The sequence below is a fragment of the Leptodactylus fuscus genome, chromosome 2 (assembly GCF_031893055.1).
Source record: "Leptodactylus fuscus isolate aLepFus1 chromosome 2, aLepFus1.hap2, whole genome shotgun sequence".
Lineage (NCBI taxonomy): Eukaryota > Metazoa > Chordata > Amphibia > Anura > Leptodactylidae > Leptodactylus > Leptodactylus fuscus.
Window position 1 is genome coordinate 71,062,760 of NC_134266.1, and position 72,089 is coordinate 71,134,848.

The window sequence follows — 72,089 nt, forward strand, 5'->3', positions numbered from 1 at the left end:
CTGGTTAGAAATGGATGATGCGTGTGTATCTGTATGTATAAACAGCCTATGGATTATGACGTGCTGAGGGGGTCACCTCCTATAATAAACCCAGCAGTGTGGAGACGAGCCACCGTTGGGCTGGTTGCCGGCCTCAGTGGCAGATGAAGGATTATGTCCCCCACCATCCTATAAACTAATGAGCTTTGGAGCCTTGTGATTAGACATGCACGGGAGTCCGCTAGGAGAAGATCCTGACAGCATGAAATATAATTTGTGATCTAGAAGACAGTTTCCAGGATAATCTCATTACGCTCCACAGACTCCCGGTGTTATTCTGTAGAAGGCGGACAATGATCAATTTACATTGACCTAGGGCCGGCAGAGCTTTTAGATGGTAATTGCCACATTGATTTGCATTGCAAAAGGGGGGGGGGGGGTAAAAATTAAAGGCGGAAGCCAAACAAAATGAAATGTGCTATGAAGGTGTGAAGCTAAGGATCGAGATTATGTTCTCTGCATCATTCTATACATTTTTAATTTGTTGCAGGCTCACATGACCGTGATACAGTCATATTTTTGGAGCCATATGACTATATCTCATCTTGGTAGAATTGAACTGCGGTTTATCTGAAACTAGCACCACGTACAGTACATGGCCATATTACAGATCTTCCATGAGGATGTTTTTCAGGATCCACGATGGGATCCATCATTGCCTCTGACATGGCTTCTGGACTCTAGGCTGGATAGGCACAGTATCAGAGATGTCTTGCAATCTGCATTTTGTGATTGTACACACATGGTAACCATTCTGAAAAGGAGAGACCTAACCACATAGCAAACTTAAAAATGCATCCCCATTTACTTATATGTAACTTTTCAGGTGCACAAAACCCCTAGATCCATTCTTCAGCTAAGGTTCCTTTTCCAGGGCAGATAAACTGCCCTTAGTGATCCCCAATCCAAGCTATCAAGTTAATTTTTGTTCATTAATTTTACACATCTGCGTTCTTACTCGTGTTGACACATACATATTTCGAAACCACACAGGTGTTTTGCCTCTTTTTATCAGTATTAGTCATTTTCATTGCTGTAGATGAATGATCATTCTTAAAGTTGCATTTGTACGTCCACATAAAGGATGCCACCAATAACAAATGGACCCTTTATCTTTTGTTCCTTATCACCCCACCCCACAAGTGTGCCTAGTGCCATATAACAAACATGCATATGAACCATTATTCTGACTTTCACAGCCCCTCATAAAAGTCCCATAAGTGACATAAAGGCAGTAATTTAATCAATAATAATCTTCCATATGGAAAATCAAGGCAATTAAATCGTGGAATCGCCCTTCAAATATCGTTCCTGTCATATCCTGCTCTAATATTTCTTGTCTATTAAGACAATTGATGCATAACAAAAATCATTAATGATCAAACATTTTTTTTAAAAAGCAAATCCGATTATTGGTCCTGATGATGGAAGACATTTCTAATAAACCAGGAGGTAGATGTTCTCCAGATGGTCATCTTCTTACGACTCCTCCATTGTATATAGAATATCAGTATTGGGAATAATTGCCATTAGAAGCAGGTTAGTTATCTGGCAACTGGGACACGTGGCTTCCATGGTACAGAGATGAATAATATGCAGGCTCTCGCTCCAGTATCGCTCGTGTAGAAAGATGAATCCTTTGTTATATGAGCGCTTATTGGCGTTCTCATGACATAAATCACAGCCATACAGAGGCAGGAGAGGCTTCTACTCTGGTGACTCCGGCGTCTTCTTATTATTACAAATGTCCTTGTGTGGTCACTCTGGGGAAATGGCTCTGCAATGTGAAGGTCAGTGACCCAACTAGTAAATTCTCAGTAAATCTAGTTCCAGCTTAACTGGGAATTGTAGTTCAACAACTGCTGCTAAGCTACCAGTTGCTTATTCTCATGTCTTGCCACATAGAAGCTGGCTAGATGCGTTGCTGCTCTGTATTACGGCTCTGGCGCGTTGACGCTTTTAACTCTGTGTAGAGACAGTTCAATAGCACAGTTAGCTTTGGCTCTAAACAGGGTTCATTGTAACCCCCTAGCATGCAGTCGCCCGTGTGTCTGTGAATCCAGCTAGTGTATAGTGGTGACTGCAGGCGGACAAAGCTTTTATCTATTCAGTATCTCTGGAATAGTGGTATCAGCGAGCAAGGCGTCTTATGTGGTGGAATCACCCTTTCAGCATAAGACTCATGTACGGTGCAGATGGGGACAGATACTGGCTTGACATTCAGGTAGCAGCTTACGCTTTACTCTTCTAAAAAATTTCACGGGGATAGCAAGGGGGTTAAGAACTGCTTGGCTTGGGAGCATGCTCTGTGTGTGCCCCTACACACTGCCTTTTGTTTCTGCCCACTGGGGCATTCTTGCTTGTTAATAAGTCCTTTATTGGCACCTTATGTCAAATAGAAAAACACATAAATAGGTATTCTAACCAGAAGCTTTTATCACTATACCATTGGATAGGTAATAACTGCTGGATCGGTGGAGGTCCGACCGCTGGAACCTCCACAGTCACTAAAATAGGCACCTGATTCTCCTCCAGCCACAAGACCGCAGATCATAGGAGTTCTCTGTCAGTTCTTTGGAGTGGCACGGCACATGTTTGACCACCCACAGTTTTCACATTTCCAACCCTTCTACAGTTTCCAAATATGTCTCAGTTATTCAGCTTTGGAGCCCCTGTATTATTCAAATGAGGAGGAAGTGATCTGGCAGGGATCTAGGGCTGAGACCGAAGCCCACACAAGCTGGGGCATGCCCCAAAGCACATTTCCCTTGCTTTTCATATGAATACAATGTTGTTTTAAATGAACATGTGGCTCCAAAGCTGAATTACAGAGACATGTTTGGAAAGTGTAGAATCACCTCTACAATGTATTGAGACTAGGTTTCTAACCAATTTACCGCTGATAGACTCCCTTTAAACCACTCCTAGTTATGGCCTGCTAGCTGAAGAAACTGGCGATCCATGTGCACGCTGCAAAAATAAACCCATTCAGAGGTATGAAACGGACTTCCAGATACATTTGTGTAACGCATCTGCCACGTGTAAATATATCCTCAGAGGTTCTGCAATTTCAGCGTCCCTGTCTCCCTTATAAATGAGCCGCACAGTTAGTCAGTCTTCCTGCACACGCCATCAGTATACAACACCTGGAATATCTGAGATAATGTTAACACAATGAGGCACATGTATAAAGGTGTCGTCTGAGCAAGTCAATGGCGTTGCTAGGCTACAGGATGTCACAACTGTCTGCAACAAATTTTGGAAAGTTCATTTTCTTCCATTTTGTGATTTGTCGTATTTGGTGAGGGTGTCACAAACATTGTGCCTTATTTAGGAGATAACACCAGTGTCTGCACACAGACATGGCACGCTTCACGACAAGACAAGACGTGCCCGTCTGTGCCCCTTCTGCCACTTTTATACATTTGGCACCCATATGTTTACGGTTTTCAGGTAGAGTGACTCTATAGTTACACATGTGCCTCGTGTCGCAGTAAATAATCCTGGTGTGGGCACCATTGGTCTGCTGCCCTTGTTTACGGGCTTTTGGCGGTCGCTGCTTGGCCCCGCGTCTGTCTCCCCTGCCCGGAGATGACTGGTGGGGATTGAGGCACTAAGCTTGTGAGATCAGGTTTCCCGCTGAGCACCCGCAGGAGAAGTCAGCATTTGATTGAAGTTACACTCGGTTGTGAGGTCCCTGGGGACGGCCGCCTGGAAACACTAGAGCTGTCTCCAGCCCGCCCTCCTCCCTCCGCCTGTCTCTCTCCCTCTCTCTCTCCTAAAAGCCTTTGTGCAGTACGAGGCACGGATCGCTGAGCCCTCACAAGAATGTGCTGCTGTCTCTGCTGACAGGGTTGTGTTAGCTTTCCCCAGGCAAGTGGAATTATAGCTGCTTCACAACAACACAACATAACTCCATAGCTGATGAGCAGTGGAGAGTGCAGCCCCCAAATCTTACCCTGCCCTTTGCATTTCCTATTGATTGTCGCTTTGGTACAACCGAAAACGATGTATCACAGAGAAAACATCTGGATACAGGCAAACGACCGAATCCGTGACTTCAGAAAATCATGTGAATTACTGAAAAAAATGTCCTAATCATCCAAAAAAAAATTCATGCTACCCACCTCCTTCTACGGCAAACATTTTTGTAAGATAAAACTGATTAAAATTGGGGCCACAAGGTAATCGTAGTAACACAAATCTCATCCACATGCTGCGACTAAAGCCTGCAGCGTAAAGTGACTTATACAGTGGGTTTTAAGCGATACAAAGGTTGAAAGCAGCAGGACACCTGCAGCAATTCCAGCAGCAAAAACTACCTGAGGTCGGGGTCCCACGTAGCATAAACGTTGTGGTTTGCCCGCAGCAGAAACGCTGTGAAAAAAAAAGCAGCGTTTTACAGTCACCGTAAAGTGGATGGTATGCTACCAAATCCTATCCTCACTTTGTGGAAAAATACACGGAGCGAACACGCTGTGATTTACAAATCCATTGCAATTTTGGAAATTGCAGCATGTCAATTATACGTATGGAAATGCCAGCGGTTTCCCTATAGGTGTAACTGTAACAGAGAGCCGTTGTGGGAAAAAACGCAACGCGTTGCCACCGTGGTTTTACCCACAGTTCTTTTTTTGCTGCGCTTTCCATGTGGGGCCTTAGCCTGATGCTGAGCTCTGAGGACGCCCTTCTCACAGCAGGGAGATATCAGTGCCGAAACTAATGGCACCGATATCTCCAGTACCGGGGCACATACCGGGAAAGCCGACAGTAAGCTGAATTCAGCACATATAGCAGTATATAATACTACACATTGATGAGGCCATAAAAGGTTCTCTTTAAGTACAGTGGGAATAATTTTCCACAAAAAAAAAATCCACCTAAATTGTGTAAGTGCCTAGCTCAGGATTCTGGATAAAGAATATGCAGATTAATTGCTCTAGCTCCACCTTTTGGGAAGGTAGTTCCCTATAGATCAGTGCCTGACTTTCTAGAAACCTAGTGACATGAACTGTGATTAAAGCCTAACAAGAATATCTGTGCAGAAATACAAGAGAGACCCTTCTTCAGATGAAGGTTTCGGGGTTATTGTCCCTCACAGTGCAAAGCAAGGCAATAGCTGGCTAGGTAACTGATCATAGATGTTGTTTTTGGAAAACTACCTATTGGAAACTACTTTGAAAAAGATGACAATAAAGCAATTTTTCTTTTTTCTACCAAAGAGAAATGATTTGCATATTCTTTCCCCAGAATCCTTTGTAATTCTCTGCACACAAAAGCTACAGCTTTTTTTCTATCAAGCATTGTAGCCTGGAACAGATAATGTACATAATGGTGCAGGCAGAGTCATACAGCCGTCATACACATTGCTAGCTAGAGCCTGGATTAGCAATGTCACTGCTGGGCATGCCACACGGTGCCAGTAGGATAAAGGGAACTTTGCTTTGTGTTCTGGGTATACACAGTAAGATAAGTTCTTTGTTGTGCCGCCAGTTAGCATGTGCAGTTAATGTGTTAGGCCACATGTCTAGAAGAAGGAAGCGGAGGTGTTGGGCAACTCTGGTTATGAACAGGTGTCACCATGATAAATGGCAGAGACACTTCAGCTCGAATCACAGACAAGTTACCTCATGTGACTTTTTAAGGAATACCAGAACTGGCTCTTGAAGAATTAAGTATCTTAGAAGTCATGTGAAAACCCCCTGCAAAATGCAGGAAGTTGTTCTCGCAGTAGATAAGGAACACTACAGGTGCCTTGCAGTAAGTTATTATTATCATTGTTTATTTATATAGCACCATTAATTCCATGGTGCTTTACATTTGGGGGTTACATACAATACACAGAATATACAGGTAGATATAATACTAACAGTGACAGACTGGCACAGCGGGGTAGAGGGCCCTGCCCACAAGGGCTTACAATCTATGAGGGAGTTATGCCTCATATTGAATTTAACATGCATGCTTGCCTTACTGCTATCTCTTCCACAATCTCCTATAAACATGCATGCTGAGATCAGCTACATCCGCATCTTTATGTCAAGTGAGCGAGATAAGATTAAGGCTGGCCATACACTTTAAAGTGTAATTCAGCAGACCACTATCTCTCCAACTGGACCCCCTTCCCATATACATGCACGAATGTCTTGGCCGTGCTTGCTTCTGTTCTCTATGGGGAGAGTGAAGAAAGCCTGGCAGCTTATCTTATTTCAGAACCAAAGGATGGGGTATATAGAAATAAAAAAGGCCAATCCTTATCACAGAATGGGAGCAGAACTGCAGTATTCTGACCCAGCTTCCATACAGTGATGGCGTCTTTTACCTCTGGCTCTGTCACCTGTATAGGTTCCGCTACCAGAATCTGCCTGGAACAGTTGATCGGTATGGGGTCCTATAACATTCCCCCACATGATACAGGACATCCAGGGGTGAACCATGGCTCTCTGCTGCCTGAAGCGGACGTCAGATAGCCGCCCCCCGAGGAGGGGCGGGGCTGAGCTGAAAGGGGTGGGGCCGAGCGAAGAGGGCGGGGAGAAGCGATCGTCTTTAGCAGGCAGAGAGCAGGCAGGGAGAGGACCTGCTCTCTGCCTGAGCGTGAGGGGCCGCCGCTGGAGCAGCGCTGCTCCAGCGGCCTCCCCAATCCAACGCTCAGTGACAGTGACCCTAAGCCAGTCCAGGACAGCTTGTCCTGGACTGGCTTAGGTCAGCAAAAATGCCGCCCTCCCTGTGGCCCTGGCATAGCGCCACCTGAAGCGGTCGCTTCAGGTCGCCTCATGGGAGGTGCGGCACTGAGGACATCCATGCCAAAAATGGTCCATAGCCTGGAAAAAATGGGGCCACACTGCAGCATTTTATCTTTTCAAAGTGGATGGACACATTGCATAAAATACACGCAGCAGAAATGCTGCGATTTCCAAAACTGTCGCTTTTTATGGAAATTGCTGGTGGTTTCCCTATAGGTATAATTGACGCACAAAGTTCACAGAAAAAGTTCCTCGTTTCTGCAGCTCTTTATTCCATCAATGTATCCATCAATGTATGGATGGGATTAGTCAGAATCTAATTCACTATGTTGGCACTGTAAAACATAATGTCAAACATATTTTCATTATTATTATTTATTTATTTTCATCGGGTATTTTTTTTTATTGCAAGTATTTTCTTACGTACATTTTTTAAACATATCCGACAACAATATATGAACAATAACCAACACCGATAACAAACTGAACAGGCATAGGCATGTGGCACAGTATTTCCCATTCAGATATTTCAAAGGAGCTACAGCAAAGACAAATACCTCCAAAGGAGAGCACCTCTCACGTCAAACACTCTTCATCAATCTGATAAGCAGGCGGTAAAATGAAGTGCTTGTATGTGTTTTATAGCCTTCTTTTTCCTGACAGCAGGGATAGGGGGCTGTCAGGTTACCCCTATAAACAATAGATTGTTGTCCAACCCTATTAAAAACCATTAGGATGGACTAAAATGTATGGCAAGCTTTAAAGTAGCAGTAGAGGAAGAGACAAGCCACTATGGCCTATGCCGGACACATCTGGCAGCAGTTTATGTCCTGGTAGAACAAAAGATATGACATGTGACTTCAGGGGAAGTTAGAAGGCTGGCTACACTATGATACAGTTCAGCTGTGTTATTACCCTCCTTGAAGATTTGGGTGCTTTCCTCCTTTGCCACACTCTGATCTGTTGTGTGAATCCTCCTCCCTACCTGCCTGTATTAGTAGATAGCCATGCATTCACTTTCCTTTCATTACTGCTTTTCCTCCCAACTTTCCTGCACACAACCATACTCAGAGGAGGAGAGTAAACCACTAGTAGCATCTTATCTCCTATGAGAACAAAAAAATCAGGTAGGTTGAAATATAAAATGCCTGATTTGTCTCTCCTCTGAAATTGACACGTTTGTCGACTTAGGGTGGGTTCACAGCTGCGCCCGCTCTCTACTTTGCGGGTCTCCGTCTTCTGCTCGAGAAACTGGACAGGAGACGGAAACCCGACAGTCAGTTTTAAAACCCATTCACTTGAATGGGTTTGCAAAGTGACCGCCTGTGAGCGCCCGTGAGCGTCTTGTGCCTCTCCGCAGCGAAACAACCGGAAACAAAGTTCTGCATATCCAAATTTGTGTGCGGTTAAAAAAAACGGTTTCACCATGGACACAAGGCGCTCATGGGCGGTCACTTTGCAAATCCATTCAAGTGAATGGGTTTGAAAACTGACTGCCGGGTTTCCGTCTCCTGTCCAGTTTCACGGGCAGAAAACGGATTCCCGCAAAGCGGAGACCGGGCACAGGTGTGAACCCGCCCTTAGCTGTTATTATATGTATGGACAACTTAACACTGAAAAGGCAGGGGAATGTAAAAACACGAACAGTGTGCTGTTGGATCTGTGTCAGAAGTAGCAGAACAGCCAGCTATGAGAAAGAGGTGTACAAACTCTACAGCAGCAAAATGTAGATTGCGCAAGGAACTGAAGTGGAGGAACTGTGTTGTTTCAACAAGTACTACTACCTATTTGCTCTGCTGACTGGTATTTGAGAGGCCAACACTGCTGATGACTTATTGTAAGCAAAAGCAACCAATGTAATATTCAGTAAAATCCCTTTAATTTGATTCTTGTCAGTATTCTATCAATGTAATATATAACCTGCAAAGTTATTTGCAGGAAAATGCACCATCAGCACAATACCACGTTGGCGATCGAGTAATACACTGTGTCAATTTAATTCTGAAACCTATTAAAATAACACACAAATGCTAGTCAGTGTAGATGCTGGAATATTGCCACCATGTTATCCCAAAGTCTTTTTTATTAGTAGGGACTGTTAGGATGCTGTTCTCTATGGATCCTTGGCGAAGATTACTACTTTTTCCTTAAAGCACAGAAATTACACATGTAAAATGCATACAAGCAGTATCTTTCCACAGATGTTCGGTATCTGGCTTTCCTGTGCACCGCCCTTTCTCTGACAGATTGCCCGTGGCTGCCGGACCTTCTTATCAGAAATATGCATGCTAGAGTTCAGGATGGAGCTGTCAGTCAAACAGGGCCATGCCACCCTTGTCCGTGTTTGAACAGGGTGCTCCCAGATAAGCGTCTCCACTCCTTAGATGTGACAAAATAAAGGCCAGGATTGAAAATTACTAATAATTGCAGCAAGTCAGAGGCAAAGAAGTGATAGAAATGAGAGGAAAATGAAACTATAGCTTAGCTAGCTCAGTTTCTGGCTTACATCTGCCTAATTGTGAAGACATGGAAGTAGAAGGTGCACCAGTGCTGAGTCTTAGAAAAGCCAGGTGATACTCCAAGAGGAAGCTTATAGTCCTGGTTCACCTGGGTAATGGTGGGATGGATTCTTATGGTTTTCCAGGGGGCTGGCCAGCAGTGAGCTGTTGATAAACTATCCTATTAGAACTAGCAAATGTCTGTCCCCTTTATAGTAGCAGGGAAGGTTACGACAAGCTCAATCTCATTCAGATCAATGGAACTGAGTTTACAGTACCTTCCCTGATCGCTACAAAGTATATTGTACTATGCTACATCATTGTGGCCAGTGCTTAAATTGTTCCGGCATAATTACAAAATATCTTTCAGGGTTCTGGTATAAAGACTGTTGTGACCTACCGCCTTCTTCACCCGTTACCACCAAAAAATTACCTGGACACCAAAGTATAGATAAGTGGGATGGCCACAACTTTATTTACAAACATGTTTAAACCAGAACATAAATAACCTTTTCCATGTCCGACTGTAACTTTCCTTCTTTAAACTTCCTCCAAATGCCAACCGCTGTACAGCGGGCATGGGTCTCTAGCCTTGCATTCATGAGACATGGAACAAACAACTCCCACCGTGCTGTGAAAACTAAAAAGAAATAAGAACAAACAAAGACACAAACAGCAAATAAACACCAAAGCATAAAACTGTGAGGGCAAGTGTGGGCAGACGTTCCTCTCGCCATCCATGACAGAAGATAAGTGCCCATACCCATGCACCCCCCAAGTTATACACCCATCCCCTCCTACTTAGAAGTGAGGTCACAACAACAGGGACAGAGTTACGATTTCAACTGACACTCTAGCAACAGAATGCCAAGCAGTCTTAGCCCTTATCCCTAGGCGCTGCAAGGGTTGCTATAAATGTGTCTGAGGCGGAATGCGGAACACAAAAAACACTGTTACTTACCTCTCCTGGCTCTGAAAGGTTTCAGACCTACTTGGCGATGTCCCAGATGTCACATGGGCTGGGGCTTCCGTCCTTATGCGTCACAACGCAAGCCCCTGCTCATGTGATGTCCCGTACATCATTGAAGATGGCCGTCATCTGCGTGGAGTCCGCCGGAGCCAGTGAGAGATAAGTACCAGTGTATTTTATGTTTATATCCTCCCCTGGGTTTCCGATTATTAGCGACCATTATAAGTTATAATACCGTGCGCAGGGGCCACTATGGGGCATAATAGTTTGTGCAGAGGCAACTATGGGACATAATAGTTTGTGCAGGGGCCCCTATGGGGCATAATAGTTTGTGCAAGGACCACTATGGGGCATAATACTGTGTGTAGCAGTGCAGGGACCTACCTACTACCATCACCATCCAGGTAGTGCTGCAAGACCCCCTCAGTGGTGTCCAGCCCAGGAGCAGGGGCCTAGCAAGTAGCACATCATCCTTCACTACTACTCCCATTCTCCGGTGCCCTCCATCTGGGTTGCGGCAATTACTGTAAAAGTTTGGGAAAACCCCTTTAAGGGAGCATTCACACGGCGTAACGTCCCGCGAGATTTGGCACGTGTACGCCGCGTGACCCTTTGCGTGCCGTACACGCTCCCATTCATTTCAATGGGAGCGGGGAGGTATGCGCCGCGCTAGTTTGCGGCCGTGAATATATGCACGGCCGCAAACTAACGCGGTGCATACGCTCCCCGCTCCCATTGAAATGAATGGGAGCGTGTACGGCACGCAAAGGGTCACGCAGCGTACACATGCCAAATCTCGCGGGACGTTACGCCGTGTGAATGCTCCCTAAGACTGAGGCTGCATGTTGTGGAAAAGCTGCTTTGCTTTGTTGCGGTTTTGATTCTGTTGTGGTTATTTTAAGCAAAAGTCAAGAGTGGCTTGGAAAGAAATGGGGGATATAAAGGAAGCTTTTACACTATTCCCTTCTGCTAAATCCACTCTGCTTTGGCTACATAAAAAAAACCAACTTCAAAATCTGCAGCAAAACAAACACATTTTTCCAATTGGGTTGATTTGATTAATTTTGATAGACCTTTTTTTCTTTTTTTTTTTTTTTTTATTTAGATTGTGAGCCCCACAATGTACTTTTTTTTTTACCTATCAGTATGTCTTTTTGGAACATGGGATGGAAATCCATGCAAACACGGAGAGAACATACAAACTCCTTGAAGATAGTTTTTTGCCCTTGGTGGGATTTGAATACCAGGACCCTAGCGCTGAAAGGCTGCAGTGCTAACCACTGAGCCACCGTGTGGCCCCGAATTTTGATAGACATTGAACTACAGGTACCCAAATGTTTCCATAGCTGTCACTGGTAGCGGCTTATTTTTTGCCAGAACAAAAGAATTTAAAGGGAGTCTATCATTTGAAAAACTCATTTTCAATTAAAGGCATGTTGGAATAGCCTTTAATAAGGCTAGTCTACACCTACCTGACCTCTTTGATTCATCTCGCCGTTTCTTCAAAATTTGGTTTCTTCTGGTATGCTAATGAGGGTCATGGAGCACCAGGGCTACATCCCCTCAGCGCTCTGAGCACCCACATGTTATAACTGTCCACTGTCCCTTTCATGCTTGAGCTCCATCTCCTCCTCCTCTTCTCCAGAATTTGTGCACAGGTCTTTGACTTTGCGCTGTACCTATCTAAATTTCAGGCATGTGCAATCAGCTCTGCCACTCAGACTGCGCATGCCCAAATGGCCATTTTGTAGTTGTCTGTTACACAAGTGTACTGTGCCTGCGCAGTATGCTAGCATAATTCTCTGGAGAACTGAGCATAGGAGCGCAGTACACTAATGTAGCAGACCACCACAAAATGGCGACTTGGGCATGTGCAGTCGGCTCTGTCCGAACCCGGAGTGGCAGAGCTCATTGCTCACGCCCAAGATTTTAGATAGGTACAGCGCGGCGTCAGAGGCCTGTGCAAGGCACAAGTCCTGGAAAAGAGAGGAGGAGGGGACGGAGCACAAGCATGAAAGGGGCTTGTGGACAGGTATGACACGAGGGGTGCTCAGAGCGTTGTTGGAACACCCCCGTTGCTCCGTGATCCTCATTAGCATACCAGAAAAAAAACAAATTTTGAAGAAACAGCGGGGAGAATCAAAGAAGTAAAGGTAGGAATAGAGTAGCCATTTTAAGGATATTCCAACATGCCTTTAGTTTTTCAAATGATAGACTCCCTTTAATTCATCTTTCTTTCTCCTCCCTAGTATCATCGGTGAGAGTTGTAAACCCCCTGTACACAGTAGATATTCACATAATACCACAAAAACTGCAAATTCATACATTTTATGTGCAATAGGGTCTTCATATGTATTGTGACTGCCAAAACTAAAATGGCAGGTGACAATAGATGTGATTCAGTTGCTTAGGTTGTGCTTAGTGCTCCTTTAAACCAAGTTGTTATTTCCTTATTTGTCTTCGACTCACTGGCTGAAGATGAAAGTTAGTTTATTTATAATGAATTTGTCCTTTAGTTATGTCACTTGTGGCTTACTTTAGTTATGTCACTATTGGGAGTTACTTTATTCCAATTGTGAATTACTTTTATAATGAATTTGTCCTTTAGTTCTGTCACTATTTTGGTTTTGACTATAAAAATGGAGTGACTACTCCTATAACTCTGCACCACAGTAGGATCCCTATATATTTCTAGGGGTCCTTACTAGTAATTGTTTGTACCCTTTGCCCAGTACTAAGGTACGTAACTTCTGACTGCTTTTGGAATTCGCTAATTCAGCAGGCAGAGGGAGGAAATGAAGGTAAAAACACGAACGGGTATGACTTTTGGCAGTGAATGTGTTAACATCTGCCTATGCAAATCCATCCACTTGCTTCACATCCTATTGTAATTATAATGAAGGCGAAGGGCAAGGACTGAACACTTTGCTAAGTCTAGAAGCCCTAGAGCTCAGGCTGGATGGGATAAAAACCCAGCGAAATGCTGATAAGACCAGATCCAGCCTTGTCACTGCTATAATGGGAGCGCTTACTGCATCTCAATCACTTCCTATGTATCATGTCTTCTGCCACCTCACCCTGTGACACAGTGATGGTGACATCCAGACAGTGTCACCACGATCCTCTCTAGAGATGTGATGGATGGCCTCACACATATTCATGCGGAGGGGGAGGGGTGTATTATAACAGCATTACTTAAAGAAGAAGTACTTTGAAGCCCTGCTGCTCGGAGAACGCTTTCAGTGCGCACATTTTCCTGTTTGGGGGTGGGTTCCAATTGTGCAAGTGAACGCTCTCCTCCAAAAATCAATGATTGTTGAAGTAGATAAAAAAAAAAAAAAAATCTTTAGTAAAAAAAACAACAAGTTAAAACGAAGTTCCACAATACTCCCCCAATGAAAGGTTGTGCACCAAAACCTGTGTCATCGAGGAGCTATTCCTGTGTCCCTATGGCTCACATTATGGCGCTGTTACATTAATTACTGTACGTTCACATCTACACTGTGGTTTCTGTTCTTCTGGTCCATCGAAGGAGGACAACAATGGATCTCAAATATGATGGACACAAAAGGAGCTCGAGGGACCTCATTGACTAGAATTTTTTGGAAATCGTCACATGAAATATTTGAGCTTGCAGTACTTTTTTGTCCTGCATTTTCTGATGGATCAGTGCTGGACGAGCACCCAGCACAAATGTGAACCTAGTTTTAAATGGCGTTCACACTACCGTCACTGTCGGCCCCTGGGGTTAAACCCCAGAGAAACTGGACAGGGGACGGCTTGCCGGTGGTCAGCTTTAAAACCCAGTCATTTGAATGGGTTTTTAAAGATGACTGCCGGTGTCCGTATGCGGCCTCTCCACCTGGAAACTTTTTTTTTGCATGGACACAAAGTCCTACATGCAGGACTTTGTGTCCGTGCAAAAGAAAAAAAAGAACGGTTTCCAGGCAGAGTGAAAAGGAATGGGTTTTAAAGCTGGCTGTCCCCTGTCCAGTTTCCCCGGGGTTTAGGACGGAAACTCTGGGGTGAACAGTGACGGTGGTGTAAACCCAGCCTAACTCTTCTGACATAGTGCTATGTGGAATGTTTTGATGCTTGTTAGCACTTTATATTATTACTACATATGGTATTGTTGCTAACTTGGCTAGTTTGTTTTGTTTATATTTGCTATACAACAATGAGAGGTCATCTTTTTCCATTTTTAATGGTTGGTTAGCTTGGTACTGTTGACCAGTTAAGATCCTATTAGACAGGGTGATTTAACAGCAAATTGTTGGGAACCAACACTTGTTCCTGGCAACTGGCCTGTCTACTATTGCCACAAACCCCCAATGAACGTTCATCAGGTGATCGACTGATTTTAGTGGGGTAAAAAAAAATCCTTGGTTGTTGGGAGAATATTGCCCTGCCTAATAAGACCTCTGCTGTTGACGCGGAGTATGCCAGGAGGATCATACCCATGCAGAACGAGCAGTGATCAGCATCTTTTGTAGCCGATCAACACTTGCTAAGAAAGATTTTTAGGTCTAATAGGAGTTTAGGCTTTCTGTCAACAGGAAGCAGAGCTTTTGATAGCAACTACTATGCCTGTTACAACACGCCGTGCCTCATCCTAAGATAAACCTACTGCCACCTGCCCAGCAATCGAGGCTTCAGCTTTTGGTATCTGTAACTTCAGATCGGTGCATTTTCCCTGAGTGTACTCAAAAACTGCATTTGGAAATTAGGAAATGACTTGCTGAAATTTTGGAAGGTTTATTTGGGGAGAGTGCTGCTGGTAATGGGCTAGAGGTGGTAATGGGAAGACTGTGCATGCCAATAGGAGAGGGGAAGGTTGGGGGCTTCCGCTTTGGTATTGCGTAAATTAGGTTTGGCACTGCTGGGGTAAAACGTACTGCATTCTAGTATTTGCCAAATCTGCAGAGATATTTTTGCATATCTTCTGACTGTCCAAGATTTAGCAGCATGGTCCTAGATTTTGGTTGCTGTTACACTGTCCTGAGGAGTTATGGGAAGAATATGCAAATCTGCCTTCCATGAGGAGTGACAATATCCCCCGTGTCCTGAGGAGTGGGAGATATGTCCTGGTGACAACCCTATCTACATTCAGAGGACACAGATGGAGTTGAGAACAATGGTGAAGCAGGGTTCTGTCTGCTCCTTGCTTTACCATTCAGCCCCTGTCTTTCCTTCCGGCAGCATAAAACAGGCAGGGGCAATGGTGATGTCTGTACATTATGACTGTTGCTCCAAAGCCACCATCTGTAGAGAATGGAGTTAACTATAGGGGAATAAGGTGAGATGGTATTTTTATTTTTTTGTGGGAACCACAATGGGGGGGGGGGGACCTTTTGTCCCTGTTGGTGGGACGGTGATCCTGCATGGTGGTTTGCTTGACACTTTTAGGATCATAAGTTGATACTTGACTCTTCTTTGGGGTATTTGATGCTGCTGGGGAGTTATTTTGTGCTGCAATATGTCATTTGATGTTGCTACAGATATTATTTGTGCTGTACTTTGTTTTTTGGTGGCCATTGGTGAAGTTATATGTACAGGCCAGTAACGTTTGTTTGGCTTTCCATGGTAATATTTCTTTGCTGGTGAGGCCCCAGCATCACAACACATTGAAAAGTGAGGCCCAAGTCAAAGACTGAGAAGCCCTGCTCTAAAAGGCAATCCCTTTTACTGGTTATTCTACTTGGTTTATGCAAGTACTTTGGTAATATCAACATTTACAGTCAAATTCTCTTTTTCTTCTATACAGAACTCCAATAACCTTGGCCTGGCTCTGCTGCATAAAGTTGAGAACTCTTGCACATCTGCTTCCATCACTCTGGATATGCCCCCTATTCAGGTCAGTGTTGTATCATACAGATTGACAATGGATTATGTATATATCCGGATACATGCATGAAAGAAAAGGCTGGAAGAACATTGTAATTAAAGCAATAAGCAAGATCTGTGGTTCTATTGAAAATCACTGAACCAAAACACAAGACATATATTCAATAGTTGTCGCTAAATGCATTATCGGACTAAAGCCATTCCTTACGACCTCCTCATACACATGCCCAAAATCAGAGTGCATGTGTTCTGAATTGGCAGAGGGAAGTAGGCTGCTATCAGACACATCTGGCAGGATATTATCTCCCATGAGCAAAGGATTGAGTATGTTGAATCCTTGTCCGTCCCAACATCGGCCAAATGAACATCAGTTGAACAGTTGTTCAGTCCAATCGTTCATCCCTTTCGTTCCAACACTTTCTCTGACCTTAGTATAATATGTATAGCCATCTTTGGACTTGATTCACAAATGGCCATTTTTCCAATAGTTTTTTATTACCACTAATAAGAGACACCCCCTTTCAAAATACGGCCATCACGGCAATGGACCGATCACCTTGGCTTCCTTTACTAACACCCTGGACAAAACAGTAATCTGTAGTGATAAGGGGCCTGCTGTGTGAAGATATGGAGTCTGCCATAATGGAAGCTGCTCTTATAGACCCCAGTCTATAAAGTCCAAATGTCCTAGCAGGACATATTAATTACTATTATTATTATTATTATTAGTGAATAGAACACCATAAACTGCATGGCACTTTACATCTGAAGAGGGTTTAGATACAAGAATACATAGGTTATTGCCAATTGTGGCAGATTTGTTACAGAGATATCTGCAAATGTCCCATTCATCTGAATGAAGCTTCCAAAAATCCATGCTGTAGAAAATAAATCCTGTTTAGATGCATGGAACTGATTTTTAGACGTAGAAATTTTCCATGTGTAACCATACCCTTAGGCATCTATATTCCAAGCTCAACGAGTTCAGTTTTTCCTGCTAAAATCTCATATTCAAGACACAGGGGGAAATTTATTAAGACTGGCATCTCATACACCAGTCTTGATCCCCTGTGTGCTGGACTGGAGATGCACCCAATTTATTATGAGGCATATGCCTCTTAATCGCTGGACCTCCATGCACCAGAAACTGAAATGTCTGCCAGCTAGCAGCTGGTGTAGATCCGAGCTATAATTTATGCTAGTTTCGGGCATAAAATTATAGTAAATCTGCCAGGCTGCAGAGGCCATACCTCTTCCACTAAGTCCTACCCATTTTTCAGACGTGTGGCATGTGTGGTGCAAACCAGAAAAAAAGTTACCATTATTCATTCATTCATTCATTCATTTCTTTTATCTCTATCTTATTCTGCAGCACTTTACAGACAATATTGGTCACTGTCCCATATAAGGCTCACAAGCTATATTCCCTATTAGTATGTCATGAAGGAATCCCACATAAACTCCTTGCAGATGTTGTAGGATTAGAACCTAGGACTCCAGCACTAACCACTGAGCCACCGGGCTGTCACAATGTTTAATTTTTCCCCCTCAAAAAGTTCCATCTTTTTTTGACGCCGGTTTTCTGACATATTTTTGACCATGGGGGCAGTTTATTAATAGAATAGTAGTAGTCGATTTAATGCTTGTTTGACGGACTTCTATTCCACTCAAGTATGTGTTGTAAATGGGGATAGGGAAGTAAGCTGCTGTCATACACCTCTGGGGTGACTTGTGTCTTGCGACAGCATGCCAGGTCCTCCTATCCCCTGACATCAGAACAGCCCTATATACCTTAAGGCCGGGGCACCACATTGAGAAACACAGCGTTTTACACAACCTATGAGCTGAATAGGATTCTAGCAAATTCCAGCCACACATTACAGAAAAAATCTGGAGCGGAAAGGCTGCGATTTCAAAAACCATTGCGTTTTTGTAAATTGCAGAATGTCAAGTATACTTACCGTAATGCTGCCATTTTCCGTATAGGTATAATAGAGACAGAAAGAAGAAAATTCTGCAAATTATCTGTGTCTTACAAGACTATACTATACTATCACTGCCCAGTGATGGCGCTGAGCTGTAAGGTTGGCCTCCTCTGACAGTGCAGTGATATTGGTGCCAATAACTCTGCAAAACTGATAGTGTGCTGAATTCTGTGTCAGCTGTCCAACCAAATATGACATGGCCAATGTTAGACTTACCATGGACTAAGGCCTTCTTCTCATTCAATATTTTGGTCAGTATTGTGCCTTAGTTATTGTATACTAAAACCAAGCATGGCACCTGCAAGAAAGAGAGTATTTTGGAAATGTTTGTATCAAGTATGGATGTTGTTGCTCAAACCCTATGGGAGTTATAGAAATGGTTGTATGGACAGGTCATAAATTTGTTTGGTGGGAAAATCCCTTGAGACACGGGACTGACTACTAATCCACTGCAAAATATAGTAGCAATGTAGAGGATGGAATTTAAGCAAATCCTGACCACACACTGCAGAAATGCAGCAGGAAAATTTAAGCCAACAAAGTGGTGTAATGGTGTAATGTTAGACTAGACAGTCCGACACTATGCCAGATTGTTAGACTGTCCAATATGCAAGCTGTGTCCTCCTCATAAATCTGTCTGCCGTCTCTGCGACAGAGTGGAAATCTACGCCAGTTTAAAACCGGCATAGACTTCCATTGTAACTCGCAGCAGAAAACTGACATGAGTTACAATATCTCTCGGCCGTCCCTGCCTACATTCATACAATGTGGTTGGTGAGGCACAGATCAAGGCTTGGGGCACACATATGATGCAAGAAATGGCTTTGTGCCAAACGTGTGCCTCAGTATTATCCCTTTAGGCCAGTACGGTGAATGTGTTGTAAGACTGTCTAGCTTTACATTGTCTAACTTTTGGACAGTATTAGTAAATCTGCCCCAGTGCGATAAAATGTTTTTACACGGTAAATGTTTGTGCTATGTTTTCATCGTGACACCAACTTTCTTCATTTCTCTGTTCAGTGACTCCCCAAGAGTGGGGAACCACTAGGTGGTCTTGGAGGAAGAAGGACCCACAGACCATGAACTCCATATATAACTACTCATTCACCTCAAAGCCAGCTCATAATTTGAATACTAGGAATTATATTTATACCTGTATATGAAGGAGAATATCCTTTGTCATTGTAACTTATTTCAGGGGTGTTTATAAAGAGACTGATCTACTGTCCAGCTATTCAGCACATGAACAGTTAACAGGCTCCAGCATAGGTGCTCAAATGGCGCCCCCACCCCCTCTCCATGTTGTTGCTCTGAAGGGAAAGGAAAGGTATTTTCTTAAATCCACAGAAGTGAGCCCGGAATGGCTCTTTAATTAAAATCCATTTAAGGACTGATTAGCCGTGTAATTTGCCCTAATACTGACGATTATGGAAATGTTCAACCTGACACAGATTCATAAAAAGCTGCCATTCCAGACGGCAGGACAAGTGGGGCTATCAAGTTCAAGGGTGTGATAGAGCCAACAAGGGGGATGAATCTGCAGACATGTCTGTGTGGGCACCCCCCGCATCAGTCTCCCTGGGACAATGAAATTGGGTCATTTTTTATTCAGCACACGCCAGGAGAATTTAGTCTACCTGGGCCTATTCTTTTTGTGATAAGTAATAACGTAATTGTTCCATTTTACCACTGGTAGCCCTGGTGAATTGCCATCCTATATCTCTGCTTGACAAATATATCTTAACTGTGCCACGCAGCTGGAAGTGGTGAGGGGCAGTAAGGGGAAGTAATATGGTAACGTTAACTGACGAGTCTTTTCTTGCAATGCCGGGCAGGCCTGGAGTCTATTTTTAGATTTTTTTTTTTAATATATATATATATATATATATATATATATATATATATATATATATATATATATATATAGCAAACTGTCACATAGGAACAGCAAAAAAATCTCACATTGACACACGGGAAATGCTGTTGATTAAAGAGAAGTTGGCACAGCCTGGATGCTGCGGCAGGTGGGCAAAAGGGGATCCCTTGTAAGAGAGGTCGCCAGCTGCAACTCAAGCACCAAGAGCAGACACAAGGCTGGTGCTGTTGCTGAGCTCTCGCTGTGAATTGTTAGCCTGGATTTAACTATGCGGTAAGGAGAGAATGTGAAGGCTGTTTACAGCTAGTGCAAATAATGTGACAGCTGTTAGATTGCGGGCAGCCCTCACCACTCTCCTGCGCTTACACAAAGCTCTGATTATGGGAGACACACAAGCGGGACTTACAAGAGCCTGGCAAAAGATAGATGGGGCTAGGATTGTGGATCTGCACAGACAGAACAAAACTGAATCAAAGCTCTGTTTTATCCTGCGCTCCCCTCTGCGGCAATAAATATGCTGAAGTACAACCGCAGGTTGACTATACAGAAAAAAGGAGCGCAAGCAGGTGTCACAGTGGCCATGTTTACTGTCACCTCAGAAAGAATTCTGTACCAGTCTAGTCATGCCTCCAGACTGAGCCTAAGTGCTCATACACATGGTCATACGATGACTCAGTTATCTGAAGCTGTAAAAGGTGCATGAGGCCTCTGCTGTACCTCCCTATGCCTCTGATTTCATACAGTGATATATGCCTTTCTTATATGACTGAGCAGAAGCACAGCACTTTTGGCTGCTGCAGAAGCCCAATAGAATTTTTTTTTTTTTTTGTATTTTACAGTATCAGCAAAATGAATGAGATATTGGTTAATGTCATGCACACATTGTGGGGGGGAAAAGCTACGGAAGATAGGGGAAACGCGGAAGAAAAAAACTGCAAAGATACAATGAAAAAAATGCAACACATGTTCATTGAGTTTTACTCTGCAACGTTTCTTAGCTGCATTTCACTTTGTGGGGCCTTAGCCTCAAAATGGTGGCTTGTTCCATCAGATTCAGTAGAAAAGCATTGTGACATCTCTCCTTATGTCTGTTGCCTACAATTGGGCCTACCCTAGATACCTGAGATCTAATTCAGCATACTGCCTCTGTAATCAATTATAGGTGTTCCCTCTATGGAAAATCCTCAAGCCTTGACCTGTTAAGAGGAAAGGTCTGAAAGCGAGGAACAACTCTATTAGTCTGTAGACTGCCACAAAGTCTACATTCATCTATAACATATTTATAAATGGGACTGTGACAGTTTTTCGTGACAATTACATAGGCTAAATGCTATATTTATTAAGCCACCATTTTATGGCTTTTACAAACTGTGCAAAATGTGGTGAGCTACTGTACACCATGTACACCAGCCAGCATGGATCATGGTGAGTACGAAATGAGTAGCATGCTGTATAAAGACACACAAGAGCAGATTTATTAAGATTGGCATTTTATATGCTTGTCCTAATGAGGACCAAACTGGCACAGGGCACGACTGATTTATGAAGAGGTTCTGGTGTGAGTTATAATAAATATGTAGGGCCGAAGTACCCCAACCCCTGGCCCTGCCTGCCCTTCTCCACCCAAAGTTGTACAGTGTGACAAGCAAGGCGCAGGGTGGGGGGTTTGGTGCAAAACTGTAGCAAGAAATGCCCTTGAACCAAATGTGTGCCACAATATCATCCCTCTACACCAGACATATAAATGTCTTTACGGATCACTGAAATATAAAAACATATTTAAAGAGGACCTTTCACCACTTTTGGGCACAGGCAGTTCTATATACTGCCAGAAAGCTGACAGTGCGCTGAATTCAGCGCACTGTCGGCTTTCCCGATCTGTGCCCGGTGTAAAGAGCTTACGGCCCGGTACCGTAGCTCTTCTATGGTCAGAAGGGCGTTTCTGACCATTAGCCAGGAACGTCCTTCTGCCTTGCGTCGCCTATCGCGCTGTGCTGTGGAGCGGGGAGGAACGCCCCCCTCCCTCTGCTCACACAGCTTGTCCGTAGACGAGTATTATCAGGAGAGGGAGGGGGCGTTCCTCCCGGCTCCACAGCACAGCGCGATTGGCGCCGCGAGGCAGAAGGACGTCTCTGGCTAATGGTCAGAAACGCCCTTCTGACTGTAAAGCGCTACGGTACCGGGACCGATAGCGCTTTACACCGGGCACGGATCGGGAAAGCCGACAGTGCGCTGAATTCAGCGCACTGTCAGCTTTCTGGCAGTATATAACACTGCCTGTGCCCAGATATGGTGAAAGGTCCTCTTTAAAAAGATACAAAAAGTAATAAACTCACCTATAAGTAGCAGGACATGGCAATCCCATAAACACATTACATGTCACACAAAACAAAGGTAAAGTGCAGAGTGCAAATCTATAACAAAGTACATAGGTAACAAGGAAACCGTGCATGTCTTGTGACCTTGTGTGACAGGCATATTAGTGCAGGCCCACTGGATGGCATCAACGTAGGTGTGCGTTTTATAGTTACGCGTTTATCTACACAGCGTAGGCTTTAATGTACTCACCACGTTTTTACTTATAAAATCATTAGTACTTGTCAGCCACCTACCAAACAAGGAAGTAGCCAATAACCTTTCATCATTGGTCACTAAACATCACAATATTAAATGATCCTAGTATGACTAATGTAACCTTAAGGCCTAGTTCACACAGGGCAAGGGGGGCGTTTTTTGATCCTGATTTTGACGTGGGAAGCCGTGTCAGAATAGGACCAAAATACGCCTTCCACAACTGTCGTGGCTCCCCGCTCCGGATAGGCCCAAATTAATGGGCCTAGTCCGAAGCGGGCTGCCGCGAGACGGACGCCATGGTTGAATCAGCCGTGGAATCCGCCTGAAGAAAGGGCAACTCGCTTCTTTTTTCTGTGAGAGGCAACATGCATACCTAGACCGCTATTGTGAGGGTTCAGATTATGATGTGGATTCAACGCCAAAATGTAAACGGGTCCAAAGGGGGTATCTATTTTTAGACAAATATTAAGAGACAAATGTTAGTATTTGTATAATGAAAAGTTGTACAATTTTCCAATTTTGTTTCTTTGTCAATATCTCACTGTTTTCTAGATCTCTGCTTGCTGTCATTTATTCTGCTTACTGCTAGTGGATAAAAATCATAGTCATGTGATATACAGTCCATGGTCATGTGATGGATACACAGGTGTCACTCGTTATCAGATGTCTGATTAGTGGACTGTGACTGTAACGAGCTGTGTACCTGTGTGTTCATCACATAACCATGGACTGTATATCACATGACCATGGACTGTATATCACATGACCATGGACTGTATATCACATGACCATGGACTGTATATCACATGACCATGGACTGTATATCACATGACCATGGACTATATATCACATGACCATGGACTGATTTTTATCCATTGAAGTAAACAGAATGACAGCAAGCAGAGATCTTGAAAATTGTGAGGAATTGATATAGAAAGTATATTGGAACATTGTACACAAACAATAACATGTGTCTATCAATATCCGTCTACAACTGAACAACCCAATTTAATGGACATCACCAGTGTTAGATATGACCAAGGGTATGACCAATGTAAGTTAAAGGATAGTCACGAATATCAAATCAATGGGGTCCAACTCCTAGAAAACCCACTGAAGTGAATTGTCTGCAGCAACCAAGAACAGCCACCACACAGTGACCCAAACCATCAGCTTCTAAGTTCTGTCCACTCTGTAGTTTCTAGTTCTGGACCACCATCAATCTGATATTGATATATATCCCTGGGAGAATCATTTTAACAATTTGGAACTTGAGACCACAACCCTGTAGAAAATTACATATAAAAGTTAGAAAAAATACTTTTATGCAGAGGGCAGTACACTCATTGCAGCCTTAAATAACATGGAACAAGCTCACCTCACGATAACAGGAGCAATATGGTATACTGCAGAACAATATATACAGTAGTGTAGTATACTGCAAATCTGAGGCGTAACTTGAAGCTCCTGGTCCCCAATGCAATATCTTTAATGGGTCTCTACCTACCTAGTTCCATTTATTGTAGTGATATATTTTATGTGGCAGAGGAGCCTTTTGGGGCCCGCTCAGGGTCCAGGGCCTGGTAGCGACTACAACCTCTGCATCCCCTATAGAGAGGCCCCAACTGCAAAGAGGAGCTACTAGACCAGGGGAAAACAACCTTTAGCAATACATCTGTTGTAGATGGAGCACGCTGGGAGTTAGCTCTGCTTCACAGTGACTGTGTTTTAACATTGAAATGCCCATAGTGATTCACTGGGTCTTAGGCCCCGTTCAACGGGGCAAGAGGGGGCGGATTTTGGCACTGAATCCACGCCCCATCACAATAGCGGTCTATGTAGATCGCTAGCGCTCTTTTTTCAGTGAGCTGCCCTTTCTTTAGGCGGAATCCGCGGTTGATTCAGCCACGGCGTCCACCTTGCAAATAGCACCCTCCGGACTAGGCCCATTCATATGGACAGCGGAAAGCCGTGACAGGATGCCGTGCACTGCACCGGCATCCCGTCGCGGCAGCTGCTACGGAATATGCACCACGGAAACCTTGTGTGAACAGGGCCTTAGAGCCAATAAGAAAAACCATAGCTGGACACTGCCTGTGACATTGCCAATGTAATGCAGCTTGCAGTTCTGAAGGTTTAGGATAGGCTATTGTAAGTTGAAAATATAACCCAATGCCACTATAACTTGAGGGACCACTCCACAGCTATTAATATTTATTGTACGGTGCCATCACATTCTTTAGTAAAAGCATAATAGAAATAAAAATGTCAATACGAAACCACTTTCAAGTATACTGTTAACAATATACAGTATGAGAGAGCCTGGCCCATATAAGCCTTAATCTTTCCATTATTTATTTCCCTAAGGAGTCTGAAGACTATGGCTCGTGATACAAGGTATACAGAGTAGGCCATTTACTACAGACACGAGAAAGGAGTCCTATAGTATCTGCCCTGATGTACTGTATTTAGTACAGACATGAGGACACTGGAATAAAGCGGATTGGAGATCTGTACAGTCTCCATGTGTTTATCTTTACCAATATTTCGGCCTTAATATAGAAAATGAATTATTAAGTAAAATGCCATAGGTGAAAACCAACTGAAGAGATCACGTAGCTGAAATGTGGCTAGTTAGTCATCAGTGGTCAACACGCTGCCTGAAGTTAACAAATAACCTGGTGAGAAAGCATAGTAAAGGCTGTGAATATATATATATATATACACATATATAAAATGTCGTGTCCTACCAATCTTATGCTTAGGACAGACACCAGTGATGACTAAATGATGCACTTTGGCTATCTTTATTCTCTGTCTGGTGGTCCAGAGCCTCAAATGGTGCATGGAGCTAGACCTATCAACAAGCTGTAACTGGAAAGGATTTTTCGCCAGTGCACTGAATTTTCAGATGAAGACCCACTGAAGACTATAGGACCGCGTCTAGCATCAGCTGTCCTCCAGCGTTGCAGGACCACAACAAAGGGGAAAAAACACCAGTTTGCAATATATATATATGTGTGAAAACACCCAAAGAGAGTGCAATAAGTACAACAACTGTTTCACTGCTGGTTCATATACAATGCCACTCCAGGTACATAATCTTTAGGCTAGAGCTACATGGAGACTTTGGTCACAAATCACATTGTGTGGCCAAAGATTGCCTTGTGACTCCTTCAATAATGTAACTGAATTGACACACTGAGGATATTATTTTATTTTTTGCAAATTGACGTAATGGTTGCAACAACCCCTAGGTTGCAATGCAATTCCATTTACTTACATTAGTACAGGAGTTGCAGGGCAATGCAGCCATCTTTGGTCGTGATACAGGAGTCACAGCCAAAGTCACTGTGTAAGTAACCCTAGCCTTACTGTGTACACTATAGCATCCACGTAGCGAGCCACAGTCAATAAGCACTGCAGAACAAAATTGTGTTTTTTCCAGCAGCGCTTTCTGTCCCCATTACACCTATACAGAAACCATCAGCGTTTTTGAAATCACAGCATTTCCGCTGCAGATATTTTTCTGCAATGTATGGATAGCAAGAATCACATCCACGTTGCTGGTACCGTAAAACACAGAGGATTTTGCTGTGGCATCTCCGCGGGGCCCCCACGTAGTGTTTGCGCTACGCGGGGACCCGGCCTCATGCTAAGGCCCCATATAGAGAAGCACAGCTAAAAATGTTGTGTTTTTTTCTCTCCATATTAAATCTATACATAAACCGCTTGCTATTCCGCAGATAAAATTAACATTCTGCATTTTTCAAATTTGCGGATGAGATGAATTAAATTTCATTCACTTTGCTGGTGCTGTAGAAAAAAAAAGTGTTTTTCTTTTTTCTGTGTTTCCACAGTAGCCATAAACACCACATTTCCCGCAATGTGGGGCTGTAGCCTTAAGATTTGTCTATACAGGACCTACCCCAGTTGCATATATTTAAAGGGTTATCATCAAGTATGGCGCTACTTTCAATTACAAAGGGTGAAAGCCATAGTGAAAACCTACAGCATAAATTGACATGCCGCGGCTTGATAAACCTGCATCGTAGGTCAGTTTACACTGTGGGTTTTATGTGCAGCTTGTGGCTAAGATTTGTTTAAATCTCATTCACTTTGCTGCTACTGTACGTTGCCGAGGACTAGCCACCGGCTGATCTGTGGCGACTAATCTGCTGCGAGCACGTCCCGCGTGGCCATGCCCTAAATGCCTGATCCTCACACACAGCCTTTCGCTTTACTATATATGTCTGTGAGATTTGTGGATTAATATTTGCCGTAAGTGGACAACAATTAAAATTACTTATAGCTGTCAAGAGATCAATAGACGTGTAGCAGTAAGAACCTATTTGGTTTGGAAGGGGTTATACATGGCAGTCTGTCCAGTCCCCGATGTTGGTTCTATAGAGAGTGTCATGTCAGACTGCTGGGAGTCTATTTATATCTTGCTCCCCAGGGAGAGGTGTGTAACAGCTGAGCTGTCTGCACATAATATATTCGCGTGCCTGTGTGTACGGAAAGTGTAAGAAGACGTGGAGAGAGCCATTCCCTTTCAAACCATCAGCAAAACATCAGGAGACAGGCACACCCATTCAAATGGGAAGCAGGAGCGCACTTAACCCTGTGTGTGCTTCCGCTGCCTAACATGCAGGCGTAAAGTAGGATTAGCACTATTCTGAGCGGCTGACGGTGAAAACGCATTACTGTTGTAACCACTTATGACACTTCTGCTGACAGGCAGAATGAAATAGAATTTTACCCTAAAAAGTAATGCTAAAAAAATACACTCGCATAGTACTTATAATTTCAGGTACACAAGGCCCCTATGTACGGATAAAAATGGTCCAGAAAATTGGACTGTATATTACCTGCATTTCCGGGACTGAATGTGGACTGTGACTCCTTGAATCATAGTGATCTATAGTGCTAGGTGTCCCTACTCCTCTTGGCTCCATGGACCAGTACCATATACACGTCATTACACAATTGTGTTGACTTTAATGCTACTAAACATCTATTACACTACACTAGTATGTTACGTAGGTTAAAAGGCCCCATAGATTTTAGTGTGAACGACCATTGAATGTGTATGGGGGCCTCCTGAATTGTTATCATGCTATAGTCTTAGTTTCCCCAGGAGATAAGCTGCTCCCAGGGGACACATGTATACTTTGCTGAGCCTAATAGGGTGTTGGGAGGAACAGCTGTCAGTTGAATGAGCGTTCAGCCAACAGCTATTATAGGTGTATGGGCACCATACCAACATTGTGTAAAGTTGGCAAGATACATTGCATTCTGGAATATCTACTGACATTATGATGCACTCAACCTATAGTAGGCTGGAATTACACATACAGTTTTATGGCACTTATTCATTCATGTTTTTTTAGCTAAACACAGAAGGGTATATAGAAGAGAGTAGAAACATCAGTCTTTCATATGTTCCTTCTTTTTGTAGCACTCAAAAACTGTGTGTCTGATTTCAACCTAGGAGTGGGGAGTTTCTTATGGCTGTTGAGGAAGGGGCACTATTTATGAATCAATGGTCTACCTATAAATGAGGTTATACAGCCTGCTTGATCCTTTGTCTGACATGGACTGGATGAGTGACTGACAATACTGTAAGAAACACGAGAGGCTGCAGACTGTGGCCTATACAGTAGCATGCATGTTACTGGCAACTCACAAACATCAGCCGACTGTATTAAGAGATAACTACCACTAAAATGGGGGGCACATACAGATCCCTTTGAATATAATATGTTGTTTTTCAACTGAAAGCAGCTCAGCATCTATTGATAGGAGCAGAATAGGTTCTGGTACCAGTCAGATCTGGTCCTGGGTGTGAAACTTCCACCAATTGAATACAGATGACCTATCCTGTCAATAGGCTATCAGTATGGAAAACCACCTAGGGAATGGAAAAGCCCTTTAGGCCAAAGCCCCACGTAGCAAGCTGCAGTCAGAAAGTGCTGCGGAAATGACTGTGGCGGAAATGCGTTTCGTTTGTTCACTGAAAGCAGCTTAGCATCTACTGAATAGGAGCAGAAAGTCTGCAGAGCTTTCCTGTGTGGACAGGTTCAGCCCGAATCCCATCCACTCTGCAGATAATGTAAAACGCTGCGTTTTAGCAACGCGGGGCCCTGGCCTTTTGGGGTTCATGTCTTGGCTTAAGATGGTCTTGAACTCTCTACAATATAGCGTATGCAGATCAAAGCTGTGACATAATCTTCACAAAATAAACAACAGGTGTCGGAAGGTATGGTAAAACACACCAGCATGACAAGTTGCCCTTTTCCTATTGGGATATGAATGTCTTGTTTACATGAAACAGCGTGATCCGTGTCACAAGACATTAGATTGATTTTGTTATATTCCACCATTTTCCCTGGTATCTGCTGTCAATCTAATGACTCTCGCTGCTGTCAGACATCTTCAGGAGTCCATACTCAGTGGGGAGGAAAATGGATCAGCAGAGAGGGATTGTTTCAAGCCAAATCTTGTTGTTTTCCCTAGAGATAAGTGGCACTGGAGGTATCTGGCAGCTACTCACCCCTGTGGTCTCTATAGACCTCAACATGCACGCAAGATCAAACCAAACACATGTTAATGGGGAAAGTGCTCATTGTAAGCCTTAAGATCTCTTGGCTGACAATGAATGTACATGTGTGATCTGCTTATATACTCTATGTACTGAAGTATGGTCAATGTAGGTGCAAAATTTGTTATTATATAAAGATCAATAAGATATCAACTAAATGGGGGGAAGCAAATTATGTGGTCACAAATGTGTCCTGGATCTATATTACATATATTTACATTCACCATACAGTAGATAGGCATCTGTTCTGGGAATCTATGTTCTGTGGTCTCCTATATTCTACTTTCATATTCTTTGTAGTCATTTTACAGTTCGTTTCAGTCATATTGAAATTATAATTGTAAAGTATTTTCTGCTGGCGACAATAGAGTTAATCATGCAATCCATTTTTTTGAAAGCGTCTCTTTAATCCTCCCACTGAACAGATCTCGGAATAGCTAATCTATGTGCGCTCCCGCCGGAAGCCTCTGGGTTATAACTTTCCTTCCTTGCCTTTGAGCTTTCTTTTCAGCTTGATTCATTTTGCGTTGCCTGTATGATTTGGAATCGCAGGTGCCTTTTCTCAGGACCCTTAAATTATTTTGTTTCATTGTGGCGATATTTGTGTTAGTGTACGGCTAATTGTACATACTGAGAACCTGGGGTCTTGTAGACCAAACTGAAATAGCTTTTAATTGGTCTTTTAACAGTTGGCAGCAGTTGGCATACTATAATTGCTAGTGGCAAGGCTTTCTATTAATGCTGACCAAATACTGTAGCACGCATGGCTTAAACCAAAAACTATATCGCTGGGTGCACAGTAGTAGTCTCATCCTAAATATTACTCCTTTTCTCTATTGGGTGCAGATATACTATTGGTTCAATCTATGTGGCTGCACAGGGGCCCAGTAAGATGGGGGGGCCCTATCACCTTCACAGCAGCTTTCTACTGTAAATTAGATTGCAGGTAAATGGCTAAGCTAATGAGCTTCATGGCTAAACTATTAGTAGTGGATTGTTAGAAAGACATAGTGGGGTGCCCTGTGGTGCGATGTTCGAATACAAGGGCCCATAACTGTTCTTGAAAACACCCCAGTTCTCTATCAGGGCATTATATTATCAAGGTTAACCTTCTATATTAAAGAATTGCATTGTCAGCATCAACTTCAATTCTCTTAAATCCTTCTTTTTCCCAAATTGATCCCTTTTTTATCAGGAGCGAGTCGGATAATGGAGAGACGCCAAAGGGAAATCAAATTCTGTTTATGGCGCCTGTATTCTGTGAGAGGAGAGAGAAGATGCGATGCTGTGATGACCATCAGCATAATGCAGCAACCCCTCTGCATTGACAGCTGTTAAAAGTGCTTGGGAGAACAGCTTTGAGGCCTTTGATGTTGGTAAGATTGTCCCATATCACATAAAGGGAATATACAAGGGAATTGTTATAGGTTATTACATATAAAGACTTCATAGAAAACTCACTGGGCCATTTATTATGTCCCTATGCCAGAAGTCTGCATGAAATGATCTCAAATCTCAGGTTTGTGACGTTTCAGCACCACTTCCAATTTTTTTCACAACTGGCATTTTTTATGCCATATTTTGCCAATTTTGTTTTGGGGCCATCATCCCTGACAGTTATTATCATGTACGGCAGTTTTATGGCTTAGATGATGACTAAAATCTACCCCAACTATGAGTTGGGGTAGATTTCAGTGAGGACAGCCAGTCTGCTGGTGGATGTGCCTGTTTTACAAAGTGACATGCCCTCATCATATATTAGGTGTATTCTATAGTGGCGGAGGGATCATCAAGACCAACGTCTAAAATGCTGGTCTGATAAATCCCAAACCCCCCCCCCCCCCGTGTCTTCTTTTTTACATAGAATAGAAAGTTGATCTTCTGCACACAGGACATAAAAGGAAGGTGCTAGGTGAGGAGCAAAGTCCCTAAACCTACTAGATGGAAATCCGCAGAATTCTCAGAGTTGATGTTTGCCAAGTAGAAAATAAGATCTTCATTAAACCATAGATGAACCAAATACAAGGTTGATACAATACAACTATTATTCTTACTGCCGCATTATAAAGCAGAGATCTCAAACAGACAGCTTGAAGGAGAAATGCCCCGTGGCCCATTCCAGTCCCTCCTGGTCTAGGCACACACGACACAGCAATGCGCCAGGGAGTAATGAGGTAAGTACATTACTAATAATCACCTCTGTAAGAGGCCAGCGATGGGGGTCACTGTGAGGGGAACAACTGGTGGGGACCAATTAACTGTATGGGGAGCAACACGGTGGCTTAGTGGTTAGCACTGCAGCCTTGCAGTGCTGCAGTCCTGGGTTCAAATCCTGCCACTCGCAACATCTGCAAGGAGTTTGTATGTTCTCCCCATGTTTGCATGGATTTCCCCCCATATTCCAAAGACATACTGATAGGAAAAAATGTACATTATGAGCCCTATATGGGCTCTACAAAAAAAAAAAAAAAAAAAATTAACTGTATGGGACCACTGGCAGGGACCATTTTGTCATAAGGGGCCAACATAAGAAAAGCTGGCTTTTACTCGGCAGAGTTTGAAACCCCTAATGTAGATCTAATGTAGATAGAGTGGCCAAACTTTCATAAAGGTCTTTCCCGCACCACATTGGGTCTGAACAAAAGAGTCCATTTGACTCTATAGGCCTCTATCTGACCTAGGCCTACAACTGAACTTTACTATTCTCGACCCTTGCTTCCTCTGATCCTGATTCCTATCCACTGACTCTGTACTAAAATTCTTATATGTGTATCAGCCATTACTAATGGAAACTACTCCATGAGTAGTGACCTAGAGATTCCGTGTGGGGAAATCCATGTCTCCTCAGTGTTTTTTAAGGGTAAAAAACACACAATCACTTAGACTCTGCTCAGAGGCGTAATATGAAGCTCCTGTACCAGGCCCCCAAAACTATAATGTACATTTTATAGCACTGATCTCATATTAGGAAGAGATACCTCATGGGTCCCCTAAGGCTCCTGGTGTGACTGCATCCTCTGCAGCCCCTAAAGTTAAGCCCTTGATTCTGCTCCTTGGTTTAGCTCTAAGCCAAATCTGTTTGTGACCCCAATGGTCTACTTCGCCAGTAAGTATAAATGTATAAATTGTAAGAAATTTTGACATATAAAACCGCATCACATACTCATTAAAACCCTCATTGTCCAGTATGTCCCTCCTCTGGGATGCAGATATAGTGCCTATCCATATAATTAGCTGGCAAGTATAGTTTTAAATTGGAGGTTGGTAGACCAGTTACTATACTATATATTAGGGGTTAAAACAGTAGTTTTATGTGTAAAATAGCTGCTGCTCCAAATATGTTATGAGGTGGTGCTTAAAGGACCCCCAAAGTCATGTTCCCAGGCTAAATGGGTGTCCTGGTCCACCACTTGCCGACCAAGGTCATTCATAATGAATCTGTTTTCTCTTTATCACATTCATATTTATATCACCATTGCACAGACAAGGACAGACTGAGACGTGTGTGATGCACGGAGGGAAAATTTATAAAGGCTGAAGGATGTGTGTTATTCTACGATGCATCTTCAGTGTCTCTTAAAGCAATGGTGTGTTTCATGAGCCTGGGAGACGGAATGAAACAATGAATTTGCTGTTCAAGACAAAATATAGGTAGCTGGAAGGTGTAATTCTATGTGGGCCTGTTTGAGTGGGGAATTGAGGGGGAAGAGAATGTAAATGAAGAGGAAACTGATTATTTTAGAAATGCGTATTAGTCACTTGTTCTCCAGCTTCAAGGCAGACCTCATTTGTACATCTGCCAGCTTCTTTGCATCTGTTCTGCTCTGCCACTGTGCTTTTTAACCTCACCATACGTGCACTTGTATTCTATATACGTATATATCTATACTCTGTAGTAGACCAATAACATCTCTATAGTGTGAATATTTCCATTAAATGGAGTGTACCACCTCCTCCAAGTATATCCAACCGCATTGCAGAGCACATTACAGTATATATATATATATTATAATCAACATTCCTTTGTTATGTATTTCACTTTTGTAGATTTGCAATTGTTATGCAAATTAGACAGTTGGTGTACGGGGGCAGGCCTTCAGCCACAACATGGTGCTGGCAGGAGATGGTAGAGGTCGGAGCCATATGAACAGTGCACCAGGAATAGGCAGAAGCCACAGGGTGGTGCATCCAGGAGATGGTGCAGGTCCTGACCTGTCAGTTTTAGTAAATGACTATATCCTTCATGAAATAACAATGCTGAACCATCTTTACTTATAGCTCTTGTCTTGTGACATTTTATTTATTCCTCCTGGAGACTTATGGATACATGTTGTGCCTGTGGGTGTTGCTGCACAGCTTGACAATGTCCAGTCAATGCGTACTGTGTTGCGACACACCCTTTTGACAAGAGGTAACACCCAGTCATCAATATTTTCACAGGCGTTCAGGAGGAATAACAGAGGGATGGCACAATGCAGAGTTATAAGAAAGGATTCTCCAGAATGTTTATTTCCCGGAGAATGTCAGAACAGCTATCAGGTCCTCTTTAAAGACACATACAATTCACCAGCGTGTATGGTTATACTGTTTAGCTTTATTAATACTGTGCCCCATGTACCGAACCTCACAATATAGTATCATTGTATATCCTCTTGGTGCTTTCCCAACAGATGCTAATGAAGTCCTAACAAAACCATAGCCTAAAAATAACCAAACTGCATATAGAAATCTTATCTGAATACATTTCCTACATGTGTTGTAGCTAATTAATTGACATACCTAAAATGCAATCTGTTTTCTTTCTGAGCTGTTTTCTGGTTCCTGTGAATGCCCTAAAAACACTTATTGACAAAGTACACGCATCAGCCATACCAGACTCTACAAGCAATTTATTCTATCATTCTGTGCCATATACATAATAGAAAAAAACCTCTTATATTTAAAATAACAGTGCCAATGTACCTCTACCATCTATACTACTGGGCAATGCAAGTGTTACATGGTAATGCAATATTATTCTTCAATCAAATTGTGTAAGTGCATAGATTCCAATGAGGAGCGTTATAGAAAATGTGTGATATCCACTAATGGCTTCAAGATACTCACTAGGCCTGTGGTCACACCTGCATTTGGTGACCGCTCAGGACTCCGTCCTCCTCTCAGTTTAAAATATGCGGAGAGAAAAGTCCTGCAAGCAGGGGTATTCTCATCTCAAGGATCATATTCACACTTATAGCTTAAAGGGATTCTACCATTAAAACCCTTTTTTTTGGATAAGACGTCGGAATAGCCTTTAGAAAGGCTATTCGTCTCTTACCTCTAGACGTGGTCTCCGCTGCGCCGTTCCTTAGAAATACCGTTTTTTACCGGTATGCAAATGAGTTCTCTCGCAGCGATGGGGGCGGTCCCCAGCGCTCAAAAAGCGATGGAGGTGTCCCCACCACTGCCAGAGAAGTGTCTCCAAGCGCCGTCTCCTTCTTCGTCCGCAGCGTCATCTTCAATGTCTTCTTCCGGCTCGTAATTTCTAGCAGAGCAGACTGTGCAGGCGCACAGGCCATGGGAAAATGGCTGCTAACAAAACTGTGCAAGCGGCCATTTTCCTGGGACCTGTGCGCCTGCGCAGTCTGCTCTGCCCTAGGCCCGCGGCCTAGAAGTTACGAGCCTGCGCCAGAAGAAGACATTGAAGATGACGCTGCGGACTAAGAAGGAGGCGGCGCATGGAGACACTTCTCTGGCAGTGGTGGGAACACCTCCATCGCTTTTTGAGGACTGGGGACCGCCCCCAACGCTGCGAGAGAACTCATTTGCATACCGGTAAAAAACGGTATTTCTAAGGAACGCCGCAGAGGAGACCACGTCTACAGTTAAGAGACGAATAGCATTTCTAAAGACTATTCCGACGTCTTATCCACAAAAATAACGGGTTTTAATGGTAAAATCCCTTTAAGCTAACTGAAGTATTTTACTCAATCCATTGCTTTATCAATCGTGCTCCTTTTGCCAAATACAACTAAGGACACTTCCTTAGTATTTACAGCTGGTTGTCTAGGTTACAGACCTGCTCTCAGGTCGGGCTGATCTCAGACCCTGCTTAAAAAGTTTTATGGTCAGTCAGTGCCTCTATTATCTTTGTATGTAAATCCTTAGACAACTTCACTTTAGGAAGAAGCACAGAGCTCGATACTGGACTGAGCTGACAACCAGGAAGATGGGAGGGCAGATGAGGTATGAGAAAACCCCTTTAAAGAGGACCTGTCATCTTTCCCGGTATTTGCCCCTGTGGTGATATCAGTGCTGTTAGTTTCAGCACCGATCTCTCCCCACTGTCAGAAGGTCGTTTCTCATAGCTCAGAGTCATCGATATCTCCCTCACCCGGGGCACATACCGGGAAAGCCGACAGTGCTCTGCATTTATAGCAGTATATAAAACCACACTTTCATGAGGATGTGAAAGGTCCTCTCTAACAGATGCTCAGCTTCCTGCACAAGGAGTGAGCATACTGAAATCAAACACAATCCTCATTTACCATTCTGGAGGCCGTTCATTCAATTATCGTTGGATTCCACCATCATGAATCTGATGTGTACAGGTAGTCTGCAGGTCGCCTAAACAGGGCTTGGACACACACAAGCACATGCAGGTATGGTATTTAGATTACTAAACTACATGGCTTTTACAAGGTTGACCATTAAATCATATCACATTTGACAAATCATAAACTACAGCATATTTGTTTGGTTTTTTGCCTTAAAGAGGACCTTTCATCAGATCGGGCACATGCAGTTTCATATACTGCTGGAAAGCTGACAGTGCACTGAATTCTGGCTTTCCCGATCTGTGCCCGGTGTAAAGCGCTATCGGTCCCGGTACTGTAGGGCTTTACAGTCAGAAGGGCGTTTCTGACACTTAGCCAGGGACGCCCTTCTGCCCAGCAGCGCCTATCGCGCTGTGCTCTAAGACTGGGGAGGAACTCCCCCCTCCCCTCCTGATAATGCTTGTCTATGGACGAGCTGTGTGAGCAGAGGGAGGGAGGCGTTCCTCCCTGCTCCACAGTACAGCGCGATAGGCGCCACGAGGCAGAAGGGCGTCCCTGGCTAACTGTCAGAAACACCCTTCTGACTGTAAAGCGCTACGGTACCGGGACCGATAGCGCTTTACATCGGTCACAGATCGGGAAAGCCGATAGTGCGCTGAATTCAGTGCACTGTCAGCTTTCCAGCAGTATATAAAACTGCATGTGCCCGATCTGATGAAAGGTCCTCTTTAAAGGGTATATAAGAGCATATGAACCACAGAGGAAAACCCCCATCTGTGAGCCAAAGTGGCTTTAGCTATCCGTATATTACATTGGCAGATAATTATATGAATGACTGCTATATAAATACTTCACATACACTCTAGTGGACATAGAAATGTCTGGTTGGTCAAAGTTTCTACCATCGAAAAAATTTTATGCCAGAACTTGTCCCATAGCAATCAGCGGATCGATGCGGCACCTCATTTCTGAGAAGTCTTGTGTGTGAAGAGACAATCCCTTTAAAGGTATGTTCACACGGAGGAAAACCTTGCGGAAACCTTTTCCACTGTGAGAACATTCCAAGCCACTCACTGCGACAGAATGCCGATGCAGCATCAGCATGCCATTGTGGCATCCCGCTCCTGAATGAATGGGCCTACACTGGAGCGTGCCACGAGCCACGGAATCAGCAGCAAGACAGGGCATGTCGTTTCTTTTTTCCGCTACTAGCTAGCAGAAAAAAAGACGTGAACGGCTCCCATTGAGGTCAATGGAAGCCGATTTTGGCAGCAGATTTTGAGGCTGATTCCGCATCAAAAAAACTGTGTGTGAAGGTACCCTTAGAAAGCCTTTAGGTAACTGTTCTAAACTTCATGGTGTTTGCAAATTTCTATGAAGTAACTATGAAAACATCAGAGTTTGGTGGCTAGTCATTTTAAGCAACCAAAAATGGTCTAGTTGACCACATTGCAGGCAGATTACTAGTCACGTTATGGTAAAGGTTACTAAATGGAAACTACTAGCACCCGCAACAGTATTAATCTGAAATTGTTTACATACCGTAAACGGAGCCTCTTCCTTCAGCAGCTTGGCTGAACCAGACTCTGATTTGGATGAGTATGCATGTTTTAACAGTGACAAGAGGGGAGAGTCAACAGCTTATCTCCTGTGAGAACAAAGGATCCTCCATGTCAGGTATAATTGAGGGGCAGACAGGACACCCCCATAAACACAATTTGCAAGTTTAGACACCCTTACTGGCTGTAGATAGGTGTGTCCATACAGAGCTTCATCTATAGCAGACCTGGGCAATGTGCGACCCGCGGACAACATCCGACCCTCTGACTGCTTATATCCGGCCCACATAGCTAGTTGAAGTTTTTCAAGGACCTGTGAAGATGTCATCACAGCCTATTACCAGGATAGGCTATGACTCGGGACTGTGTGCTTTCTGCAAGCTGCCGGCAATGGAGGCTGCTGGATGATAAAGAGAGAAGAGACAGCATGTGTGAGCAAGAGGGGGGAACTAGGGGCAGATGTAGGGGGGCAGTTAAACTGAATGCAGATGGAGCTGGGACATTAAACTACTGGGGGCAGATGTTCAAGGACCTGTGAAGATGTCATCACAGCCTATCACCAGGATAGGCTATGACTCGTTAGTGGGCGGAGCCACACGGGACTGTGTGCTTGCTGCAAGCTGCCGGCAATGGAGGCTGCTGGATGATAGAGAGAAGAGACAGCATGTATGAGCAAGAGAGGGGAACTAGGGGCAGATGTAGGGGGGCAGTTAAACTGAATGCACATGGAGAGGAGACATTAAACTAGGGGGCAGATGGAGGGTGACATTAAACTGGGGCAGCTGGAGGAGGATATTAAACCATGGGGGGTAGCTGGAGGGGGACATGTCTGCCTCTAGTTGCCCCCAGTTTAATGTCCCCCTCCAGCTGCCCCAGTTTATTGTCCCCTCTAGTTTCTGCTAGTTTATACTGGGGCACCAGGAGAGGGACTTAATACTGTGGGACATTTGGAGGGAAACGTTATAATGTGGGCGTGTATAATGTTAGGGTGACTGTAGGAGGATTTTACTTTGTGGGGCACATGGAAAAATTATTGAGAATGGGCAGAGTCAGCGGAGAAGTGGGTGGAGCTAAATTTGACGCTGTGCACATGGCCCTCTAGAACTGTAACAATTTCTCATGTGGCCCCATGGCAAAATTAATTGCCCACCCCTGATCTATGGTGAACTTCCATGAATGTAACATTAGGTAATGCAGAGAGTCTCATAATCCAGCATTTATGTCCAACATGGAACTGCAAACAGTTGTGATGTTTACAAGATCAAAAGCAGAAAACCATAGAGAGAAAAGCAAATATAAAGTTGGTTTTTATTTTATTTCAGAATTCTATCTTCTTATACACACTCATAATGGTATTATTATGTATAATATACATTGCTTTCATCCATGATAAAGCCTTTTTCCAAACTGACCTTCTAGACATCTAGACCCCCGAATATCCAGGGAGATTTAATGTTCGAGAACCATGAGGCTTTAATATATAGAACCAAAACCCAGCCGTATCCAGAATGTTCTGTGACACTTTTGGTCTTGAAGAGTATTTGCACTGCAAAAATTGTTGCCTTATTTTCCCATTGATCGGCTGTGTCCTGGAGTCAAACCTGTGGCTGAATAAATAACAATGGTTCATTCAGGAATGGAATTGATTTTAGGTTAGTGAATTACCAATTCAGAGGTTTAATCCATGGGAGCGCTCTCCCATTTTAAGTCTTTTCCCTGGGGGTGTATGCTGAATTGCCTAGAACAACCTTGGCAGAAAAACTCACCCAGAGCACACAGCGGGTGCATTCTGCTTCATTCCAGCGGTTAATAGAGCTGTAACATCATTAGGACATGATGTCACAACAGCCTGTCATTGATTCCATAGCCATGTGTAGTCTTTCTGGTGTCACACATCAGCACATTAAAAAAAAAAAAAAATCATTGCGGGAAATTGTGGTTGCTGGAGGTCAAAGGTTGCTAGATGAACCCTATAAATGTATCACTTCTGGGCAAGGAGATGCCAAATAAATAGGAAAGCCCTCATTGACCACTATGAAGTTAGAAGGAGCTTATGTATTTTTGGCTGCAATTAAAAGATCATCAGCTGGTAATGTACCTGACCTTCTGGGTGAGATTGGCCATTCCTCTTCTGTTTCTTCGCTTACATATACAATTTATCTATTTATTTATTATGCTTATATAGCGCCATCAAATTCTGCAGCGCTTTACAGGCATTGACAGTATACAATTGTATCCACAGCTTTTGACCAGAGGCATTGTTTACCGAATGAGTCATTGACTGTAGCCTGTTATTATCAGACACACAGGTCACTCGGATGGCTTTTATAGTATTTCTGGACAATTTTTGTTCTCTGTGTTGAACAGTTTTGACTTTTGGGCAACACGCCACTAAAGGATTAAAATCTAGAGATCCATAGACAACTTTGGGTGGAGCTTTCATAAATGGAGAATCAGACAGGTTACATTTTTCTCCTGTCTCAGTCGTCTGCATTGGTCAACCTAAAGGGGTTTACCAAGATTTATTGTAATACCTACGTACAACGGCTTCTCAACCGGGTGGGCCTCACTGCTGGTGAGGCTCAGGTCCCTGTCAGTGTCAGCTTTGGCACAAAGCAGGGACTCTACACCAGAACCTGCACTGATAATGTTATCCGTGGATCATCACAAAGAATCCACAGGTCCTTCACCCGGGAACAGTTCAGTCGAAGTCTGCAGGCTGAATGCTCTAATCTAGAGGCAGAGGCCTCGTAGACTAGTTCTTCTCTTATCTCCTCTCTGTGTTGTATTGCTGCCCCTGACAGTGTGGGAGGTTTGAGATTGTGGAATGATTTGCTGTATATTGGAAGGTTTTATCTTATGAGAATTTTACAGTCAATGGGCTAGAGGTAGAAAGGGGGAGACTGTGCTATCCATTAGGAAAGGAGAAGGTTGAGGTGGGAAGCTTCCTCTGGTAGTCCCACAGACATGAAAATTGAATTGAGTGCCGCTCTGTTCATACAAGGGGGCACATGACCCCTGGTCTCTTGATTGGTGAACGTTGCAGGGATTACCAATGCTCAGACACTTATCACCTATGGACAGGGGATAAATTATTTGTATAGTTTTAAACTTAAAGTGGTCTTCCAGTTTCTAAAATTGATGGCCTATCCTCAGGATCTGCTGGGGTCAACACACGGGATCCCCTCAGATCATTGGTACCAAAGCAGCGTAGGAGGATAGGCCATCAATCATAGAAACTGGATAACCCCCTATAACATGATGTTTGGCAAAGCCCATCTATCCTGTTAAAGGAAAGTATCGCCCTCTCAACTATTTTTTGTTTCAATGCACCTAAAAATAAAAAATACAACATCTTAGCAAAATCTTCATTAGAAACAGCTATTATGTTGAGTCTACAGTTATTATGCAGATCTTTGTGTCTTCATGGTAACAGACTACAAACAATCTCCAATGTAGTCTGGTACGGACTGTACAGAATCTTACAAACAGACTGTTCTCCTTGGGAGACGTAGACATAAAACAGTAGAACATTTTTGGTTATGATTGTTAGTAAGTTGTTTTTATATTTGAGATTCAGTATTTCAAAAATGGTAAGGATTTGGTGAAAGCCACACAATGGCAGAACTGTGACACCCTACTTTTGCACATGATTCTGTAGTGGTTCAGGTACATCATGTTCACACACTTTAATAGGGCAAAGCCCATTTTTAGTTAATTATTGTAAGTCTGTAATACGTTTTAGGAACAGTATTGAGCTAGAAATACATATTTATATGTCTGGTCTCCTCCAAGGACATTTCCCTTATCTTAAGATAACACTTACCCTGTATGACTAAGACGGCTTTAGATTTCGGCCTCTGAAGTGGCGATCAACGAGAAAACGCATTAATCGGCACTCGTTTGCATTGGCCTGATTACACAGGTCGATACAGACTGAATGGGGGAGGAACAATCTCTACTGTGAACGCTAGCCAACATCAGATTGTTTGTCAAAACAGTTATCAGACATGTTGGAGAGTTTTCCACCGCAGATGGTCATTATTGTTGAAGCGTGGCTTCCAAAGTGTAAATATGTAGATAATTTCCTTTGTGGGTAATGCAGGTGTTCATATTATAGCTTCTGAAGAGTAGGCAAATGGTTATGATCCCACAGAAATTCCTTCATGGATGTTTAAAGACTTCTGGGTGGTAATAAATAGAAATGAGCAAGTACTATTTGAAACGGCCATTTCGAATAGCACGCACCCATAGGAATAAATGGAAGCGGCCGGCACGCAGACTTTGCCGGCGGACGGCCGCTTAACCGCCTGCGTCCATTCATTCCTATGGGTGCATGCTATGGTTCTGATCAATAACATTGCTTCTTCCTTTGGGTTTTACCAACTTGGCTTAGCACTCATCTGCTGCTCCATTGCCAATGCCTCACTTTTTCCCTACAGGACTCTGTTTACCCAGATCCAGTGATGATCTGTTGCCACCACTACAGTGGTGACATTTGGTGTCAACACATCACCACCTCAGCTATGCAGTGGTCACGTGTAGCTACACCATCTCATCTCTGAAGCTAAGACAGACCAGCAGGGGATCAGAGAAGTGCGGGAGTGGTAGGGGATGGGTAAGATATGTGTAATTCTTTTTGGTATTTTGTTACATTGTAAGCAGTTTGTAAAAGGTTTAATGAGTTTGAAGAATCCATTGAATTCTCAATAACTGGTAGTTTCATCCTATTCTCTTGATCACATATCATCCTCTTCATGCGGTTTCTTATCTTTGCACAAGATGACCCACACACTACTTTGGATGGACCCCCAGCAGTCTGAAACTTATACCCTGTACAGACTGAGCGCCCACAGGCTTGAGATGGAGATGGGGCGACACAGGCAGACGTACAAGCCACGGGAGAACAAACTGTGCCAACACTGTGACCAGGGGGCTCTAGAAGACGAGGCCCACTTCCTGATACACTGCACCAAATACTCAGCTGTGAGGGCCACTTACTTCCAAAGACTCACTGCCCACATCCCAGACTTCACCTCTGTAGACGAGAAGAGGAAACTCTACATTCTACTGGGAGAAAACGAGTTGACTGTGGAGATCGCTGCCCAACTGAGGAGAAGATGAGACCCCCAAAGACTATTATACCCCAAATCACCCACCCATTCACTCATCTATCCACCCTATACCCACCCTCCCCACCAAACCCAACTCCCCCCCCCCCCCCCACACCTTACTTTCTTTGGCAATGACAAATATCTATTTGGATGTGCCAATAAACTTCTTTGATTCTTGATTCTACCCATTCTGTGAATAGGGGATAGCCACTTCCGTCCTGAGATTTTACTTTACTTCCTACACCATCCCCCTATTGGTGTGAGATTGAGATAATTTTTTTTATTTGGAAAAGTCGTGTTTGAGAAGTCTGATGTACAGACCTCTAGACATGCTAACCATGTCCACTTTTCTATCTACATTTCAAGTGGAGTAAGTCATGTAAAATTCTTAATTATCACACTTCTTTGAGCAAATCTACTCAGAAAGTCACAAATCTCTGTTTATTGATTTTATATGCCAGTATTCTGGGGTGTAGGGTTTGATAAATTCCCGCTATGAATTTCAAAGGTCCTCATCACAAATCAGACACATCCTTTCTTAAACTGAGTTCCCACATAGCGGAAACTCAGCTTTTTTATTGCAGATTTTGCAGTGTTTTTCTGACCCAAAGCCAGGAGTGGATTGAGCAGAAATATGAGTACTTTTTTTTATATATTTCTAATTCCTTTTGTGGCTATTCTTGGCTTTCGCTCAAAAAATATTTTTTACCCATGCTTAGAACAGGCCATCAATATCGGATTTAAATTCTTCATCAATCTACTGGAGCTGGAACTAACACAACAAACAGAACCAAAGGCACAGCTCTGTGTAATGGTGGAGCCAAGTCACTACAGCTCATTGAGATGCAGTACCCTGGAACAGCCACTACACCAAATGGGGCATCATTCTCTGGGTTAGTTCTGACCATGGTGGCTGATCAATGGGGGTACTGGGTGTCAGTTCCACACCAGTATTAATTTACCTGTATCAAAGATAGGCCGTCAATGTCTGTAATATGTCAGTGTAAGTCAAGGGCTACATAGTGACCTGTAATTGAGCGACATAATATTACATTATTTTACGACCCTCAAGTTGCAACAACCCAAGAACCAGAGGAAATTCAACCATTCTGGAATTCTGCACAACTATCCTCACTATCATTACTCACAACTGGCAGCAAGATATTTCCCATTCCTTTTGTAGCCAATCTTGGCTTTTGCTCAAAAAAACACAGCAAAATCTGCAACAAAAAAGCTGTCTTTCTGCAACATGGGGCTTTAGGGTAAGTTCACACGAGGTTTTTTGGATCGGAACCTGAGGCAAAAATCGGGTAACTGCGACTGAAATGAATGGGCCTAGTCCAGAGGAGGGTGTGTCTTCAGGCCAAATCGCGAGGCGGCTCGGCCTGAAGAATGAGCATCTCACTTCTTTTTTCAGGGAGCCGGAAGAAGCGGCTCCTGGAAAAAGATCTGAGCGGCTCCCATTGATTTCAAAGGGAGCCGTCTTTTTGGTCAGGGTTTTGAGGCGGAACTTACTACATGTGAACTTACCCTTAGTCTTAAAGGGAGTCTATCAACAGGAAAATTGATATCAAACTAATGACAGTACCTTATAGGGCCGCTTCTACACTTTCCAAAGATGCCTTTCGTATTCAACATTGCAGCTCCATTTTCATGAAAAATCAGGATTTTATTGTTATGCAAATTTGTTGAAAAGTGCTTTGTTGGTGTCTCTCCTCCTTCTGAGTTTTTCTCTCTTCTCCAGATAACAGGCTCTAACTATTGCCAAGCTCTGCCCCCTAAGCATTGCTTGAGTGGAATCTCCCACTTTGGCACAGCTGCCTGTGCCTGAGACCAACCTCATGCTCTTCCGGGTGCAGCCTGACGTCATCTGGCATGCAGAGTACAGTCACTCAGCTGATAAGCACAGAGGAGGAGATGTCACTCAAGCAATATGGGGCAGAGCTGGGCAGTATTTAGTGGCTTATCTAGGGGTTAACTACAGCAGGGAGCAAATAGGAGAAGAAACACACATGAAGCCCTTTTCAGCTAATGTGGAAAAACAACAATACATTGATTTTAATGAAAATGAAGCTGCAATACAGAAGAAGAAATACATCTTTGGAAAGTGTAGAAGCTTCCCTACAACATATTGTCATTAGTTTGACACCAAATATCCTGTTGACAGACTCCCTTTAATGTCACATAGTCACAAATCCACATCCCTAGCCTAAATGAACCCCTTGTCACAGGCATCACCCACACCAGTGCCAGTTTTACATGGTTATTCCAGTGACCTTAATAATACATGAAATTTGTTGTTTATTACATAAATAATTTCATATTAATGAAAGTAGATAAGCCGAAAAATGTAGAAATAAACAATATTATAAACCGAACATTTGCTCGCACAAGGACATTGCATCGTTCTTTATGTAATAAGGCACTCAGAGAAAGTGACACAGACCACTTCCATTAAGCACCATTATTTGCAGCTTAGTCAGATTAGTTAATGGTACTTGAGGCTGACTTCGTTGTATTAACCCTTGTGACGCAGAAAGAGCATGAACTACACTCCTGTCTCTCTGTGCCAATGACAGTCTCAAAGCACAGTATAATTAATAGGATCACCAGATGGCTCTAGTTATACGGTATGGGCTCAGACAATCCTAGGTTTTAGATTTCTGTCCCCAGGGCACTTCCTTGGGGAAAACACAGAATGCCAGTCCTGAGTTACACTTACGCTAATACTGAGACCACCTGGCTTCCAGCCATCAGAACGACCAGCAAAACCAGCCCTGGCTAGGAGCTCTTGTTCCAGGTGCCCCCCCTTCCAGGAGTGTAAACTAAAAAGAAAGAAAATGAGTACTTGGCGTTGGGACGTGCCACACGTTGGTGTGCGATAATGTCGCTGCTCCATACTACATTTCCATTTTAAATAGGGACATTTATTGTGATAGCTGCTCAACCAATAACTTATTATTTATTTGTATACATAACTGACAGCCCAGACAGCAGAGGCTATCGATTTTTACAGCCACAAATAATCCACCAGAAAGCTCCTGGCTGCAGAACCGTCTCCTGTTCAGTCGAGGTTGATGTGATTTAGCTAGATTGCACTGGTTGGTGAGGTTGGTATCCGTAACATTAAACAGGATTGACGACCAGATGACATTTGGTAACGTCAGGTTGCCTGCATGTACCTGTGGTCATCTGTACATAGTGGCCATCTGCATATAATATGGGCTGATCAGCTGACTACAGATTACCAAAGACAGGCTGTCAGTGCAGGTTTTTTATGTTCCATATCAACCGACTTCCTTCAGGGAAAATTGTGGTGAGCTGTAGAAAACATAGATGTCAAGGTGCAAGGACTGGGATGAATTAGGCATCCAGGGCCACAACATGTAGGCGAGACCTAGGAAGCACAATACTCACACTTTGTCTCACAGTCATGTAGGTTTTTTTAACTGTAGCTATTAAACCAATTTCATTCAGGACTGAAGGGATTGAAGTTTCTGCTGTGGACAAGGTCACCGCACTACTTTTAACATCAGAGACTTATTTTGTTATCTCCTAGAGCCCTATCTAGAGGTTCAGCAGGGGTCCCAGAGGTAAGACCTGGCCATACACTATATGTATAGACATTACATAGTAAATAGATTATTCACTTTGGTATATGTACTCTATTTAAGTCAATTAGTTAGTATACAAAGCAATCTAGATAGGAATCTCCATTGGATGTGAACTGGCCAATTGAATTTTTCTGAGTTTGCTAGACACACTAGGTGGTTGTTGAGCCACACTCATTTGGCAAAAACTATTTCTTCCAACCTCCCTTCCCCATACATAGGAAAAGACAGATAAGCTGGTACGAGATACATCTTATCTCCATTGAGAACAAAAATTTGGGCATGTTGAAATCCATACACTCTCCAAGTGTATCTCTCTGTGTACATTTAATGTATCTGGCTACACTAAAGACCTTATTACTCTAGCAGGGCTGGGTTGAGCACAGATTGACTAACCGCAATCAGCACTTGATTGGATTGGGCTAATTACAGAGGCCAGTGTAAACTGAGTGGGTGAAGAACAATCTCTATTGTGATCATTCCTCTCCCAATTATTATTATTATTATTTATATAGCACCATTAATTCCATGATGCTTTACATTTTGGGGTTACATACAGTACACAAAATATACAGGTAGATATAAAACTAACAGTGACCAACTGGCACAGTGGGGTAGAGGGCCCTGCCCGCGAGGGCTTACAATCTATGAGGGGTAGAGACATAGGGAGAGGGGGAGACTGTACAGATGGCAGTGCGATGATAGTGTTATTGGAGGTTGTAGGCCTTCCTGAATAGGTGAATCTTCAGGGCCTTCTTGAAGCCTGTGATTGTGGGGGTCCGTCTTATGTGTCGTGGTAAGGAGTTCCACAGTATGGGGGATGCACGGGAGAAATCTTGGAGACGGTTGTGTGAGGAGTGGATGAGAGTAGAGCGGAGTAGGAGGTCATTGACTTTGGCTCTCATCTTTTTATGACACAGAGTCAGTGTTAGAGCAGGAGTCAGAGTCAGGCTGTGGAAAGGTCAGGCTATTGACAAATATCAGCCTGTGTCAGAGGTCTGACCTGCCGACTCCACAGCCCTATGCACAGAGCAACATGCTGCCAAGAGTCTGCATCTTTCATAACATACATTATTTGTATATTTTTTGCGGGTAGTTTGCCACACTACATTTTATGGAAAAAAGCCACTACAATTTTTGATGCAGTTTTTTTCAGCCAAAGCCAGAGTTTAATGCAGCGGGAAGCAGAGATGTTATTACTCCCTATACATCTCCTATTCCTTTTGAATCCCCTTCTGCCTTTCGCTTAAAAAACTGAATGAAAAACTGCCAGAAAAAGTAAAGTTTTTCAAAAAAGAATAAGGAAATTAAAAAAAAAAAAAAAAAAAACCAATCACAATGTGTGGAACTACCCTATACAAGACGACATAAAAATGCAAACAGGTGCTCTATGGAAAACTAGGCATAGGCCGGGGCCCCACATTGCAAAAACTAATCCCAGCTACACATTGCAGAAAAAAAATCAGCAGTGGAAATGCGCGTTTTTGTGAATCGCTTTCCTGCTATTGTAAAACTCTTTCTGCAGCTCCCAAAAACACAGCGTTTACACATTGTGGGGCCTTAGCCTAAATATGTAGCTCTCATCTTATGACAGATGAGAGCAATGGACTGTAATAACGGAAATGTGAACTTAGCCTTACAAATCCGATTTTCCCCGACGTGTGCATAAGGGTATGTTCACACGGCGGAAAATGAAGAGGAATGGGCTTAATCAGCAGGGAGTCTTGAGCAGTGGACTCCGCGGCTGAGAATTTGAGGTAAGATTAAGCAAAATGCTTATTTTTTCTGCGTCCTGCTGCGATCTGTCTCCAATCTGCCAAAGGATCCGCCCCCAAATGTATTGTGTGAACATACCCTTACTCTTATATCAGGCTCAAATATTTGGGTAAGTTCAAACAGAGTTTTTTGGTCCACACCAAAAATCGGGTAGCCGCAACTGAAAGCTGGTGCACTGCACCGGCATCCAGTCGCGCACTCCGCTTCGGATTAGGCCCAATTAATGGGCCTAGTCCGGAGGAGGGAGTGTCTTCAGGCTGAATTGCAAGGCAAAACAGTATGAAGAATGAGCATCTCCCATTGATTTCAATGGGAGCCGTCTTTTTGGTCAGGATTTTGAGGCGGATACGGCCTCAAAATCCTGACCAAAATACTCAGTGTGAACTTACCCTTACTGTTCCACCAGTTAGTTTTCTGGATTATCTGTGGAGTCAAAAGTATTGAACCCCATCTCTTAAGCATTGAAATCTGGTGTTTCATTCAGTCCCATTTCCACTGTTGTATAAAAACTAGCAGCTAGCCATGCAGTCTGTCTATAGACATTTGTGAAAGACTGTCCCCTTCTAAAGAGACCACTGATTTCCAGCGTGGTTCTGTAATAGGAGGCCACCATTACAACAAGTCGGTTCATGACATTTTCTCACTCCTAGATATTCCAGATAAACTGTGAGTGATCTCATTGCCAAGTGGAAGTATTTAGGAACCACAGCAAGGTGACTAAGTTGCAGACCACATAAAGTTACAAAGCTGGGTTACCAAGTCCTGAGGTGTATACACTGTCTACCAATAAGTATTTGGACACCCATGCAAATGAAGATATCTGCGGTCGTGATGTACATCATGCCTTCCGCAGTCTGGGGCATTATCATATAGGCCCAAAGCCTTATGGTAGCAGTAGCAGCCTGTTGCCATACAGGCCCAAAGCCTGTGCTAGCAGTAACAGGCTATTACTACTACCACAGGCTTTAGGCCTATATGGTAATATGCCAGACCACATGACATCAGGGATATTACCATATAGGCCTGAAGCCAGCTAGGATTAACATGAGCACAAACAGAATGTCATGCATTTTCCCCCCCCTCGGCTTATACTGGAGTCACTAATTTTTCCCTGTTTTTTTGTGGTAAAATTAGGGGGGGTTGGCTTATATTCGGGTCGACTTATACTCGAGTATATACGGTAAGTCCACCATTTGTGAAAAAGAAAGATGCCCAAGAAAACGGATTGGCCAACATAGGAAAAAAAATACATGAATAAAATTACAATTGATCGGGTGATTGTTCCACTTTTATCCACTGCTTTAACCCAGTTATTTTGAGTGCACATATAAAAGGAGTAGTGGTGTAACTAGGAATGGCGGGGCCCGTGGTGAACCTTTGACATGGCCCCCCCCCCAAAAAAACCCCGATCAACCCTCCCCCCCGCATTCCTGCGTGCACTATTATGCCCCATAGTTGCCCCTACACACAGCATTATACCCCATATTGGCCCCTTCACCCAGTATTATGCCCTATAGTTGCCCCTGCACACAGCATTATACCCCATAGTGGCCCCTTCACTCAGTATTATGCCCCATAGTGGCCCCATCACCCAGTGTTGTGCCCCATAGTGGCCCCATCACCCAGTATTATGACCCATAGTGGCCCCATCATCCAGTATTATGCTCCATTGTGGACACTCATTAACAATTATTATACTCTGGGGTCTTTTCAGACCCCAGAGTATGATAATTGGAGAGCGAGAGGGGAATACAAACATAAACCCTGTTACTTACCTATCCCTGTGCTCCCTGCTGTCGGCTATCTTCAATGACGTCAGGGACATCTTGTGACTGGGAGCCTGCGTCGCATAAGGTCACAGGCCCTTGTCATGTCACGTCTGAGACGTCACACAAGTAGGCCAGGAAGCCTTTGCGGGGCGTGGAGAGGTAAGTAACACTGTTTGTTATGTTCGCTTACCTCTCCCGGGCCTCCGATCATTATACTCGTAGGTCTGAAAAGACCCCTAAGTATAATAATGATGTTTGCGGGGCCCGCAGTGTCACTTACCGATCCCAGCCCCTGCCAGGATCGGTAAGTAAGTAGGGCCCGTTACCGGCTGGAGTAACTCCAGACGGTAATGGCCGATTAAAAAAAAAAAAAAACTGCAGCGGTAGCGGTCGTCGGGCCCCCTAATGTCCCGGGCCCTGTGGCAGCTGCCTCTCCTGCTTCCCTGGTAGTTACGCCACTGAAAAGGAGAATAGAATGGAGGCTTTTTACTTCAAGGAGATGCTAGAAGAGCCATCACAGAACAAAACCTTTTCGAGGTCCATATGCATATAACTGTGTTTACCTCAGTCTTGCACACTATAGCTATTCTACTGCAGGATCCTACACACAATGCCTTGCATTGTCCAGAGGCAAAATGATGACATCTTATAGCAGTGACGCAAGGTGTTAAAGTTATTTAAACCCAGCCTGCGAGAATGTCCAGAGGTCTGAATCTTTACACCAAGGCTCATATTGACAGCAGGAGTCAGAGCTCCTGAGTCACAGGGGACCTACTTAATAAATGAAGCTCTGCCCCGTGATAGGTCTTCTTTAATGAGATTTTTGTCTCAGTGATTTAATCACAGCAACTAAATTATAGCATGGGACTTTGTGTGATTTCCTCATAAAATTGTGATCACTGACTATTTAATTTGCTGTGAATGACGATTGCTGGCAAAATCTTCATCATGCTGTGCCCACATCAGACGTTTCATCAAGCTGCATTGCTGGCCATAGTCAGTAGATTTTTGTTGGTGGGCCTCTCTGATCATGACAGTAAGGTTCACATAGGGCTATCATCTACTAGGAAAACAATGTCTTGACAGTAGGAAGTTTCATTGTTCAATCCTGGTTTTCCCCTGGAGCTTCACTGAAATAACTACTGAAACGTGTAAAAGTACATGATAATGGGGCAATCGGAACAGATAGTTGTTGGATATAACAATTACAACATTTTCAGTTTTTCACTTAGACAGAAAACAGCTGGTGTGAATGGGCTCTTACAAAATGTTCACGTTACCCTTAGTTCACATCTGCGTTTGGTAATCTGTTCGGGAGTCCACATGAGGACCCCCCGAATGGACTACTGAATGCACTGGCAAGAGGTGTGCAGTGTAAGCAAATGGACCCCATAGAGACTATAATGGGTCCGTGTGTTCTCCGCACGCTGCCCGCATGAATCTTGCAGACATGAAAGTAGATCACCATCTACTCTTCTGTCCACTTGTTCTGTGCGGACACCGCGCGGAAAGCACACGCACCCCATTATAGTCTATGGGATCCGTGTGCTTTCTCTGCACACCACTTGCCAATGCGTTTGGTATTCTGTTCGAGGGGTCCCCATGAGGATTCCATGGGGACCCCCCAGAACAGACTACCAACTCAGAGGTGAACGAGGCCTTAGAATGTGGCTTTGGGGCCTCAAAACCAGCTTCAAATTCTGCCCTCAGTTTGTCTCCTATTGTTTTCAATGAGAAGCAGATATCGAAGCAGGATGCTGGAAGAATAAGCGTCTCGATCTTGCCTAGAATTCTACGGCTAATTCAACCATGGAGTCTGCAGCACAAGGCGCTCCAAGATCAGCCATTCATCTGGGCCTAACTGGCAAAGGAAACCCAGTGGGGTGGAAAAGGAAGAGGAATTTGAGATGGAAGTCCACCTTAAATTCCTCTTCCACTTTGACCGTATGAACATATCCTTAGTGATACGACTGACAGCCATAATAGAAGTGATGCTTTTAGGGGAGAATCACACCATATTACACAGTCCAGTGAAACATACCAAAGTCTAGGCATGAACCGGGAAGCATGTAGAAGGCCGCATAGACATGCCGTATTACAGCGCCATACAACTGAAATATCCCCAGAGGGAGGGGGCAGCGTTTCTGGTCAGGGGAAGCCTTGAATATCGTCCAATATTCCGTACAATCGTACAATGACCCAGCGGTCACTTTTCTCATAGCACTCTGAAAGAAACGCCCGGTCAAACGTCCCATGTAGCTTCCCCTGAATAAAGAAAAACCTCCCTATTGTTCCTTTCAGAGCCTGGAGAGAAGACTGTACATATATACAATGAAAGCCACAAATCCTGACTGTGCCTGTAATTTAGAGGGTACACACACCAGGGCTGGTAGCTGAGAAGAAAGTAGAGGAGAAATCGCTTTGTATTCATTTGCATTGGATTTGCATTAAATTATGTATTCCAGCGAGGCACAGCTGCATCCTCCAGTGCAGACATCGGCGCAGGACTGGACTGGGATGCCGCTGCTCTCGTCAGCCTGTGTGGGGTTAAGGCCGCCGCCGCCGCGCAGTATCTGGAGGAGCGCGAAGACAGACGTGTAATCTGTCTGTGGCCGGCCATTTGCCGTATAATGAGATGTGCTGCTTTCCTCTCCAGCTTCCCTCTCCCCCGGGGGATCTCCGTCCTGGTGATCCGAGCAGGGGAGGGGGTCGGAATAAAAGGGCTGGGGGAGGGACTCCTAATCAATCAGCCGCTCTTGAGGCTGTTTCTTGCTAAACGAGGGAAACACAGCTTCTGTCAGGCACGATCATGCGAGATCAAACGCTGCGCGATGAATGGCCGCCTTGTTTAACCCTCATGGCTACACTATCTGTGCACATCTTCCTCATAAAAGTCCCTTTCTTCCTTGCGCCGGCCGGGGCTAATGCACGTTTAACCCCGGCTCTGCGGTCACTTCCCAGGCCTTGTACATTCTAAGATATGTAATAGCTGCTGTTATCTGCGCTCTAGCCCTCGGCTCCATTATGGGGTCGCTCGTAGTGTTATGAAGGAGGCATGTGTGACGCAGATGTGGCTGCTGATGCTGGGAAGGAAAGGGTTACTCGGCATATGAAGACGATAACCCTCCGCTGGCTCCAGGAGCGGCGCTCGGTGCGATAAGCGCTGTGCGGATGGCAATTTATTCCAGACCTCAATCCTGTAATATTGCTGCAGGGAATCCAGGTTTAATGTTTTATTAATGTAATCCCTGAGCACAAGGCTGGGAAGAGGGTCAAATGACATAACGGGTCCAAGGGAGACCACGCTTAACCCCTTCCACGGACCATCTTACAGAAAGAGTAACTACGGACGAGTTGCTATTGTCAGGGTGATGCCTGGGCTCTAGCCCCCAGTCCCCTGCCGAGTCCCCTCTAGGCCTTGCACAAGGGCAGATCAATTGGAACAAACATTCGTCCAGTTGATTTTCAGCCTGTCCAAACAAGGCACCGACCTGTCAGCGAACAAGCCCGTGCCGACTGATCACATCATTTATGGCATAGAAAACACGCACACGATACGCCAGCAAATCTCTATGTGAACAGGGTTTCTCTATGTGAACACGATAGATAGATAGATAGATAGATAGATAGATAGATAGATAGATAGATAGATAGATAGTGATCATGTTCTAAATTACTCATCTCCCATGCAGTGTACATTGGGCCATGTGAATTAAACATGCGACTTGCTATGTCGTCAATTGGCCTTGTTTTGAGTCTCACATCAACCAGTGAAATAGGAGCCTTATAGTCTATTCAAAGTTGCACTGTTACTTACACTGTTCACTGTTACATCTGGATGTAGATATATGGGAATGATGGTGTAACAGAAGCCCCCATGGGAATATCAGTGTTTTTCTACCTTTTCAATTGAAGTACCTCCTAGTGAGAAAGAGTCCCAATCAAGTACACCATAGTAGCAATCTCTTATAAATAACCTATAATTGTTATGTAATGGGCCCCACAGTGTCCCCACATGTAACATAATGGCCCCCACAGTGCCCCAACATGTAACATAATGGCCTACACATGTAACATAATGGCCCCACAGTGCCCCAACATGTAACATAATGGCCCCCACAGTGCTCCAACATGTAACATAATGGCCTACACAGTGCCCCAACATGCAACATAATGGCCCCCACAGTGCCCCCACATGTAACATAATGGCCCCACATGCAACATAATGGCCCCCATATGTAACATAATGCCCCCCCATGTAACATAATGGCCCCCACAGTGCCCCCACATGTAACATAATGGCCCCACAGTGCCCCCACATGCAACATAATGGCCCCCACATGTAACATAATGCCCCCCCCCATGTAACATAATGGCCCCACAGTGCCCCCACATGTAACATAATGGCCCCCACAGTGCCCCCACATGTAACATAATGGCCCCCACAGAGCCTCCACACCCAGTGATGTCTATTACATGTTGTACTCACATCTTGTGTCAGACAGAATTGCAACCAATGGTTACTGCATTTGGCCACCTTGGGATAAAGCAATCTATAGTCTACCATCTTTGACCAAGGACAGCACTAGATAACCACATTTGTTTTTCCCACAATGCTTTTTGGCTGCGGGCCGCTAAGTAGGGCTTTATCCTCATCGATCTTTCCATTGTTTCACCATAGCGAGTGAAGCAATGATGAAAATCACCACATGCAGGTGTTACACCTATAAAATACATAAGACACTACAAACCAGAGCAGATTTGTGCCATTTTGGTATTTTTGGTTCCATGGTCTTTTTTTTCCATAGACTTCTCTATGGGGGACAAAAAATCTAAAAAAAAAAAATTGGAAAAAAGCTTTTTTAAAAAAGGCATGAATTTAACACCCCCTTACCACACACGGCAGCAGTGCCCTGTGAAGAAATGCCAGTGTTCACATCTACTTCAGTCTCCAGGTTTGTGAATATATTCATGCGCATGTTGCTTTTGGCATAGTTTGCCATGTTACGTGGTGACACATCATAAGGCTAGAAGAGGGCGCAGTTATAAGGTTTCACTTGATTTACTGAGTTTTATTGCTGTCTGTGGTTATTAAACATAGTTAACAAATATCCACATTACCATAAGGAAGTCACTGAAGTGCGGAGTGAATAAGGTGATTTCAGTTCAAGGTCACTGACTACAGCTGCCAAGAGTCACCTTAAAGCTGAATGCTAGGTAAACTGGCACAGAGAAAATGTAGTAGTTATATAGACTGGGAGTTGTAAGGAAGTGGGTAATAGGATAAGGGGAGCCGGGTACAAGGTTACAGGATGAACATAGCAAAGAGAAGGGTAATAGGATCAGTGTGCTTCACCAGTCTGCTGTGTTTCCTAACACAGCTGAAAGGCAATACCAAGCTAGGCCTAACCTTTAGCCTCTCTGACATCTTGTAAATTGTAGTGCCCCAAACGCTTGAAAACATCTGCAGAACTGAGCCAATGAAATGTCTCCTAATTCTGTAAGGCAGCAATGGATGCTAGCTGTCGTGGAACTGAAAAAAACAACATTAATTCTCTCGGATTCTTGTAAAAGTTATGTTGTAGGGGGAGACAGAAAAGATAGAGCTGTAATATGAAAGTTTACAGGAAGTCTATGTGACCTTTAGGTAGCCTTACATCTTCAATAGCTGTTCGCTAAGCATTTATTCAGGTATCCTTCCCTGCCCCCCCCTTTACATATGCACCCTTGGCCCAGCTTGCTTGTGTTTTCAATGGAGAGTATGCCGCTGTCAATCACCTCCAACGTGCCCAATTCTTCTATCTGACACCTGTCACTATAGGATAGCTTGGGCACCACTATACAAGATGGTTGGCCAGGACTGCCAAAATCAGCAGGTTCATCTTTATAGAGATATCGAGGATATTTATTAAGACCGGCACATTACACACTAAGTCATGGTGGAAGATGCACCAAAATTATTAAGAATCTCCAGCCTGTTAATAGTTTTGGTGCGCTACAGGAAGGCCCATGTGCCAGAACTGAAGTCAGATTTCTGGTATAAATCACACCCAGGACCACGTTGATCTCTGCCCTGGTCCACCCAGCTTTCTCACAGAGTGGGGATTTTTTGGCACAGATGGCATGTCAAGATTAGTAAATCCCACCCATCCTGTATGATTCTGCCCTCTTCAGGCAAGCCAAATGTCTAATAGGAGTTGATAACCACTACAGGGATTTGCGGGATTTATATATTGATGACCTTTCCTTAGGGAAGGTCATCAATATGTGATTAATAGAGTCCAATACCCAGGACCCACAGGGCAGCTATTTGGTGAGTGCTGCGGCTTCTCCACTCATAGAAAAACAAAGCACAGAGGGGACGATTTATAGTATACCTCGTACACCAGTTTTCTGGCATACAAGGTATAAAAAGTTGCAACTTTTTGGTGAAAAACATGGTTAAAATCTGTGTCGCCTTTGCCATGTTCCTGAAAAGGGACAAGGTCATAAATGAAGCGCACCCTTCACTGGCTCCTGGGCTATGAAGACTGGCGTAAGTAATGCTAGTCTTCATAAATATGCCCGAGTTTTTCAAAAACACATGTATTACCGCAACCACTGAAATACAGCAACATATGACCTCAACCTACCTGGCAGGCTCTTTGGTAGACAGCTACATTGACCAACAACTTGCACCTTCCATGTGACTATGCATTCCATTAGTGTTTTCCTACAAAGCTGCTTGGCTGTTAACAAGTAACAAGCGGTAAAGGCCCCTTTACATGGCCGACCCCGCAGCTATGATCGGGAACAGATGTTCCTCAGAAACTTGTGTTCCCTATCATTGACTGCTGGTCTGTCGCATTTAAATGCAGATTTTTATTGTTGTATGAGGATGAACAAATTGTTCATGCCATACAGTTTGCCTTCATAAACAGCACATTACCCTATGTACACAGGGCGATATGGTGCCGACAACCTGGCTCGTGTGCGACAACTGCTTCATGTAAAGAAACAGTGCAACAGAAAACACTGGTAGCATGCAGGGCTATGCGGCAGGCACAGCATCATGGCCATTACGTATGTCCAAAGCAGGCCATACATATGAGATATTTATACAGACCATTGGTAGCGCCAGCTTATTATGGTGGCATCTGCTATTAATGTAAGACCACCACAAACATCAGATTGTCTACAGATTTTACCAAATTTAGCTGGACATGTCAAATGTCTACAGATAAATAATTTATATGTATGGCCAGCTTCATTTTTAGGTCAATTTCAGACAACCATAATTCGGCTGTATCTTTTGTTTTTTTATGGCTACAATTCCTGACCTAACCTTGTGCCTTATTACATGAAACCTCCACTTCTACAATCACCAGAGATGAAGTCGCGGGTACCAGCTAGTTGTATATACGTTTGAGTTACAAGATCTGCCTTCAGACCTCAAACTGTGGTTGCAAAATAGACACTAAAATGTTGGCAACATTTGGGTCATCAGAATCACCCCTTTAGAACATCTATATATCGAATCGCTCAGTTGTACTTGTGTCTGAAGCTATGTACCATTGTCTGCTTCCATGAACATGATCACAAGATGGTTAGACACTAGATCTGTTGACCAAACCATCATTTCTCCACCAGCTGTCAGCCTTCAGTTCCCCAACAGCATGCCTGTTTCAGCATGATAGAACATGTATGTTGCTGCAGTAGAGCGAGGGAGATGAGCGACTGCCAAATGCCTCGGCTTGTCTCCCCTGGACAGGTAAAATCCAATTATACCAATGTATGATCCGCCAATACAAATGTGCAAGGGCACCTACACAACACGAGGTAGTATTGTACTGTGGATATATATATATATATATATATATATATATATATATATATACAGTATATCTACATGTTTTGAGGGAAATGTATAAGACCAGTCTTAATAAAGGCCCCGACTTGTGCGAGGCTCCAGCCTATTAATAAAGCAGGTGCACGCCTTTGTACCAGAATTTTACCGGTATAATATAATGTTAGTTTCCTGGTGTGAGTTATAATACATATGTTGGGCTGAGGTATCCCCACTCCACTCTCTCCCCACACATATTGGGGAATTCATCATCTCCTCAACACCAGTTTTCTGGTGCAGAGGGATGATACAACGGCCCACATTTGGGCGCAAAGCCATTTCTTGTGCCAAATGTACAGTTCAATCACCGATCTGTGCCTCGCCCATCACTTTGTGCGTGAAGTGGAAATCTGTGCCAGTGCCTATATGGCGTAGATTTGTATTCTGGCGCCAGGACATTAACCACATATTGTGAAGAGGTTGCGGCATCTTCATTAATGCGTCATTAAGGCCATATATCAAGACTGGCGTATAGTACATTATATTGTTCAGAAATTTTCCCCATATAAAGAGGAGACCAAGGCTCAAGAAAGGGCCATGTGCCAAAAAGTACACCACATTAACACCAGAAAACTGGCGTAGATGGGTTGATAAATTCCCACCATTCCACATACACGCAAACAAAGCTGTATACATCGTCAGTAGCAGATATGAGTGAGGAAACTCCCCTGTTGTGTTGCGGAGAGACTTGTTCTCTCACAGGCTGTGTGTGTGTGTCTAATTCCGTGCATGTGTTTGTGTGTGGGTTTTTCCTTTTAACTTCAAGTTTCCTGTCGGCTGAAATGAGAAGGGAGACGAAGGAGCGTGTGGGGGAGGGAGCGCTATGAATTCAAGGCTTCGCAGCAGACAAGTGCCGGGAAGCGCCGTGTCTTGCTCAAGCGCAGTCTCCCACGTCCCCTCTCGTCAGTGACGAGCTCCTTGCACGCCGCACTTCCCGCGCACTCGCTTCTATTCCTGCCTTCTGTGGCTTCCACCTTCTTTGTCAATGATTTTACTTAGAAATGACAAGATTGTAGGTTGTGATAGGTAAAATGTATATAGATTATATAGTAGCGTGTAAGAAAGAATGGCGTGCACTGTAACCAAAAGAAGAGTAATAGAAAAATCATGATGGGTTTGTATGGCCATTACTGCAGGCCTTCTACGTGGACGAGATACGTGGGACATCTCCGTAGTATCGCTGCCTGTACGAATGAGTGCCATGTAAATAAATAACCTCCTCCTCCCCCTGCAGCTGCGCTCACACACACTGAATATTAACACTACGTGTGCTCTGTGGGATCTGCGCGACTTGTATCCAACTTATTCAGCCATCTTATATCCAACTACGGAGCCAGACACTGACACTAAGGGCTTATTCACACAGCCATCTTATATCCAACTACGGAGCCACACACTGGCACTAAGGACCTATTCACACAGCCATTTTATATCCAACTACGGAGCCTTACACTGATACTAAGCACTTATTCACACAGCCATCTTATATCCAACTACGGAGCCACACACTGACACTAAGGACATATTCACACTGCCATCTTATATCCAACTACAGAGCCACACACTGGCACTAAGGACTTATTCACACAGCCATCTTATATCCAACTACGGAGCCACACACTGGCACTAAGGACCTATTCACACAGCCATCTTATATCCAACTACGGAGCCACACACTGGCACTAAGGACCTATTCACACAGCCATCTTATATCCAACTACGGAGCCACACACTGGCACTAAGGACCTATTCACACAGCCATCTTATATCCAACTACGGAGCCACACACTGACACTAAGGACCTATTCACACAGCCATCTTATATCCAACTACGGAGCCACACACTGGCACTAAGGACCTATTCACACAGCCATCTTATATCCAACTACGGAGCCACACACTGGCACTAAGGACCTATTCACACAGCCATCTTATATCCAACTACGGAGCCACACACTGGCACTAAGGACCTATTCACACAGCCATCTTATATCCAACTATGGAGCCACACACTGGCATATCTACTAAGGGCTTATGCACACAGGCACCTTATAGACATACAGCTTGCAGAAATCCATGTGAGGCATCACTAAAACTACCTCCTAGATGTATGGAATAGATTTGCAATCCAGTTGTGCATTCTGCTCCGGATCACAGAAATCTCTTCAACAAATATATCATATTAGGGTAAGTTCACACAGGGATTTTTGGTCAGGATTTTGAGGCCATATCCGCCTCAAAATCCTGACGAAAAAAAAGACGGCTCCCATTGAAATCAGGAAAAGGAAGCGAGGTGCTCATTCTTCAGGCCGTTTCACCTTGCAATTCGGCCTGAAGAAACTCCCTCCTCCCAACTAGGCCTATTCATTGGGCCTAATCCGGAACAGAGTGCGCGACTGGATGCTGGTGCAGTGCACCAGGTTTCAGTCGCAGCTACCCAGACTACTCAGCCTCCGGACCAGAAAGCCCTGTCTGAACTTACCCCAGCATCTGATCGTGCACTCCGCTCCAGATTAGGCCTAAATGAATGGGTCTAGTCAGGAGGGAGTGTCTTCAGGCAGATATCGCGAGGCGAATGCGCCTAAAAGAATGAGCATCTTGCTAACGTTTTTCTGTGACTAAGGCTGCGTTCACATCCCTCAGAAATCACTGAACAAGAAAACCCTTAATTTTTTTGATGAATTCAGTTAAAAAAGATGGACACCCGATGGGACCCATTATAGTCAGTGTGGTGCCCTGTTCTCTGTTTTTGTCTGTCATGGAATATTCTTCTAGTCCTCCGATGGAAACTCTGATGCAGTTGTGAACCTAGTGTGACACCACTTTCTAACCAGGTGTGGTGTGGGCAGGGTCTAGGCAGGGCAGTATGGAGAGGGGCATGGTCTTAATGGCCCAACACATTTATAATGACGTACTCCAGAAAACATTGTGGAGTACAGCACAGTTTCTAGCGCATGGATCATCTGAGATCGCCTGTGCTGCCATCACTGTTGCCAGGGGGCCACACGTATAAATGTTGGTTTTAATGAATTTGTCCTTTCATGTTAGGTCCCAGGGGTGCCCCTTTTCCCATACACCTATATTTTCGTGAGAAAACTACAGTAGGGCGTTCTTCAGTTTTAAAACATTATCTCTAAGATGAGCGAGTAGTATTCGATCAAATACTACTGTATTCAAAATATTCGTACTTGATCGAATACTACTAGCTATTCGCAGTAAATATTCGATTCAGAACCAGCGTCAATTGGCCGAATGCTATACACTGTATAGCATTCTGCCAACATTGGTTCTGCAGCAGGCTCGTCCTTGCTAGTCAGGAGAGCTGGCAGCTTGCTGTTATGAGGGAGCTTACTTTTTCTCATAGGAATGCATTGACCAACGTTGATTGGCCAGTGAACAGCATTCGGCCAATCAACGCTGGTTCTGCCGGCGGCTCGTCTGTTAGGAGGCGGAATCTAAGATCAGACCACAGCATTCTCCATTGTGATCTGATCTTAGACTCCGCCTCCTCACAGACGAGCCTCCGGCAGAACCAGCGTTGATTGGCCGAATGCTGTACACTAGCTAATCAACGCTGGTCAATGCATTCCTGTAACAAAAAAAGTCAGCTCCCTCGTAACAGCAAGCTGCCAGCTCTCCCGACTACCAAGGACGAGCCTGGTGCAGAACCAGCGTTGATTTGCCGCAGGCTCGTCTTTGCTAGTCAGGAGAGCTGGCAGCTTGAGGTTACGAGGGAGCTGACTTTTTATCAGCGCAACTGCAAGCGCTGTGCAGTTAAAGCGCACGGACCGCATAGACTATAATGGGGTCCGTGCGCTTTAACTGCACAGCGCTCCTCCTAAACACACTCCTCCTGCTACTCATGGACTTGGTGACTCTCCTTTAGTTGAATAGTGGTTTCTGCTGAAACGAGCATTTTTTCCCATAGACTATAATGGGATTCGATATTTGATCGAATAGTCGAATATTGAGGCTCTACTCGAAACGAATATCGAATCTCGAATATTTCACTGTTCGCTCTTCTCTAATTAAATCCCATTTACCAACAAGTCAAATCTAGATATTGAATTTTTCTTACTGCAACAGAGAAAAACAAAACAAAACACAACTTTGTGCTAGACGTCAACTAGACCCCAAAGCTCATGATGTTATATGATAGCAGCATTTTTTTTTTTTTTTTATTTGCCTTTGTTTTTTCTTTAGGAATAAAAGGCATTGATGTGCATGTACTGCAGGCTGAGTCTGCACACAGACTTGCAGCAGCAAAATGGCCACAGTACAAAGTGAAGTACTGAATGCACAACAAAATAACAAGATAAACATCTGAGCTAACAAGAAGACTCTACTGTATAGTCACATGTCTGTGGCAGTGGCACCAAAAAAGTCTATTTACAGCTCCAGACATAAAGAGAATCTGTTGCTGCAGGCAGACGCCACTCGAGATTGCAGTCAACGTGCGTTATGTACTACCATGACATGTCAGAAGTTGCTTGACATTGGAGGTACTCTATAAAGGGAAGCCGCCATAAAGCTGATCTTCAGCATCCACAGCAGGTAAAGGACTGAGCCTAGAGATTTGGACCTGAGCTACAGAATATCTTAAAGTTGATCAGATGGGCTTTACTATGTCAGCTCACAAGTGCATCAAAGCAAATCCTCAACTTTCCATTAGATACTATATCAGACATTTGTATATGGTAAAGGTATAAGTCCAGATGTTTATAAGTTCAGATGTCGGTATCTACCCTCACTGGGTAAAGGAGCTCCCGAGTCAGTTCATTCTTCTAGTTTATCACTTCTGAGATGATACTTGAAAATATTTACTAACAGAAGATTTCCAGAAGAATCTATTCTTCAGCGAGAGCTCTGAACCTGAAAAATCACTCATTTCGACTTGGAAAGGGCACTCATTGTACAGAAATAAGACAACGTCTAGCTGAAGCTGTCCACAGAAATGAGGCAACTGCTGAAACGTATGATTCAGACTGTTATCCCAATTGTTGGGCCATTAACTTGTGACATTCTTGTGAACAATAGACCTGAAGTACTACAATTCGTCAAAAACATGATGTGCTACGTAAGGCTAAGTTCATATCTGCACACGCTGTCCGTCCAGTGCAGATCCGTCATAAATCCCTGCAAGCCCAACTCTTTTGTCGAATTCAGTTGAAAAAAAATCTGACGTCTTCCCTTATAGTCAATGCAGTCCCTTCGTATCCGCTATTTTTGGTTCATATCCGACACACCAGAGGAACAGACTTCCTGGCACAGATGTGAATGTAGTCTTAGTACTTGCTTGAAATTTGTACGTTATGTCAGTTCCCCTAGTGTCACGTTATTGAGTTGGTCGGGTTTCAGATTGTCATCCAAATGTCGGTAGTCCACAAATTATCTTCCTGTTGAAGAACAATCCCGGACCGTTCATCCTTTGCCAGGTGTTACTGAACATGTATTACCAGTTTGTGTGACTGTAATGATTTACCAGATAGTCGCTTCTATAAAGTGTATGGTCACCTTAAAGAGGACCTTTCATGGTTCGGGGCACAGGCAGTTCTATATACTGCAGGAAAGCCGACAATGCGCTGAGTTCAGCGCACTGTCGGCTTTCCCGATCTGTGCCCTGGGTAAAGAGTTATCGGTCCCGGTACCGTAGCTCTTTACAGTCAGAAGGGCGTTCCTGACAGTCAGTCAGGTACGTCCTTCTTCAAAGCAGCGCCTATCGCGCTGTACAGTGTGAGCGGGGAGGAACGCCCCCTCCCTCTGCTCACAGTGCTCGTCCATAGAAGAGTATTATCAGGAGGGGAGGGGAGAGTTCCTCCCCGGTCTCAGAGCACAGTGCTATTGGCGCTGCTTGTACAGAAGGACGTACCTGTGCAACACACTGATCCAGACTGGGATCCACAACACCCCATCCTCTGCAGGACAGCTCATTACAAGGTATACCCACCAGAGATTACACCACTATCAGTAGCTGGAATATCCAAGGGCTGAACGCCTCAGCCTTTGGATCCAAACCAAACAATCCAGACTTTATAGACAGACTAAAAAATATCGACATCCAAAGCCTCCTAGAGACATGGACCTGGGCAGAAGATGAATCCCTAACACCCATGAGCTACAAGAAATTCTCTGTTGCTGCCCGGAAAAGCAAGACCACCAAACTAGGCCGCCACTCAGGAGGCATACTAATATGGTTCAAGGAGGAGCTTAAAGAACATGTGAAAGCCATTAAACGTGGTGACAACCACATGTGGATAAAAATAAGCAGCTCCCTCCTTAGCGGCCAACAAGACATCTATCTCTGCGCAGCATACATCCCCCCATCAGAGTTCCCCTACCACAACCCAGACATCTATGAGGTCCTACAAAGGGAAGCTGCTCAGTTCCAGTCCCAAGGCAGAGCGCTGATCTGCGGCGACCTAAACGCCTGCACATCACAGTAGGCGAGGTCCACCACCTGGAGTCTGCACAGACAAGAAGAAATAGCTATGACATAGTCGTCAACAAGAGCGGGAGACAGCTGCTGAACCTGTGCCGGAGTCTGGGACTGTACATAATGAACGGGCGCAACAGAGACGACTCTCAAGGGCACTTCACACTAAACTCCTACGTGGGCAACAGCGCGGTGGACGATGCCATCACAGACGCAGACCCAGCAGACATAGATGCTCTTGTAGTCACCCCTGAGACACACCTGTCGGACCACAACCAGATCCTGCTGTACATGAGATCCACTGACAAGTCACTCACACAGCAGCCCCACCAGATTGGTCTATACAACCTGCCACCATCCTTTAAATGAGCCAGCCACCGGGCCACCGAATACACCAATGCAGCTAACCGACCCGAAATCAAGGAACTGCTCACAAACTTCTATATGAGCTCCTACCAGCCAAACCAAAAAAGTGTCACCCGAGCAGTGAAGGACTTCAATAACATCCTGTACACCACAGCAGAACTAGCGGGCCTGAAACAGACAAAGTCCAAGAGACCTACTAACAAACAGTCTCACAAATGGTTTGACAGCGACTGCAAGGCTCTACGTCGTTCTCTAAGGGCAGTCTCCAACCAGAAACACAGAGACCCCAACAACAAGGAGGCGAGGGAAGCCTACAACAATCTATGCAAGCAATACAAAGGCATCCTCAGAGAGAAGAAACAGAGATACCTCTCCCACAAAATAGAGCAACTAGAGGACTCCCTCCAGGACAGCTCATTCTGGGAGACCTAGCACTATATGGACACAAAGCCCAAGAAAAACTCCCTCCACATCCAAAACAGCAATATCTGGCTCAACTACTTCAGAGGTCTCTACAAAAACATCCCAGAAGAAGACCAAACCCCATAACAGCAACAGATAACCACCAAACTGAGGGACACGGAGAAAGTCATCAAGGACTTCCAGAACCCTCTGGACTCACCAATCACCATAAAAGATATACAGGAAAGAACTGCCCTTCACACTCGTTCTCAATGCAGGAAAATTCCCCCAAGACTGGAACAAAGGCCTCATAACCCCCCCCCCCCCCATCTACAAGAATGGGGACCAATACGACCCCAACAACTCCAGAGGGATCTGCGTCAGCAGCATGCTGGGGAAACTGTTCAACAGCATCATCAATAACAGAATTCTCACCTTCCTCACACAACACGGGGTCCTCAGCAAGACCCAAGCAGGGTTCATGCCAAACCACTACACCACAGACCATATCTACACCCAGCACAGCCTCATTAAGACCCATGTCCACAACACCAGAAGAGGCAAGATATTCGCCTGCTTCGAGATCAAAGTCATGGTATTTCAGAAGAAGGGCCACAATAAAGCCCCCACCCCACAATTCACACTGAACGGCTCCACACTGGAGAAAACCAACAGCTACACCTACCTGGGGCTGGAGCTCAACCAATCAGGAAGCTTCAAGGAAAAGGAAAAGCCTGCAGAACCTTCTACGCCATCAGAAGACAACTGTACCACCTCAAACCCCCAGTAAGGGTCTGGCTGAAGATATTTGATGCAGTCATAGTTCCGATCCTTCTCTATGGCAGTGAGGTTTGGGGCCCAGCCACCTACCCAGACCAGTCAAAGTGGGACTCCAGCCCAACAGAGACCTCTCACTTGGAGTTCTGCAAGTACCTCCTCCATGTCCATCGCACCACCTCCAACATGGGATGCCGGGGAGAGCTAGGCAGATTCCCCCTATGGCTCACCATGCAGAAGAGGGCACTATCATTCTGGACAAACATACAGGGCAGCAGCCCTGGCTCTTACCACCACCAAGCCTGGCTGAGCCACAGAGCCCTGAGAAAACCCAATACCACCCAACCAAGCATAAGCCATCTGCCAAGCCAAAACCCCCAACATGCCCTGAACAAGGCTCAAATAAAAGGAATCATTGGGACAAAGAGCGGTACATCGAGGAATGGAGAAGTGCAATAAATAACTCCAAGAAACTCACCGTGTACCATTCATTGCAAAGGGACTACACCATGGCCACCTACCTGGAAAGAATACCCCACCTCAAACACAGACAGACCCTAAGCCAGTACAGACTGAGCGCCCACAACCTGGAGATGGAGACGTGGCGACACAGGCAGACATACAAGCCACGGGAGAACAGACTGTGCCAGCACTGTGACCAGGGGGCCCTAGAAGACGAGGCCCATTTCCTGCTACACTGCACCAAATACTCAGCTGTGAGGGCTGTCTACTACCAAAGACTCTCTGCCCACATCCCAGACTTCACATCTGCAGACGAGAAGAGGAAACTCTACATCCTACTGGGAGAGGAGGAGACCACTGTAGAAATCACTGCCCAATACGTGTCCAGCTGTCACCAAAGAAGAGGAAGATGAGACCCAACGGACTGCTATACCCTCAACTCTCCCCCCCCCCCCCCACACACACACTTTACTAGCTTTGGCAATGCCAAATATCTATTTGGACGTGCCAATAAAGCTTGTTTGATTTGACTGACTGTGAGGAACGCACTTCTGACTGTAAAGAGCTATGGTACCGATAGCTCTTTACCCGGGGCACAGATCGGGAAAGCCGACAGTGCGCTGAATTCAGCGCACTGTCGGCTTTCCAGCAGTATATAGAACTGCCTGTGCCCCGGATCATGAAAGGTCCTCTTTAAAGGGCCACTAGTTATAAATGCACTTGAGTCCAACACCTCTTATACTACTACTGTGCACCAGGCTATGATATTATAGTGAACATCCACCATGCACAAGCTCAAGTGTGTTCACCATTATGTAGAGTGGGTTGTATTATAGATGAAGATGCGTGAAAATGAGAAACATAAGAGGTTCTGACATATTCCTTGGATCGCAACGTATAGTCTGTATATTGTGTTTTTACTAGAGATGAGCGAGTACTGTTCGGATCAGCCGATCCGAACAGCACGCACGCATTGAAATGAATGGAAGCACCTGGTACTTCTGCTTTGACGCCGGTCGGCCGCTTAACCCCCCCGTGTGCCGGCTACGTCCATTCATTTCAATGCGTGCGTGCTGTTTGGATCGGCTGATCCAAACAGTACTTGCTCATCTCTAGTTTTTACATACATGTTCAGCCCTTTTGTGCGCACTTCACATGTAGATTTTCGTGGAGCTGTAATTCAAGTGTTTGCACACATAAAATTATTAGATCTTTCCATTTCTTTTAGTAGAATGTAAATTCCTTGTTTGCCCGCACCCCTGATTTATATTCCCCCAATTCATCCTCCGTCTGGTGATTCATGTATTGCAGGCTTCCACACACCATGTACGGTATATTACATCTCTGCATCCCTCTTACTCGGTGTAATTATATGTCAATGAGACTGATGTATCGGCACTGCTGTTTTCTGTCACTGTTGCAACAGACTGACATACCCAGTTGCTGCATGTATAGCGCATACCTCTATATATCATTAAAATCACATCATTACTGCTGTCTTCTTTCCCTTTGTCTCCTCCTGTAAGAGTAGAAGTCGCTAGCCGTGGCTGGCTAATATAGCCTAGGAGAGAAAGCGTTAAACCTAGTTAATGCAACTCTTTAGAGACTTTGCTCCAGGCCTGAATTGCTTGCATAATTACCTGAAATGCACATTACTGCCAGACCTGCCCCCCACTGCATATAATTCTTCTCCTAGCTGTCTCCAGCAGCTGAAATCCCTCCACCCCCTTTCTCCAACACTCTCTTTAAAATGGCGCAGACGCCTAAGAACTGGGAACATTTACAGACATTAATCCGTCGATAATAAAGGGGGTGTGGGGATTCCTCTCCAAGCCACAATGAGAAGATAGAAAAAAAAAAGTTCACTATGAGCGTCTGAGCTATGCAGTGTTTTCACTGGCCTATAGGTTCTCTTGTTCAGACTCATATCATATCTTACTTTTTACTGCAGAGGATCAAAGTTTGCAGGTTATTGACACAGCGGGGTAAGACTTGGCCTCAGGAGCTCGGGAAATCTTCGCATTTTGTAAACAATTCAAGAGATTTAATCCATAAATTATAAAGAAATACATTTACAACATAGGTCTAGAAAACCATAATCACAAAGTAATAGAAATTTTCATTTTCTATATTTTACACAAAGATAATTGGAAAAATCTTAGTGTTTGATCATCACTTATAAGACATATATGTTGTAAACATGAGTGTTTTTTCAGGGTTAGACTTAAAAAGGTTGTCCAGGCCAGGGGAGGTGAAAAAAAACAAAACACTCACCTGTCTCCGATGTCCTCCCAGTGCGGTCCAGTCCTGCTGATCAACTTCTTATGGTGGAAGTACGTGTCGGCTGTGATGTCCTGGGTCACTTCCGCTGTAACCCCTTTAATTCATTATTCAATAAGCAGTCTGAATTGACTTTGAATATTAAAACCTACTAACGTGTATGGCTCACTCTTGCCACCAGTTCTGTCCTGTCAAGGCATGGACTTCAAAAGACCTCTTAGGGTGCATTCACACAGAAGAAAATGGTGCTGAATTTGGTGTGGAATCCACCTCAGATTCAGTGCCGAAAAAAAAAAGCTTCCCATTGACTTCAATGGGTTCCTTTTTCTGCAAGCAGGAAGAGGAACCCATTGAAGTCAATGGGAGGCTTTTGTTTCAGTGCTGAAATTCCACACCAAATTCCTCACCATTTCCCTCCGTGTGAATGCACCCTGAGGCGGATTCCGCTCCAAATTGAGCACAATTTTCTTCCATGTGAATGCACCCTTACGCTGCTCTATGATATTTTGCAGCAAAATGTTGGAAGCAGATCCTCTAACGCTTGAGGTAGTACAACCATGAAGTTTCAAACATATCACATGGATGCTTGATCTTGTGAACTTGGAGAGCTCTTTTTTGTTTTCCCTGCCATTCAGGAATACCATTGCCATGAAGGTGTGTACTTGGTCAGCAATAAAGTCTACATGGGTGATATGTGTTATGGTAGCATTCACTAGAATGCCACGACCCAAGGTTTCCCCACAGAACAATAACAATAACATCACCCTACCTGAACCGGCTTCCTTTAGTCCATCCTTGTGCCATATGACACACACAGTTAGCCATCCACATGATGTAAAAGAATGTGTGATTCAGCAGACCAGGCCACCTTTTGCTCTGCAGTCCAGCTGGGTGGACAGGAGTCAGTATGGGCACTCTGACCAATCTGTGACTAAGCAGCCATATACACACAGCAAGCTCAATGCACATGTGTATCAACATGCTTTTATCACAGTCAGCATTCATTTTGGAAACCGTTTGTAATAATTCTGTGGGATCTGAGCAGACGGACTAGCCTTCACCTGCCTTTTGGAGATGCTGTGACACCGTAGTCATCACATTTTGGCCCTCATGTACTTCCGCTTACCTATTTCTCCTACTTACAGCACATCAACTTCATAGATTGACTGTTAGCACACTGCTTAATATATCCCACCCCATGACAGGTGCCATTGTCATGAGATATCCAACGTTATTCACATCTGACGGTGGTTTTACAGTTATAGCTAATCGGTGTAAATATGGAGAGAGATGGTTCTTTCATAAACTGTAATCCGTAAGGATAATAGCATTAATACACGGGAATCATGACCTAAAGTAACTTCCATGGGAGCTCAATGGGGAAAAAGACAAATTACATGGTACCAGTTTTACACCTTTCTTTCATTTAAAAAAAAAAGTGTTTATAAAGACTAGCATAACAATCCATTGTGTAATACTGATGGCCTGTCCTTAGAGTCCGACAATTGGGACCCCACAGATCATCTGCTCCAGAACAGCATGGCTCCTGATAATGTTGACCTGACAGAGTTCATGCTTCTCACTCGACTTACAAACTGTAACAGCGGCTTTAGCTATTGAAGTGAAGGCTGCACCACTGAAATTTGTGGGGCAGCACTACAGTACCTAAAGCCATCGCTACATTTTGTATGGGAAGTCAGCAGCGCAGTTCCTGGCATGTAAAATATACTGGGACCAGCACTGTCCTTAAACACCTTTTTATATTAGATCTGTGAAGATCTGACACCGGGGATCCCAGCAGACCTAACATTAATGGCCTATCATAAGGATAGGCCATCATGACAAAGTGGATAACCCCTCTAAGTTCTGACAATACACATGACTGACAAAGTATATTTGTGCCAGTAAATCACATAACCCACAAAGTTGTCCAGAAACAAAATGTGCGCGCCTATAGTTTCGTCTGACAGCTTAATATAGGGGTGATCCTCCATCCTCGGTGAATGTTATTGTTGCTGCTGAAGCTGGCTAGCCTGCATTTTACCCTTTGTGTATTTCCTGTGAAGAGAATGGAAATAGCTGGTCAGCTTCCTGCTTGTTGTACTGGGGATTAGAGTCACAGATAAGTAAAGTAACAGACGGCTTGTATTAACACCTGCAGTGCCCGATAAGATGCCTAGAAGTGTGCACCCAAGTACTTGCAGTCTTACCTAATGTAATGACATGTGCTAGGTCGTACCGTACAGTCAGATACTGGTATCAAGTCTTTGGACAGAAGAGGATAAGGCGTGTAGGTAGACAGCAGGAGCATATGGAGGGGTGTAGTGCTCATATATAGAGCAAGGCTTATTCCTCAGCTGCTATCGCTTCTACTCAGCACGTAGCGTTCTCTCTGTCTCAGAAAAAGCACCTAGTGCGCCCACAAACAGCCCCCCTCTCCCACACACATTTTTTTTCTTTTCACTGTATACTGAGATACAGGATGACCTTCTTTGTAATACGTGCTGCATAGCTGAGAGAGAGTAACACCTTTAATAGCACAGTAGAAATGACTATACCGCTACACTATTGAAGGGCTACCCCTCCCCTATTCAGGACAGTCTACTGTATTGTAAAATAAAATGTACACTTTGTTTTCATTGTACTATAATGTTATGTGGTTTGGTCTATTTTTTTTTTACCACTGTAATACTGCAGTCTTATAGAGGGGATGCATTGGGGCAGATTTAAGTGTTGAATTCCCCCATTTTCTGCCACAATGGCACTGAAACATTTGCTTGTGGTCACCTTTAGGGCTCGTTCACACGGAGCAAGAGGAGGCGGATTTTGGCACTGAATCCACGTCAGAATCTGCCCCCTCACAATTAAGGTCTATGTAGACCGCTAGCTTACTTTTTTTCTCTGAGTGTCATGTTGCTGCTCACGGAAAAAAGTAGTGAGCTGCCCTTTCTTCAGGCGGATTCCACGGCTGAATCAGCCGCGGCGTCCGCCTCGTGGCAGCACGCTCCGGACTAGGCCCATTCATTTGGGCCTACTCTGGAGCGGTAAGCTGCGACTGTCGGAAGCCGCAAGTCGTATTTTGGTCCTATTCTGAAAAAAATACAGCAAAATGTACATGTAAAACGCAAAAGAAACAAAAATACGATGCTATTTAGAGTCTTTTTAGCTGTTCTCCGCTACATGGGACATTAGCCTTAGACCCTATGCACACAATGAGTGTGCATCTGATTTGCGGTCGGGTTTTATCCATAACTGCAGTACAATCCAGTGGATGGCGCTGCCTCAGCTTTGGGCATGTTAGCTGTGCAGTCTAGCATGCTCCGCCCATCACAACTAACACACCGGGAGCCTCAACATTTTAAAGGGATCCCATCATTGGATACCCTTTTTTTCCTCGATAACACGTTGGAATAGCCTTAAGAAAGGCTATCCGTCCCCTACCTTTAGATGTCTGACCTGCCCCACCATTCGGTAGTAAACAGTGTAAGCAGCCATTTTCTTGTGGCCCGGGCATGCGCAGTCGGCTCTGCCCGAGGCCTAGAAAAACCCAGGACGGAAGAAGACGTGCAGAGAGGTGGGTTCCTGAAGAAGATGGAAGCATTTGTGGAGAGTTCTCTCGCAGCATTGGGGACGCCTCCAATGCTGCAAGAGAAATCATTTGCATACCGAACAAAGCCCAGTTTTCTACCGAACGGCGGGGCAGAAAAGACATTTAAAGGTAGGAGACGAATAGCCTTTCTTAAGGGTATTCCGACGTGTTATCGAGTAAAAAAAGGGTATCCAATGATAGGATCCCTTTAAGATATTGCATTGTTGATGTAGAGGTGAACTATGCCTCTCCTATATGCAACCCTAACCTTCCTGGTTTGACCTGGATACAGCAGGTGGTGCCTTATACGAACAGTTGCAAGAGGCAGCACCCACCTACTGGATCCACAGCGTACCAAGCAGCACCTGATTTTACCCACTCCATTCTAGTATCTACC